General features: G+C 33.5%; 2 long non-coding RNA genes, 1 other non-coding gene and 1 pseudogene across 3 annotated transcripts; 2 read left to right on the top strand and 2 right to left on the bottom strand.

Moving 5' to 3' along the window:
* Window positions 1-14115: 14115 nt before the first annotated feature.
* LOC120162908 lies at window positions 14116-14571 on the bottom strand. The gene is made up of 3 exons (XR_005519588.1): window positions 14400-14571; window positions 14233-14325; window positions 14116-14153 (listed from the first exon to the last, which is right to left on the bottom strand). It is a non-coding gene; the product is annotated as an uncharacterized LOC120162908 (long non-coding RNA).
* A 1287-nt stretch (window positions 14572-15858) lies between these two features.
* On the bottom strand, window positions 15859-18138 carry LOC120162918. The gene is made up of 4 exons (XR_005519592.1): window positions 17940-18138; window positions 17705-17736; window positions 17510-17555; window positions 15859-16177 (listed from the first exon to the last, which is right to left on the bottom strand). It is a non-coding gene; the product is annotated as an uncharacterized LOC120162918 (long non-coding RNA).
* A 19408-nt stretch (window positions 18139-37546) lies between these two features.
* LOC120162933 lies at window positions 37547-43780 on the top strand (annotated as a pseudogene).
* Window positions 43781-55475: 11695 nt separating this feature from the next.
* LOC120162944 lies at window positions 55476-55582 on the top strand. The gene has a single exon (XR_005519597.1). It is a non-coding gene; the product is annotated as a small nucleolar RNA R71 (small nucleolar RNA).
* The last annotated feature ends 16507 nt before the right edge of the window (window positions 55583-72089 follow it).

A 72089-nucleotide genomic window follows, 5' to 3' on the forward strand; every position in this document is an offset into this window, starting at 1 on the left:
GATCGGCGGCAATGCCTCCAAGCCGGTGGCTCAGGGAGGAGAAACTTGTTCCCAACACAGACCCTGCAGTTTCTGCCCAATCAATGCCGACTCCTAATAATCCTCCTCAATTCCAGCAGGTTATTATGGAAGGTACAAAAGATAAAGGAAAGTGTACCCTGAATTCTAGCAATCAGAGCAATTTGGGTGTCTTACCTAAATCTGTGACTGATTTGAATAATATTCCCTCTGATCCTTATCTGGTTGTCCAATTAAATGAGGGGATTTCAGCTATTAATGATGTCATCATGACCTCTGAAGAAGAAGATTTTCAAGCAAATTTAACAGATGGAGTCAAACGTCCAAGGGTATCTTCAACCGTGTCAGTAGTTTCAAAAATTGATTCAAATGATACTTCTCAAAATTTATTGATAGGCCCAACTCTACGGGTCAGCCGGGCCCAAAGAAATTCGTAAGCTGAAACGTTCGAGGCTTGGGGCAGTCTCGGACGACTAGACGTCTTAAGCATATGCTTGAGGACATTAATCCAACTGTACTTTTTTTATCTAAACAAAATTATAAGGCCCTAGGATGGAAAATATTCGAAAGTTATGTGGTTTTCCAAATGGAGAGGACGTAAATTCGAATGGAAGAAGTTGGGGCTTATCTTTAGAATGGAAACACAATTGCAAAGTCTCTTTGCGATCCTATTCTGACAGACATGTTGACATATTATTGAGGAAGATTCTGATGGTCTTGAGTGGCGGTGTACAGGTTTCTACGGAGCACCAGAAGAACAAAATAGAGTAGATTCTTGAAATTTATTAAGACGTTTGAATGATCTACCGGAAATCCCTTGGCAGATCATAGGGGATTTTAAAGAACTTATCCTTGCTTCAGAAAAGTATGGTGGTCGTCTTCACAGCGAGCGTCAAATGAATAATTTCGATCAGCACTAGCAGACTGCGATTTGAGTGACATTGGGTTTAGGGGTCCTTGTTTTATTTGGGAAAGGGGAAGACTATCATCAAACATTATTCGAGAACGATTAGACCAAGGGGTGGAAAATCCAGCATGGTGGGAGATGTTTCCCAATTTCACTCTCGATCATCTTTCCCATTCCTTTTCGGACCATTGCCCTTTACTCCTCGCTACAAATGCACTGGTTAGATCAAAGGAGCGTTTTGACCACTTCTGCTTCGAGGCAGCTTGGTTGGTTGAAGATTCATGTGAAGCGGAAGTTTTCCTGTTGGTTGAAGATTCATGGAAGAGTATTTGGTCCTGTAGGAGAACCCTCGAACTGGGTATTTTCTGGAAGATTGATAGAGGAAATACGGTCTCTATATGGAACGACTATTGGCTCCCTATAACACCTTCACGCCTTATTTCTACTCAACGAATTGATGGTTTAAATTGGGTGGCAGATCTAATAAATTCTGAAACAAAACAGTGGAATTATAATTTCATTAAAGAAAATTTTAATAGTGAAGATGCTGCAGCTATTATGTCCGGTAGATTATCCAATGTTTCCCAGGAAGACATCCTGGTATGGGGAGCAGAACACACTGGAATTTATTCCGTCAGAAGTTGGTATAGGATGCTTATTCAAGATATGTTTCCAGTTAGGTACACAGGTAAGTTTTATAATTCTATATGGAGGATGAATTGCCCGGAAAAAATAAAGATCAACCTATGGAAGTTTGCCTCTATCTATCTTCCTATTATGCACAATCTATTTATTAAAAGAATTTCTTCCTATGATTTGTGTCCTATATATTCTTTATGCTCAGAAACGGTTAATCATGTGAGTAGGCAATGTTTACATGCTAAGAAGGTTTGGGAAGCTTTGGCTTTTCAATGGCCATTATCGCAGAAGCAAAACAACTCTCAAGAAGGTTTCGTACCTGCCATTTTAGTTTCATCGGACGTAAGGATAACAAGGCAGCTCATGAATGGCATCCCTTAGCCGTTTCGCCCCTGAAGATCGTTTTTGGATCGAGGAAGCCCCAGCTGAAGTCACTATTGTCGCCGCATCCGATCGTCGCTTTCTTGACCCGCCTTAGAAGACTACCATCATCAGAAACATTTTCTGGGCTATTTGAACACTTTGGCCACCCATACTTGATATCTGTTCTCTATTGTCCGTCTTTGAAATTCTATCAATCGGCTCTCGGATCATCTGATTTGGCCTTTGAATTTTTGCATGTTTTCGTTCAGTTTTTACTTTACTTTTGTTTTTGGTCTTACCATTCTACTTTGTCTTTACAGTTTGTTATGGTGGGACTTTCAGTTTGCTTTGTTGGATTTTAGTTTGTATTTAGAACTTTTTCTCTAATAATATCAGATGGTACCATTTTAAAAGAAAAAATAGGTATTATATATGGGAAGCACCCTTAATATATAGTTAAAAAAAGTGTTTTCGGTTTTATTATTATTTAAATAATAAAATCGGTAAAAAATTACCTAAAACATTATTATTTCTGTCTAAAACATCAATGTTTTTTAATATTTCCGGTAAAATATCAAACAATAATAAAATTAGTAAAAAAAATAACAAAATCAATAGCGCTTTATCGATTTTATTATTTAAATAATAACAAAATCAATAGCGTTTTTTTAACAGTATATTAAGACTATCACACCTTATTATTTCCCATTATATATGCTTATGTACAGTATGTTTTCTTTCCCATGTTTTGTAACTTATTTTGTATAAGGGTTTGCATGGATATATATATATAACACGTTTTATATCACATATATATTATAAGCGATACATATTATATTATATATATTGAATTTTTCCCTATAATATTTGTGTGTATTTGGCATTAAGTGTGTTTCGTTAGGCTTAATTGTAAATATTTCCAAAATATTGTTTCGTATAGAAAATCTATGAAAACACGTCTTGGTTAATAAAGAGTGTATTTTCGAAGATTTTTCGTATAAAATAATATACTTTTTATATTGAAGTGATTTTTTAACATATTATATATATATATATATATATATATATAATTTGTTAAGAAAATCAAGGCAATAATATTTTGTATGGGGAATCCATGGAAACGCGCCTTGACTAGTAAGGGGTGTATTTTCGAGGATTGCTCGTATAACAAAATACCCTTTAAAAAAAATTCTAAAAAAGATCATAATTTAAATACAAATTTGAATCTATAATTTTTATTATTTAGATGACGTATAATCGCTTAGGTATCTATTTTGAACGATGTAGGAGTGTTCATCCTTCCCCACTCATAATCAATTCCTGAACCCTTTTTAAAATGAGTTTCTAGCTAAACGCAAGCTAGTTTTATCTTTTGAAATTATTTTTATTAAAATTCTTTAAAAGATATTTTTAAGTGTTCAACCTACCTAACCCAAAGGTTGATGACGACTCAAATTCTTTTGTTTTTCAGACTATTATTTTTTTCAAAATTAAGTTGGATCGTTTCCCCACTTAATCCTAAAAAGCTTAAAAACCGTTCTGACACACTTGTTTGGCCTTTAGAATCATCTCATGCATTGTTCTTTAGCCATGAGATATATTTTAGACTTATAAAATAATTAAAATACTATTATTTTTAAAACATATGACTTATAGATAGAGTATGCCAAACTATGACAACTTATATTTACTCAATTATCAAAAACATTTCACACAAGCAATCTCTTTTATGAATCCAACTATGATATTACAAACTGTTAGGAAAATTTGAAGAGGCTCAATTAAACAACCAAAAATGTGTAAAGAGGGTTAATTGACAATAATTTAATTAGGGAGTAAGGAGAGCAAAAGATAGAAAAATTTGGCACAATGATTTAAAGTGGTTCGACTTATCAACCAAGTCTACATCCACTACCTTAGCTCCTCACTACGGGTTTTCTAACAAATTCACTAATTTTTTCTTTCTTTTTCAAGGAAAAAGAGATAACCTTTACACTCCCTATCTTTTTAATTGGCTAATATAGAACCAAACCTCTTTTACAAAATGCTAATATAAAGAGATAACCTCTTCTACATCAACTAGCCTTTACTAGTTGTTAGGGTCTGATGGTATCGATATTATGCTCATGATATCGATACTAGTATGTAGAATAGTATCGGTACCCCTTTGGGTATCGATACTACCTAGTGAGTATCGATAATTCCCTTACCTTTGATTTCAGTACCATATGAACAGTATCGGTACTGTTCATGAGGTATCGATACGATACTGTAAGAACAATATCGGTACTACTTGTCCAGAAAAATGTTTTGTGCTCAATTGCACTTATAAATGGACTTTGAAATATTTTTGAAAACTTTGAAAAACTTTGAATAAATTCAATTCAAGTCCAAAAACATTTTGCCTTAATTGTTATATCAAAATATAGTTCAACAATCCCTCCCTTTTTGATATAAAAACATTTGAAAATTTTATTTTTGGCAAAATTCCCACTTAGTAAAATATTTAATGAAAAAGATATCAATTGTTTGGAAAATATGTGAGAATGTTCATCCCCTTTTTCATTAAGAAATTGAATTTTTGAAACCCATACTTCTCCCCCTTTTTGTTATATAAAAAATAATTCAACTTTAAAGTTCTAAAATAACTTTGGAGAGTAAGTGTTAAATTTTATCATAAAATCATTTGAAAAATCAAAAGCTCCCCTTCAAAAAGTGCATTCCAAACAAAAATTAGCTTTAAAATCTTGACACTTAAACAAAATTAAATTTCAAAAAAGAGTAACAAACATGTTAGTAACACATGAAATTCAATATATCCAAGTCTAAAATATTTTATGTGATACCAATAATTTAAATTAAGTACATGTGCATAAAGCTTTCAAAAAATGTTATGCATTTGAAGAATTTGATATCAATTGTTAGAGATATATATTTAACATTTAAAACACATGCATAAACATTTAAATTTAGATCAAAAATTAAAAATTTGTAAAAACAAAGCATTTGAAAAGTTAATATCAATTGTTAGAGAGATATCATTTGCATTGAAAATCAATTTTGACCAAAATTCATTATGATGAACTAAAAAATTATGAAAAATTAATTAAAAATTTAAAATGTTCATCATAAAACTTTTTCAACATACATGAGATGAAAAACAAAAATATCCATTTAAGATCAAAACTCGTGCATGCTTAAAACTAAATGAGCAACCAAATAATCAAAATCAAAAACATTAATCTTAGAGGTTACTCATTCCTTTTCAAGTGTGGCTAGAGCATCTCAATTTCTTCATTTTCATCACCATTTCTCCCACACACCTACAAGAGACATTTATTTGGATTTTGGTATCCAAATTGCTTTGGATCATTGGACGTTAGTTTTAATGCCCCTTGTTCCCTTAGGAACCCATACTTGTCTAATTTTAAAAGATTTTCTTTTCTTTGTGGGACAAGTATGTTCATTGTGGCCATGATAATGACAATGTGAGTATTTTTTTCATTATGGAACTAGATGAATTATTTAAAATGATTTCTTTTCTTTTGTTAAACATTCAAGCTTAACTTTAAAATCAAAAATTCTTTTTCAAAACTTTCAATTTTCATTTTTTAAAGCTCTAAATCCTTCTTCAAAATTTCATTTTAGTTTTCAAAATCTATTTTAGCTTTCAAAAGAAAATCATTTTAAACTTTAAATTTAGAAATCAATTTCTTTTATTTGGAGTTCATGGTCTCAAAATTTGAAAATAATTCATATTATGCATCTTGTAACTCATTAAAAGAATAAAAATTTAATTCATTTGAGTTAGTAGATACCTCAGGGCTCTTCATGAGCCATTAAGGACACCACCTTTGTTGGTTCTTCTTTCTTGTTTCCATGAAGTTTTTCGAGCTTATTCCAAATCTCCTTGGCACTTGAACAAGAATAGACTCCTTCATTTACTTCGGGACCAAATGCACAAAACAACATGTGCATGGCCTTGGCATTAAGTTAAGCTTTCTTCCGTTCTTGGGCACTACACTCCTTCTTCTTCTTTTTTGGAGAAGAGTAGTCGTTCTCGATCATCTCCCATACATCAAGATCATTGGATTGTATGAATAGCTTCATTAGTTTCTTTCAATGACTGTATTTAGCTCCATTGAAGTATGGAGGCTTGATGATCAGTTGGGAGTCTTCCATATGGAGCGAGCCGGAGGTGGAAGCCATCTTCTCGGTTGTGTCGGTAATCGGTAGAGCTTCTTCTAGGATCGTCCCAAGGTGGTTAAACCTTCTAATAAGTCAAGCTCTGATACCAATTGTTAGAAAAATTTGAAGAGGCTCAATTAAACAATCGAAAATGTACAAAGGGGTTAATTGACAATAATTTAATTAGGGAGTAAGGAGAACAAAAGATGAAACAATTTGGCAAAATGATTTAAAGTGGTTCGACTTATCAACCAAGTCTACATCCACTACCTTAGCTCCTCACTAAGGATTTTCTAACAAATTCACTAATTTGTTCTTTCTTTTTCAAGGATAAAGAGATAACCTTTACACTCCCTATCTTTTCAATTGGCTAAGATAGAACCAAACCCCTTTTACAAAATATTAAAAAGAAGTAAACAAATAAACTTCTCAAAGGTAGGTGTTTACAAAAAAATAAACTCACAAAAACACAATATTTACAAGAGAAATGAAAATATGATTGAAAAACTCTTCTCTTGTGTTTGATTGCTTGGATAGGTGTTTCTAACCCTTCTTCAAGTATCATCAACTTGTATTGGAATGTTGTTGTGACCGTTTCTAGCCGTTGGGAGTGTTTTGGAGCTGTTAGGATCAATTTTTGTGCAAAATAAAGCTGCCCAGAATAGAGGGTATCGGTACTCCTAAAGGGAGTATCGGTACTACCTTTGTTATATTTAAATTAACTAGCCGTTACTAACTGTTGGGGCCTGATGGTATCGATACTATGCTCAAGGTATCAATACTGCTATGTAGAGTAGTATCGGTACCCCTTTGAGTATCGTTACCATTTTTACATTCTGGAATTTGAGCAATGATGGTCGTATCGATACTACCTAGTGAGTATCGATACTTCCCTTAGCTTTGGTATCGGTACCATGTGAACAGTATCGGTATTGTTCATGAGGTATTGATACTGTAAGAATAGTATCAGTACTATTTGCATAACAAAAACGTTTTGTGCTCAATTCCACTTATAAATGGACTTTGAATTATTTTTGAAAACTTTGAAAAACTTTGAATAAATTCAATTCAAGTCCAAAAATATTTTGCCTTAATTGCTATATCAAAATATAGTTCAACACAAACTCTATCACTAAGTTGTTAGGTGTCCAACCAATCACCATGATGTGGAACTTACCGGAGGCTTCAAGAGAAATTTAGAGGATATGAATTCATGAGCTTCAAGGTTCACTCCAGTGAAGGTTCACTTTGAGAGAAGGATCTTTCAAAGCGGGTGATGTGATGACTCGGAGGTATGAAATAATCACTTTTGTTGTGACTTGTATAAATAGTCTCCTTAAGATAGATTTACTATCTCCTCGATTTTTTATAACACCATACATATATCTCTCAAGATAAAGCAACAATTGTTCACTGGTAGCAACACCGCTCCAATGAACAAAACAGACTCAACCTTACCTTTTTCTATCAACAGAACAAAATTTGAATTTTTGAAAGAAAAATTTTCAAGTTTGACTCAAAAATTTGTTGTCAATTTATTTATCTAAAGAGATGAGAGGAAATGAAAATTAAACAATTAAAGAGATTAAATGAAATTAATGGACGTTAATAAACATGATGATGAAGTGAACGGCCAAAAGAATTATTAGAAAAAATGAAATAGGAAGCAAATATTTAATGTCTCTGAATTGGATTTCGCTAGATATTCTAGATTCAAAAGGATACAAATTCTCTAATGGAGGTGGATCTATAAAAAAAATTAAGAGAAAGTTTGCCAAGTTTTACATTATGTGGGGTTAAACAGTTTTAGATGATACAACTAATGTTTCTTTATTCGTGTCAAATGACGATGTTATTGGTGAAAATGTATTGACTGAATCAAAAAGAAATTGATTTTGTTTTGAATAAGATAACCGTGGGCATAATGATTTTAGGAAGCAAAAAAGAGTTTAAATTTGTGGGCATAACAAATTTGAGAAATAGAAAAGAGTTCAATTCACCATAATGATAAATAATAAAAAGGATAGAAATGATATTCATGATAATGATCGTGTTGTGTATGATCTTGCTTGTGGTAATACATATGTGAGCATGGTTGGTACTTATGACGATCTTATTGATATGAAGATTAAGTAATCTCGTACATCCTAGTTTTGTCAAGGTTTGGATTTGGTTGGTAATCATTGTTGAATAATACCCTTTTAAGGGATGTCGCGAAAGAGGCGGGGATTATATTATGAAGGTGGACAACTTATTTGTCGATGTGAAGAATTAATTTTTTATGAGTTTAGGTATTTCATCAAATTTAAAATTTTGTTTCGAACTTCTTGTACTTTCATAATTCATGTCAGATGCCAGTGGAATGGCCAAATATGATATCCCTCATGATTATCTGACGCACACCATTTTCGTCGCTTCAAACTCTATCTTGTCGATAGTTGAAAGAGATATTCAGGGCCCTCCTTATGTTAAATTTGTTCCTGGTTAGTGAGGCGTTTGCCCTCTTCCCATTCAAAAAAATATATTTGTACCGAAAGAGATGTCAACTGAGAGCTTTAACCACTTGTTTTAGAGATTGTTGATTGTTGTATAAATTTTTATAATATTTTATTAAAATATTTATGTTTATCTAATTAGACTAATTCTATTAGTTATGCTTGTAATAAGTCGACACAAGGCATATGTTCATGACAAGGTCTATGAAGCGAAATGGAGTAGAACCCAACCAAATATTTCAAAATCTAGCCCACAGAAATCGTTGACTTTCAAATTTCATGTTATAATGCTTTATAACATTAGGCGCAAAAGTAAGCGGTAGATTCAAAGCATATGTATCCCCACAAAAATTGCTTTCTTCTGCAATTTGTCACAGTATTGGTCCTAGTGTAGACCTAAATAAAAACAATCCCTTGATATTTTATTGATATTGTTTGCCACCATTTCTTCCACTTACATTGGTGCAACGACGATCTCATAAGATTGTTTCTTTTAATAGTCGGGGTGATTATAAGATACAATTTGTTTCAGATACTTTTAATTTATTAATAATGTATATACATAATATAAATGCAGCTGTTCGAATTTAGAATCTATAAAAAGAATAAAATTCTCTTTTATCAGTGAGATCTCTCAATGGGTTCAGGTTAAACTCGACTAGATACCATCAAACTTTAGGCGATGTATCGTTTATACTTCTGAACTTTTAATTTTGTCATTTATAGTACTAAACTTTTATTTTCGTTTCAATTATATCACTGCGCCGCTAAATCGTTAACAGCCAGATCAAAACGACGTCGCTTTGGTGAAGTGTTTACGTCGACAACCATCAGCCATGTTATCGTGTCGTTAATGATTTAACAGTTCATTGGTATAATTGAAATAAAAATCAAAGTCCAATGCTATAATTGATAAAATTGAAAGTTAAGTGTTATAAACGATACAATACTTAAAGTTCATATATATATATATGGGTAGTATCCAGTTACATAATGTAAAACTCTTTTAGTTTTACACAGATTTAGGCCTGTTTGATGAGTGAAAATAGATGATCGAGATTGGGTCCTTATTTTTTTCCGGTAAATATATTCTCATTTTCTACTATTAATAATATTAAATTTGTGTCAAACTAAAAGAGTTTTATATTGTGTAACCGGATATTATATGCGCGCACACACAAATATATATATAGATGAAAGGATTATCAAAGAATGAGCTGAATCTTGGTCAAAAATTGCAACCCAAGTTGCATGCCAAGACAAGCTTGTGAGTTTAGATGGCTAAATAAAAAAGGTCATTGAAATGAAAAAGTTCCTCGCTTTCTGACTACGCTTTGTTTACCAAGTGACCCAACTTTTAGTATAAATAGAGGTGAAAGAGATGCGGGTACTTGGACCATCACGCAAGGAGCTATAGAAAACAAGAGACCATGGACAAAGGACATACCACTGTGACTCATCTCATGTGGCTCTTATTGGTTTTATCAATTGCTTTGCGCGCCAATGCAACTGCCGGTGCTCGTCTGGGAACATTCCAACAAGCTGTTTATCCCCAAGGTATATATATTGATTTCAACATAACATTACTATCATAATTATGTGGTTTCGACTCTTCGAAGAAGAAGAAGAAGAATATGATGATGATGATATTGATATTTGCAGGCTGCCGTTGCTGCTTTTTCGTTGGGAAACAGTTCATGCTTCGATGTGGCAAAGTATGCTGCGGTGATGATTGCTGTTTTTAGAAACGAGCCACCAATTTCTCCCTACTTCCAATTGCATTGAGCCGGCCCACCGGAAGAACTTGATGGCAGAGGAAGGTTGATTGTAAGAAAATCTGAGGGCTTGTCGGACGACATCGGAAGTGGGGATGATCCCGGAGGAGGAGAGCGCAGATTCAATATCGTGAGGAGAAACATGGGTAAGGAGGTCTCAGAGGGTTCGAACAGTTGGGGAAACATCGGGTACATCATGATGCGTGGGGAAGCGTTGGGGTTGGAGATTGTTGGGGATTGAGAGTGTTTGGTTTTGGGATTTTCTTGGGAGTTTAGTGTTATGGTTCTTAGCTATGAGTTCCATTCGATTTAGGCTAAAAAAACAAAAAAGGAAAAAGAAGAGTTCAAGTACATGAAAAGAAACCCTAACAATACTGGATTCGAAGAAGAAACAAAAAGGAAGTAAGCAGACAACAAAGGAAGAGTTGCAGAAAAAGAACCTGAGAGTTGACTAAATGCTTCTTCCAAAAAGAAAGAAACTGGAAAAAACCTGAAGCCTTTAGTGTGCCGCCTCCGGCAAGTGGCAGAATGTGGGGATAGATGAGTAGCCGTGGACGGAAACAAATCTATCTTGAACATTCGACTGGTTGATCGAACAAGAAATCAAAATTAAACAGATCCATTGAAGAAGTTATGTTTAAATATAGAGAATTAGAGCGATCAAAAGAAAAATTAAGAAAATAAAACTGACCTTGACCGAATAAGAAAGTCTTGATGAACAAATGACCTTACCGAAAAACCTTGCTCATGAGGATCGACCAAGCATGACGAGGAATTGGATTAGATAAAATAGGGGTAAACTACACAAATGATCCCTCATTTATAGGACATTGTTTTTTAGTTCATTAACTATAAAAGGTTACAAAATGGTTCCTTAACTATAGAGTGTTGTTTTGTTGAGTTCCCTTACTATAAAAAGTTACAAAATTGTCACCTGACTATTCATATTATCAAAACTTGTCATTTTCTGTTAAAAATCAGTGGTCGTTTGATTTGGACGTTAACATGTTAATTAAGATATGATAAAATCTTATCCAAAATTGTTTGAGTTGTATTTTTTGGATCAACACTTCGTTTATATTATGACATAGAGCTAGTGCTTGAAATATTATATCGTCGAGCCAATGCTTGAAAGCAACAATGGTATTTGTAAACTATGTTGCATTGATATAGGTACGGGGATGGGTACGGGGACGGGGACGAAAAACGATAATTTCTAAAATTATAGGGTACGGGGACGGGAATGGTACAATAAATATAAAGTAAATTTTAAAATTGTAGAAGACATAAAAAACCATAAATATTCATTAAAGTTCATAGTGACTAGAATTCTTTGATAAAAAGATGGAGATTGTAGCGGATGTAAATCAAATCTTTAACACAACTTGAATTTAACTTATTCTTAAGTGAGTGGACGAAGGAATAAATACTACAATTTCTTTCACACCAAGAGGATGAAGTAGGTTGTCCAAACACTTTGAAAGCAAAATGTTGGAGCAATAGAGTTTCGGCACCAAAGTTAGTCTACTAACTTTTTGTTTCCAATTAATATCTAGTCTGCTAACTTTTCATTTCCGAATAAAATCTTAAAAATAATTGTGGGTACATGCGTGAAGATCAAATATCCTCCTTGATACGTCCCCGAAAATCTTTTTGGCATACCCAATTAATTTCAGTCGTACCTCTTAAACATAAAACGTCTCCATTACGTACCTACATTGTACCCGTCTTGTACCCATATCGGTGACGTATCGGGTACTTGGTACGTCACTAAGTTGTCATACTCATGCTACATAGCTAGTAAATATCATTAAAATATGATTTTATCATATCTCATTTAGCATGTTAACATCCAACTCAGACGGATGTCAATTTTTTAATGAAAAAAAGACGAGCTTGGAACATTTGAATAGTCAAGTAATCATTTTGTAACTTTTAATAGTCGGAGACTAACAAAATAGTGCCATATAATCGATGATCATTTTATAACTTTTAATAGTCGAATGACTCAACAAAACAATACCCTATAGTCGAGACCATATGTGTACTTTACTAAAAAACCGAAAGTTAAACTATACATGTAATCCCCTTATTGTAAAATATTTTTTTGTTAAGTTCTTTAATTATAAAAATTTATAGAATAATCACTTTATTTAAAATAATAATAAGTTTAAATTTTTTTTCAGGATATGACGACATCTCCTGTTAAGAACAAGTGCTTGAATGGATGAACACCTAATTCTCAAAGGATTCATCTTAGTGATCTAGACGAGGCTTTGAGTCAGTAAAGATTGGTGTGTAATCCTTTAAAAATAGTTAGTCCTTGGCAACCTAAACAATGGAAAATAATACATCAACATCACTACAGCAAAAAAAGCATTTGCGGCGTTTATTTTAACTTATAGCAGCGTTTTTAAGCGCCAATAAAAACACTTGCGACGATATGAAAAATGCCACAAGAAGCATCAGGCAAACTAGCGCTGCTAAAGTTCGCGGCGTTTGATAACAAAAAACGTCGCAATAGATGAAGAGATATAGCGACGTTTACAAACGCCGCAAAAAGTCGAGATATACAATGTCGTTTTTTGGATACAAACGTCGTAAAATGTCTATATCTATAGCGGCGTTTTTATAAACTCCGCAGAAGGTTAAGATATTTAGCTGCGTTTTTCGTATACAAACGCTGCAGAAGGTTTGGTTTATAGCGACGTTTGTTTTTCGATACAAACGCCGCATATTATCTAAACTTTATGTGACGTTTTTTTATGTAAAACGCCGATATTGTTTGTGTTAATTAGCGGCATTTTTTATTACAAAGCCGCTAATGAACACAAAATTGACAACAATTTAATTTTTTTTCTTCGATTACCCCAAATCTTTTTTTAACCTGTTCCATTATCCAATAAACATGACATCTATAACGACAAAATCTATTTCCATAAAAACCAACATCAAATCCATTATAATAAATAAAAGTTTACATTAACGTAATAGTAATGCAATTAATGCAGTTAAACATTGTTTAGTAACATTAACAAAACATATAACATAAATAAGACCTAGATGGTGGATTTTGAGGTTGCGTTTTTTGTATCATCTGCATCATAGCTTCTAGATGATTTTCAAATTCTTTACATTTCTACTGATATGCTGCTTCTCTCTCTGCTTTCGCTGTTGCTCTCGCTTCATATTCGGCTTTCATGTTAGCCCTTTATTGATCCATTTCAGTCAACTTTTTGTTTTAAACGACTAACTTCTAATTGGGAAGACTGAGACTGTGATGACATGTACTGAGATTAACTGGATCAAAAATATTTAGTGGGAGTAACGAATGATCTTTGACAGTGAACCCGACCATATCTTTCAGGACCCAAAATGTCATTAATAGCTTGATTTTCAATGTCATCCATATTAACAAGACCATGACTTGAAGCCGTAACTTCATACTCCGCCCTTTTCTCCCTCAATTTTTCCTAATAATAAAGTAAATAATTAATTCAAATAAAAATATCATACTACATATATAAATAAAACATGGCTTCATACTCCGCCCTTTTCTCCCTCAATTTTTCCTAATAATAAAGTAAATAATTAATTCAAATAAAAATGGCATACTACATATATAAATAAAACATAATTCAAATCCTCTCTATCCAATAAATGTACCATAATTTTTGCAACTTCAGCAGTCATAGGAGTGCTATCTTTTTTTGTATGTGTCATGTCGAAGAATTTGATTCGGCCAACTTTAGAACCAGATGTATTTTCCTACAATGTACCATAATATAATTAATTTGAGTTAGTATATACATGGAATACAAATAAATATGTGAATAATCTATAATACCTCGTCATTAGCTATACAAGCAAAGCTCTTCGATCTAGCCGTGTGAGTAAACTTTTATTGTTGCCTACTAGCAACACCAACATACTCTCGGTCCTATAATTTAAAACAACCACTTATAAAGTCAATATTATAATTCGTTAAAATTATTTTTGAAAAATACATCATACCTGTCCTTTTTGTGAACTCCAAAATTTGACTATATCTTCCCATTGATACATGAGCATTCCAGGTGGGATAGTCTATAGCTTCTCTTCAAGGTTGAGATTATTATTGAAGTATTTCTTTTTTAATGAGCTCTTGTGGTCTCTCCATCTCTTCCCTAACGCTTGCTTCAAATAATCATCAAAGACCTCTAAAGAAAATTTCTCCTATACATCAAATAACTGTTCAAAGTATAAATTACTATTGAATTGTTATAGAGTATTTATTATAATGACATTATTACCTTAACAAAATCCAAAGCCTGAATTTTATTACTATTAGGCATTTCGCGCCATGACTCATAATTGATCGGTAAAAAATTAGCATTACGTCCAACTATGCCTAAGTAATCGGATAGAAGATGTGTTTCTGGGCCAATAGGTTGACCGACATCGTTTCTTGAAACGTTGACACGGTGCCCAGGAGGAAGTCGGTATAATTCTTTCAACGTTGTACGTCCTCTAGTCTTGTGTGTTCCAACATTTTCAACTATATAAGAAATTATTAAATGTAAGTTTTCAAAATGAACAAAATATTAAATAAAGTGTCGAACATTACCTTGAATTTCTACAGCTTTTTCAACAGTTATAGGAACTTCCGAAGAGTCAACAACATTTGATTCCTCATTATTTGTTTGTTCATGCTCTTCAGAAGCTCGAACAATCCGCAAATCACTTATTTTTCTCCTCGGCATGATATATGTAATAAACAAACAACATTTTTAGTAAGAAAACAGTTTAATTAATGAATATATTAAAGGAAACATTTTAAAAGTTAAAACATTATAAATAAATAAATTAAGATATAAAATCTTACGACATTCTTATGTGATATTAGTTGTCATAAATATCTTCATCAACGTCCTCCCGAACCTATTGAAATTGTATTGCAATAGTGATAATTTCATCTAAGTTTGTGCTACTAGAGGTAAAGATTCTAATATTGTTTCAATGTCATCTCTACTTCAATCCCTAATGTCTATCAAGTCTCTAGGAGTATTACGGAGCACAACATACCAACCGTCATCCGTTGGATCGTGACAGTAAAAAACTTGTTTCACTTGAGAAGAAAATGCATATGGTTCATCCATCAATCGTGATAGTAAAAAACTTGTTTCACTTGAGAAGAAAATACATATGGTTCATCCATAGTGTGAATATTAGGAACTAAGCTTAAACCATATACCTCTATTGTTGGTTTTAGACTCGGATCTATGCTATGCTAGTCATTGTTCTTTAGTTTGATATAATTTAATCCTTCATTTATAATTAATATTATACTTCAATGCAAATCACTTTTGTTAATCGGCTAATATAGAATTCTTTTAGTAACGTTAGTAAATGGCAAAGTTATCTACATAATCATATTCCTGCACTTTGCTGTCATTGTCTCTTCATCTATCTCCATAAGTTTTTGGAATGCGAAGACCTTTTTCACTATTAATGTGGTTAACTGATAACTGTAAAAACAAGTTAAGGTATTCACATTAGATTACAAATTAATGGATAAAGGGAGGAGATGCTACAACAAACACGTGTTAATGCGTAAGAGACTAAAATTAGGGGATCAACTGCTAATAATTAGCGAACATATGATCTAACCAGAAGTTTTTTAGTACAAACCCAAGAGAATATACTAGCAAAGATAGATGGTACCCTTAGGCCACATGGTATTACCTTCACACCCAACAGATGCAGAATATGGCACACTGCTACTAATGGCGGCAAATTTCAGTTTCTCCAAACTATATAAAAAAGAAAAGAAAGAAAAAAGGATTCAAGAGAAGGGAAAACTGCAGGTCGGAGCATAAGCCCTCAAAAGCTAGAAGCAAAGTACAGAATCTACTACCCAGAATTAAAATGCCAAATCATAGTTTTTTGCTTATTAATGTTGTTTAATTTGAAAAAAAACAAATCTTATTTCCTGCCTATTGAGAAAAAAGCTCTGAGTTGACCCTGAATATTGGGTTTCAAGAAGAATGGTTTTGCCTAACCTATACTTTAAGCATATGCAAGTCTCAGATAAAATGATAAACTTACATTTCTGCTGTTGAGATTCCATTTATGGCTTTCAGTATATCTAGCTTTTGCCCCAAACCAATATATTTAATTCTTGCTTAGATTTTTTTTAGGCGTTAATAGTTATCAAAGATAAAAAAGAGCCAGTGATTCATTTGAAATAAAAGTGTAATAAGAACAAATATGAAAGACTCTTCATGGACTTTTTGGCATGTGAAATTTCTTTTCAAGTGAGACTTTGAAAGAACTTGGGTGAAGGACAATGATAAGTAATGAAGTGACAGCACCATAATAGGAGACATAAGCTCTTGCAAAAATTAGAAAGTACTTTCTCTGCACAATTCAATGACATCATATTGTCTTTCACCTTTATTTAACTCCCTGTCATTCTTATTTTGTTTTCAAATAGAGAACCAAACATAAATCTATTCTATTTGAAATATGACTGAACTATTGATGTTCTTGATCATACAGTTAAAAAGTTTGTTCATTTCATTTTTTTGATACACAATAAAGCCACCAATCAAGAGGTGAAAAAAGGTTATATTCTAGCTTGTCTTATCTGTCTCAAATTAACCAAGCAAGGATTTAACTTCATTTTCCATTCTCACTTCTCTTAGTATCGTTCATGGATTACAGAACACAATATAAAAATATTAGTGCTATGTGAATTCCTTGACCATAGCATCTATAGTCTTGATGAAAAAGGAAATTGTGCGGGGACTGGTATAGGTAAATTTTGAAACTTGAAGTTTAGATTCCTGCATATATTTTTTGTCTCAAGTCTCAGTAATTGGTAAGATTTAAGAGACTAATTTTCAGTACTTAAGCCAAAAGAAAACATGTCCAGATTTCTGCAAATCGATCTACAATGAACCCAATGTACATCCCCAAACAATCTACAGCTAACACAAGAATATAGCAACTTAATCATCATCGAATAATTTCATTGCAAAAAGAAACTCAAGCCTCATCAACACCAATCACATATGATAAAAATTCAAAGCATCATATTTCAGAAACAATACAGAAATAAAGGAGCATAATGAAAAACCAACCTTTGGTAGAGTAGGTCCTAATTTTCTCACAAGGTTATCTACATGTCTTGTCCGAACCCCATATAAGAAAATTCAAAGCACTAATTATTACGGCTAAACAAATTCCTTGGAGATAAAAATTGATTAGCGCATTTACTACTTTAACTTGATAAAATAATACATTAGCATTAGAATCAGGAAAAATAACAAACTTACAGAAGGCGAATTGCGTGGAAGAGGCACAAATCCTGCAGGCATAGGTAAAGCGCAAATGAAAAGGAGTAAAGCATAGATGAGTTGGTAAAATTAGAGAAATGGTTCAAATTGCTAAAGAAAAAGACCGAGTGAAATCTAGATCTACGAATCCGACTCACGATTCCATACAATGACCTAATCGGAAACAGATCTAAAAGGATAATAGATTTGATAAAAAGGAACCTGGAGAATTTACCGTAAGTAAGAGCACTAACGATGGCAGAGAGTTGAGCGTTGATGGCGTGATGTTGGAGGCCTTGACGGCTTCGAGTGGCGATGAGCAACAGCAGCTTCTTGGGTATTTGGGTATATCTGGCGGAGATGGGAAATAAGAAAAGGGGACCGTGAGAACAGATGGAAAGGGGAAAGGGTTTCGTTCGATATTGATTTTATTAAACATTGCGGCGTTTGTAGAAATAAACGCCATCATTTATCATTTTATAGCGGCGTTTCTTAAAAAATGCAAGTAAAGTATAAGTATGTCACGGCGTTTGTCTAAAAATGTCACTATATATGAAATTTATTGTGGCGGTTTCTGAAAAACACCACTAAATTACAATTGTGTAGCGGTGTTTGTGTAAAAAAAGCCACTAAAGTACCAATTTGTTGCGATGATAGTCTAAAAACGTCGTGATATATATACCCTATTGCGGAGTTTTTCTAACAACGCCACGATATATGTGCCCAATTGTTGTGTTTGTTTAAAAATGCCACTAAAGAATTATTTTGTGGTAGCGTTTTTAAACAAACGCCACTAAAGTACTTATTTGTAACGGCGTTTGTCAAATAAACGCCACTAAAGTATGAGTTTTAGCGCCGTTATTGAAAAATGTCGTTACTGTTACCATTTAGTGGCGTTTTGGATATAAACGTCGCGATATGTATAAATTTAGTGGCATTTTATTTGAAAACGCCACTATATACGTGAAAATAGTTTCTAAAGGTTCATATCCTGATTTTTAATGGAGCGTAAAGAATCCTGAGACAGTTGCCAACAATTTAGAACAATATGAAGAAAGTTATATACATGAGATTTGCTCAATCTAAAAAAAAACTCATATGATTGAAAATTAATAATAAAATAAAATCACACAAAACTCAGAATAAGTAGGGTAATACAAACCCTAGAACCCAGAATTAAGGAAAACAAAGCAAGTTTGAAGCTTTTGAAAGCGTAATATTAAGAAGAATGAACAGTCGACCAAGCTTTGATTCTCTCTATGTTTGAGTCAGCGCGAAAGGAAAAAATTGATTGCTTATAAAATTCAGCACCAAACTTCACATGAATTGGATCAAAAGAACTTAGAAATGTAAAATCTAGGTTATAAAAAAATAACAGAATACCATAATCACATCAGAACAACAAAAGGGGGAAATTACACTTCGATGTCGGAGAAGAAAGGGAAAGCTTGTCGCTGGATACTAACAATTTCGCTACGAAGTTGGAGGGAATAAAAAGAAGAAGATATAAACGGCGAGAATGGAAAAATAGGTGAAGGGGAAAAATGAAAAAGGGTTAAAGGGGCACGGGAAATAGAAATTGTAAACTTACAACGTTTGTAAATACAAACGCCACTAAAGTATTGATAAATTGCGATGTTTGTATAAAAATGCCACTAAAGTATGAGTTTTTAGCGGTGTTTGTATAGAAGCGCTGCTAAAGTACTAATATGTTACGGCATTTATTGAAAAACGCCACTATAGGTGAATGCTATTACGTCGTTTGTATAAAAATGCCGCTAAAGTACTAATCTGTTGAGGCATTTATTGAAAAAACACCACTATAGGTGAACGCTATTGCGGCGTTTGAAAAGAAACGCCGCTAAAGTTACCATTTTGTGGCGTTTGAAATGTAAATGCCACTATATGTTTAAAGTAAGTGGCGTTTACAACACAATTTAAATACTCGTACTTTGAATCAATAATAAGATCAATATCTTAAACAAAGAAAAAAAAACCTCTTACATATAACTTTAAATAAGAATATTTTATTTATTTTTGAATGGTTGCAAATAATACATATGTAAGGTGCCTATTTATAGGCTCGTAAAAATCCTAAAATCATGGTTTTGAGTTGTTCTCGGTTCAATTGGACAACATCGATGTTGTGAGGCTTATTACTAGTTCTATTTGCTCGACGAGTACCCATGCGATGATGCATTCCATTCATAATTTACGCCAACGATGTTGGGTGACGGAGGTCACTTGGGTTCCTATAGAAACTAATAAGCTTGCTGACGAAATTACTAAGTTGAGCTCCCCTTCACTGTAAGAGATTGTGCTCCATTCTTCACCACCGTCGTCCCTTCAGGATACTTTCAACTGTTATGTGATGGGCTTGGATCACAATCAATGTGTCATGTTTTGGCTATTCAATTGAATATCTTCTTCATATTATCTGAGATTTGTTAAAGAATGATTCAAAGTCATCCTATTTTTAGTATTGACTGTTGCGGTTCCTTATTTGTCTGATTTTATTGTTATTTACGTGCAGTAGTGGTTCCTTCTTTCTGTTAGTTTGTTGTGTTGTCAAGCCTATATAAGGCCTATGTTTTTTCCATTCTAAGCATTGAATAAAAGCATAAAGTTTTGTCATCTAAAGTCCATTGTTTCTTCTTTATTTTTTCTACATTTTTGGTATTGAGAGCCAGGTTTGTTTGTAGTTGGGATTTGTAACAAATGGCGACTAACTGCAATGTCGTGAATGTATCTCAACTATCGATTCTAGTCTTCAACAGAGAAAGCTATGAGTTTTGGAGCATTAAGATTAAGACCTTGTTCAAGTCTCAAGATCTTTGGGACTTAGTTGAAAATGGCTATACCGAACCATATGAAGAGGCGAGATTGAGAGAAAATAAGAAAAATGACTCAAAGGCATTATTTTTTATCCAGCAAGCCATTCATGAGACTGTTTTTTTTAAATTGCTGCAGCAAATATAGCGAAAGAAACTTGGGGAATTTTGCAAACAACATTTCAAGGCTCCTCTAAGGTAATGAAGATAAAACTTCAATCACTTCGTAGGGATTTTGAAACCTTGCAGATGAAAGGTGGAGAGTTGGTGCAGTATTTTTTATCCAGAGTTGTTGAAATTGTCAACAAAATGTGGTCTTATGGGGAGAATATTAATGATCAAATAATTGTTGCAAAAATTTTAAGGAGTCTCACTCCTAAGTTTGATGATGTAGTGGCTGTCATAGAAAAAACCAAAGACTTGGAAACATTCATATTTGATGAGTTGATGGGATCATTGCAGTCCCATGAGGCGAGGCTGAACAGAACGGAAGAGAAGACCGAGGACAAGGCTTTTCATGTGAAAGGGGAGGCATTTCCCCCATAAAAATGAACAAAAATGGCGAGGTCATATTGGATCTCGTGGACGAGGAGGTCGTGGCAGAGGACGAGGCCGAAGCGATGGATACCAAAATCAAACACAACAACGAGATAACAAAAGGTTTATCCAATGCTTTTACTGTAAAAAATTTAGGCATGTGAAGGCAGATTGCTGGAGAAGATCAAAGCAAGAACAAGCAAGTTATGCTGAGCAAGAAGATGATGAGATCAAATTTTTCATGGCGTATCAAGAAAATGTAGCAAGCCATAGCAACATTTGGTTTCTAGAGAGTGGGTGCTCGAATCATATGACTGGTGTGAAGTCATTGTTCAACGAGATTGATGAAACCCTCAAATAAAAAGTAACACTTGGAGACAACAAGCAAATTCAAGTAGAAGTGGAGGGCAATGTGGCAATCAAAAGTAGTTCTGGTAATGTGAAACTTCTGTATGATGTTTATTACATTCCAAGTATGTCACAAAAGTAGTTCCTCATGTGTGATCAAAGATAAAAAATCAGATCAAACTATAGTTGACGTTCGCATGACACCAAACAAGTTATTCCTACTTGTTATTTCTGATGTTCAAAACCATGCACTTGATGTCAAAGAAACCAGTGAGTCGAGATTATGGCATTTGAGGTATGGGCATTTAAATGTCAAATGTTTGAAATTATTGTGTCAAAAGAAAATGGTTGATGGATTGCCTAAAATTGAGTCTTAGATACGTGTGAAGGCTTTATATATGGAAAACAATGTTGTCGTAACCAGTTTTTGCCCGGGCACAAATTGCGGGAAAAATAATGTGGATAAATGGTTTTTATTGAAATGTTTTGGGGAGTCGCCATCGGCCTTTTAGGTCAGGTAGGTCGAATACCTAAAAATCATCTTTTAAAAGATTTTTTAAGAAAACATCAATTAAAAGATAAATCGGTCTACGTTTAGCCAAAAATTTGTTTTTTAATAATAAAAAGGGATTCGTGGTCGATTACGTTTGGGGAAGGATTAGCACCCCCACAACGCCCAAATTTGGTCTATGTCGAGTATATATTGTCTCTAATAATAGAAATTAAGAATTCAAATATAAATTTAATTTATGATCTTTTCATATTCAATTGGATAATAAGGAAGAAAAATATTAAAATATTTTTTATAAATTATAAATAAAGTATTTATTTATTTAAAAATATTAGAAAAAGACTTCTAGTTGCTTTAAGACAACTCATTTCTTTAATATTAATAAATAAATAAATATTAATAAGAATATAATAATTTTCATAAAAATAATGAAGTAAATATATATATTTTTATAAGCAAGACATTTATTTATTTTTAAAATACCAAGACATCTAGTTATTTTAAGATTGTCCTTCTGATTATTTAAGAATAAATAAATATTATTATTTAATTAAATGATAAAATTAATTAAATAATACTTATTAATATACATATATTAATATGATTAAAATTAAATAATAAAAAAATATAATAATTTGAATTGAACTAAAATAATTATATATGTATACTAAGATATTTATTTATTTAAAAATATTGAAATAGAACTTCTAGTTACGTTAAGACAACCCTTTTCATAATATTTTAAAATAAATAAACATTTTTATTTAATCAAATATATATATATATATATATATAATATTTAAAATATTAAATTAAACATATTGAAATAATAATAATAATAATAAATTGCATTTAAATAGTGACTAAAATAAATAAAATTAAAACTATAAGATTAAATTACAAAATATAAAAATTAATAGTAAAAAATAAAAATAATTAAAATATCAGTGATTAAAATATAACATATTAAAATTAAAAGCTCTAATTCAAAATATTATGAAATATAATAATTAACAATGTAATTTAACCATAATAATTAACACGAGATTAAAATAAATTTAATAAAATTATAAGGGACTAATCATAATATTTACCCTAAATATATAAACATATACTGGAAAGGACTAAAATAAAATAAAATTCGGAGACCAACTTAAAGGTTCAGAAGTTAGTTTTAAGTGACTAAAATATAAATAAGTAAAATTAGAACATAAAATTAAAAGACATATAAATCTAATTCGAGTGACCAAAATAAATATTTATAAGATCTGATGGTTTACGCGTATGGTTTACCTAATGAGGAATTACATGGAGGTCCCTCACCAAAACTACGTCGTTTGGTGAGGGTATAAATACCCATTATTAAGCCTAAAAGGCTTAATCTCTTCTCATTTCTCCATTTCTTTCTTTCTCTAACAGAGAGAGAAATTTTTTTTCTCTCAACTCTCTCTTAAAACCTCCGCCCGGAGGAAGATCAGAAACCGGCCGGCCGCCATGCTCTGGCGTCGGTCACCACTGTCGGCCACGTGAACGGTCACGGTGGCCGGAACTCAGGAAAATAGCTTCGAATTTCCCTCTTTTAACCCTAAGGCCAAATATGGCCTCCATTTCCCCTAAAAATCCCTAGAATTTCCTAGATCTAAGAAAATACCTTCGGAATTTTCAGTTCTCCGGTGACTCCCTCTTTTAACCCTAAGACCGAATATGGCCTCTATTTCCCCTAAAAATCCCCGATATTTCCTAGATCTAAGAAAATACCTTCGGTATTTTTAGTTCTTCGGTGATGTTTGGGGTTCTCTGGTAAAGTAAGTTCCTCTTCTTCTCTCTTTTTTCTTTCCTTTGGTTTTGTTGCTTGCTGTTGGTGTTCGTCCTTCTGTTTTTTTTCTTTCGCAGAATCGGTGGCTTTTATAGCCACCACGAACCTTGCCACGGACCGGTTATAAGAACGGCCCTCGGTGAGTCACCGAACCTCTAGTGGTGACTCACAGTAGGGTCTCGACGTGGGTGGCCATCTGTGCTTTCTGGAAGCTTGTTCGAGGCGGCGACGTCGTGGCTACAGTGGAGTGGAGCACCTGGCAGTGGAGGCATCGGCAGTGGCAGCAGAGGCGGCGGCGCGTGGTCCCTAGGGTATCATAATCCTAGGGTTTATTCTGAATGCATATGGACCGTTGGATCTTTCCAGATCCAACGACTGATAACATTGGCGGCTGGAGGCTGAGAAGTGTGAAACTCTATCTGTCTTTGTAATATTTATTTAATAATAATATTAAGTATAATAATAATAAAAATTTAAAATGGAAAAAATTAGTGTCTACAGTTGTCCCTCTTTGCTCATTCTTGTGTTAACAAGAATAGAGCAAAGACGAAAAAGACAATAATTTTTTTCATTTGGCTTTTTTTTAGTAGGATGGAAATGTCGAAAACATTCTGCCCAGAGGTCTTATGAATGGCCCTGAGGTCTTATCATCTTGCACTGTAGGTCTTACAGATGACCCAGAGGATTTAAGATCAAGAAACCTTTGAAAATCAGTTTCTTAAAATCTCATTTGGAAACATCCTGCACTGTAGGTCTTATGGATGGCCCTGAGGTCTTATCATCTTGCACTGTAAGTCTTACAGATGACCCGGAGGTTTTAAATATCAAAAAGCTCCAGAAGGCTTTTTGAAAACATCCTGCACTGTAGGTCTTACAGATGACCCGGAGGCTTTGAAAACATCATGCACTGACAGACTTACAGATGACCCGGAGGCTTTAAAAACATCATGCACTGAAGGGCTTACAAATGACCCGGAGGCTTTGAAAACATCTTGCACTGAAGGGATTACAGATGACCCGAAGGCTTTGAAAATATCATGCACTGTAGGGCTTACAGATGACCCGGAGGCTTTGAAAACATCATGCACTGTAGGGCTTACAGATGACCCAGAGGCTTTGAAAACATCATAAACTGAAGGGCTTACAGATGACCCGGAGGCTTTGAAAACATCAAGCACTGTAGGTCTTATAGATGACCCGGAGGTTTTAAATATCAAAAAGCTCCCGAAGGCTTTTTAAAAACATCCTGCACTGTAGGTCTTACTGATGTGGGAAATAGTTTACTATGTAAGAAACTTTGGAAATCGTTTTCTTACTTTTCAACAATTTCATTTTCAGAAAAGATTAAATGAGAAACTTTGGAAATCATTTTCTCATTTTTTTTGAAATAACTTGTTGATTGGGTAACATGCCCCATTTCAAAATAATGCTTCATTTATGGATTGCGTCCATCTATTCTTCAGATATTTGTGTGATTCCTGTATTCGAGGTCTTGAATTCTACCTTATTCTTGTAAGGTATTTTTCATTATGAATCTTCTTTTTCATACGAAAATATGAAGAAAAAAAACCCTTATGTTTGAATGCAATCTAATGTATCAATGTAATGCATTGTCTATTGTGCAAATGATGTTCTTATGAATGCATGTATGTTGATGCAATCTTCATTTGACTTCAAAGTGGTGAACTTGGTCTTCCTTCACTTGATCATTTATTGCCAGGGTTACCTTCGGATATCAGTGTAGCCACTTATACTATCAAGCTTTCATTTTTGAAGAACCATTTGATCAACTTGTATATTGTGTATTCTTTGTTTCATTAAAGTCTCAGAAGAAATGTTTCATTTATGGAATTCTTGTTGTAGTCAGAACTATGACCTCGATGCCCCATTTTTGTTTTTGATAATATCGGCTTTCTTTGCTTGGACTTGTGTAAAAATCCAATAAAGCTTTCATCTTTGAAAAGAGAATCTATCATCTTTGAAGAATGTAGATGTATATATTGCCAAACTCAGCATGGATTAATTAGGAGAGTAGAGTCTGTTCTAATTTGACTTTGGAAGCACATCACAAGGAGGATTTATCCTAATTCCTTTCATGTCTCCACATCTAATTGGATCTCGAACAAAGCCATTCAGACCATATCATGTCGAGATGTTTAACAACAACTTATTGTTCAATCTTAGTTGGCTCCACTAGTTTCTTGTTGTTAAAATTTCAGCTCCACTTCTATGGAAAGAAATCTTCATCATATCTTACTTTTAATCTTAAGGTTGAAGAAGAAAACCTCATCTTGGGTTAACAAATTAAAATATCATGATCATAACTTTGGTTCAACACCATAATCACTGGTGGATCTAACATTTGACAACACATTCATTCTTTCCTGTGGCTTCTGCATAGATGTTCCGTAAAACATTTGACAACACATTCATTCTTTCATGTGGCTTCTGTCCCAAATTTCTCAATCATTGAAGCTTTTTTCATAGTGTTCAAAGTTTTTGTATGATGTCACAAGACCACTTGAGAACAAAACTCAGTGGGAATACAAATGGGATGATGGTGTATTTCATGACCAAAAAGTTGGTCACATTTAAAAAATGTGCTAGTGCCGAATTGAATAAGAGATACCAACTGATCTTGATATAATCTCAAACAAAGGAAAGTGTGATACCGATCATGTTTTCTTCCATAATGAGTGTTGTAGGAAGTAGAAACACGTCATCTATAGGAGCCATGTATAGAAGGATGTTCATGGAATTCTTGTTGTTGTAGATAAAGCGCACATGATAAACCAAATAGATGAAAACTCAGTTCATCCTGACTGGCAATGATAACCCCAATAATAACGGGAATAAGGGTAATATGCATAAGTTGAGCCTCTTTATTCAATGTCATCAAGTAAAAAAAACTAATGTGAAAAATAGCTTTGTAACCCTAACAGTATGGTTGAAACTAATTGCCAGAAACCTCAAAGAAATATGTCTAATTATCACTGACACACAAAAAACCAAATTAAAGGCCGAGATCTTAAGAAACTGAACCCTGGATCAACTGTGGTGTATCTTAACAAAGAACACGCTGTCATGTGACACATGGTTAAGAAGATTGGGTATTTGAAATGATACTTGCTGAGTAGATATTTGTTCAACAACAGGACCCTAATGTAACTGCTTGCTGAATGAAGCAATTATGTATAATCAACTCTATTGTCACCGTTTCATCATTTTCATTCTTCATACCTTTCTGTCTCATTGGAAATATTTTCTCAAAACAATGATCTTTCCATAAGATGACATGAGTCTTCAGCATGCCCTAACATTTGCTAATACAAACGTTCAAAATGAGTTAATATTCCAATTTCTGATTGAAATGGACTTTCAGCATGGCCCATCATTTGTTGATACAAACGTTCAAAATATATCAATATTCTTAATTATGATTGAAATGGGGTTTCAACATGCCCTAGCATTTGTTTTTTTATTGATGTGAGCTTTCAAAAATGCCCAAATATTCACACTGACGTGGGCCTTCAAAATGCCCCACATGGATCATTTTTGTCTAAAATGGGCTTTCGAGATACCCCAATATTCTATTTATGGTTCACTCTCAACGTCTGTTTGACTTGAATATCAGGATCCCCACGAGGTCCAATTTTGACAATGCACTATTGTAGGTACTTGTGGCTTTATTCGTGCCCCAAATCTGTTTATCTTGAATACTCTCATTCTGGTGTCACTAAACAACAGTGTTGTTCAGTATCTTAAAGCATTCTCTTCATGTTGTCATAAACTTAAGAAGTAATTAATCATTCTGACGGAAATGTCTGAGATATGTGCCTCTTCTGAATGAGTGCCTATTTTTTTGATCTGGAGGGATCTAGTCAGATAGAGTGGTATAAATCGCTTGGTAATCCATTCCAGGCTGACACAATGGCTTATCATCTTTTGGTTTTAAGAAACATGTTCCCCAGGGTATCAATGTTTTGTCTCTTTTCTCTGGGATCGATGATGCAGAGATTGCCCTCTACAAGCTCGGCATACCTTTGAAAACAGATGTACAAGAACTGAATGATGATCAGTTTGAGCAATTGATGAGTAGATTTGGTGGATTCGACCTTGTTGTCGGTGGCATCCCGTGTAACAACCTTACTGGAAGAAATAAACATCACTGGGATGGATTTGAGGATTTTTGTTGGTGCCTTTTCTTTTAACAATAGCCTACAATTTCCCGTGGAATGTCCAAATACCCCCAAGTGGAAATCACAAAAACTATCTTGATCATAACTATGAGCAGAAGGGTTTGGTGGCATTTTCATTGGCCTTGGAGTAATGTACTAACCTTTAATCAAATGAGGATACAAGTCTGAAATAAAAGTTTGGAACACCTTCAAAGTATTTCTTGATCGCATGACTTTCTTTGCTCGATCCGAACAACTACTTGCTCTTTTTCTTTTGCAGTTGCGGGGAATCTGGATACTATATTCGTTCATATCATTAGCTTTCTCTTTCTGATCCTTCAGGTTTCTGGATGTGACTTTTAAGTTTCCTTTGTTGATTACATTTTCAATTAATTCTCCATTTGTCATAAGATTCCCGAATTCCTTCGTGGGATTTGCCAATATTAACTCAAAGAAAAGAGGGGATATCATGGAACGAGTGAATTAACATATCATCAAAACTTAAATATCCTTCCATTTTTTTGCAAAACATTCTCAGGTGGATTAGGGGGCAACTGGTGCCATCATATTTCTCAAAATCTGGCATTTTGAATTCATGGGGAATAACCAAATTTGGAACCAAGCTGATCTCTCTTGCTTCTAGTTCTTTGTGGGAGGTATTAACACCTTTTATATTTCTGATTGCTTCATCCATCCTCTTGAATCTCTCCTTATATTGTGAATAATTAATGACGCTATTCTTTGGGTTAGATTGGGATGCCCCAGGGTGTGTTATCATTCTCGACTCTTCAATCTGATATCATGGTTGCTCTTTATCAGTTATCTCTTCTTTATCAGATGCCATCCCTTGAATAATTTGATTTGATCCATTTATTCTTTCCTTGTATCCTGAGGTAACCCTGTCAATTGTTCTGGCCACTGATCTTGTAGTCTTTCATAAGATTGCTCCATTGTTTTCATGATGATGGTGAAGTAAAATGAATGATCTCGGTTTTACTGTTACAGAAACCTCTCAGGAATTATTTACATGTTTTTATAATTAATGTGTATAGCAATACTTAAATAAATAAAAAATGTAATATAAATGCGAAAATGCATAAATGCAAAAATAAGAATGAAAACTGTGCAATGCAAAAGCAAACATAAAAGTATGAATACAAAATGAAAATGCAAAGATGTGAAATGCAAATGCATGTATGAAAAGGTATTACTCAAGAGTGATCATCTTAAAACATATTTCATTGAACATAAAAGTTTCGGTGCATCAAACAAAACTTTTACATGTAGGGGACAACTTTCAGTCCTAATTCCTCTATTTCCCTTAAAAGCCAAATTAACTTCCACTCATACTCAGGTGTGGAGTTGTCAACCTGCTTTAATTCTCTTGTGAAGCCAGCTAAATTCACCAGCTTATGAGCCACATTGTTTACTTGAGCAGCAGCTTCCTTCATGATATTCTCTTTTTTTCCTTCATCTTCTGTGTCAATTCTCGAAATTGTAGACAATGTTGTTCATTTTTTCTTGTGAGGGAATCTTTATGTTCAAGAAGTTATCGTACAAGATCCCCATAATCATCTAAACATTTCTTCAATATTTTGTTCTTAGCTCTAGTGGGTTTTAATTCAGTATCAATCTCATGTTGATGGATATGATATAATGCTTCCATGTTGGTCATAGCACTATTCAACATTTGATTTTTGAATTGATATTTTCTCGATTCAATGACAATTGTATTGAGTCTTTCTTCCGCAACTCGTGAATCATGATAAAACTTCTTGGCTCGACCTTCATTTATGTTACAGTTCTTTTTCAGTTTGGTGACCCCTGTTATCCACTCTTCTGAGGTGTTTCCTATGCCAGCATTTTGAAAGGCTTGACTGACCTTTTTGAAATCTTCTTGTATGGTTTCCAGTTCTGTGCTCAATTTCTTGTTTTCATTCTTTAAATGATGCATTTGAGCCTCGTTTATCAGTACATTTTCTTTCTTTTGGACTCTCCTACTGATATTCTTACCTTTGACCACTTTTGGTATTAATCTAGCAGGACCTTCATTTAACAAACTAGGTTGATCATTTATCCTAAACTCTAGGATTCCATGATCCAAAAGACATTGGACTCGATGTTTGAAGGCAAGACAATTCTCAATGGTATGTCCTTGAGCTCCGACATGATATTCACAATAAGTGTTGATGTCATACCAATTCGGATACGGAGGTTGAAACAGCTTCACATAATGTGGAGCTGCTTCTCGCGCTTCAAGTAGCTTCTCGTACAACTCCTCATATGATATAGGGATAGCATCAAAATGAGAACTGCCTTATCTCTTGGATTGAACCTGAGTTTTAGATGTCGGGAGCAACTTAAATTTTGATGATTTCAGATTACATGATTTCATCTCATCTTTAGGAGCTTTTACAGTTGTCACCGTTTCCTTGGTATCTCCAGATAACTTGTGAATACAAATGATGATTTTCTGTAATTTCTCAAATTGGTTAGGATCAGAAGTCCATTGCATATCTAAGATTGCATATTTATCTTCATTGAGCTCTCTCTCTTTTTGTGCAGGAATCTCTTTTCCTTTGGCCAAAACAGATATTTTACCCATCATCTTGGACATCTGCTCTCTTATTTCTTTTATCTCCTTTTGCTCTTCAATGGGCATACGATCTTTGGGTTTATAGCTCTCATCTATTTTCGGAGTTCCCTCGGGATGACATTCCATGGTTGCGTCATATTTTGCTTGATCATAAAACGTTTTGTCAATTTATGAATTCTTTCCAATTTGATGAACAGTCTTTCAAATCAACACCTTTTGGTTATGCCATGATCATGCAATGCAGACAAAAGAAATCAATATAAACAAATTAGAGTAATGTAAAAAATAACATGCATGGGGGAAAAATAAGAAAAAAAATAAAATGGTTAGTACCAATTAATGGAAAGAAAAGATTCTATCTATCATGGTATATAATATATTCTAACCTCATGCTTTCTAGTTCCATACTTTGTTTGGAAAAATTAACATAACTGCATGATTTCTAGTTCACATGCATTTATTTAGAAAAAATGAAATCAAATAAATTAAAAGCTAGAGCTTATTTCTCTTTTGTGTACACCTATGGACAGGGTTTCAGTTTTGTCTTAGATCAAGAGAATTTCTAGGGTTTATTATATATAGGGTTTTAGTTCTAGGAGTAAAGGTACTCGAACTGTCCTTGTTGGTGCCCCCTTATGCTGCCAAACCCTCAATCCTAGTCCATTACAGACTTAAGCGGATCGAGTTCAATTCGAGGGGACACATTTCCCTATGCCTGAAACGGAGAATAAATTTTCACGAAGACATAGAGCATATGAACCCTGAAAGTTACTTGCTAGGTTTGACACGGAGAATAAATTCTCACGAAGATGTCGCTTTCACTCCCACTTAAAAGGGGAAAAACTCAATTATAGAGCTTATGTTTATGCAATACATGTGTTTGTATGTGAGGAGAAATTTTCACACAAAAATTAATATCTAAAAAATCAAAATTAAATATACAAGAGTATAAAATAAATTGAAAGAAATAAAGAGAATCATAAATTAAATAAAATTGGATTCTCAATTTCTAACTATAGAGACAATATATAATCGACTTAGGTTTGACCAGGGTCCCTAGTGGAGTCGCCAAGCTGTCGTAACCGGTTTTTGCCCGAGCACGAATTTTTACTTGGCGGGAAAAATAATGTGGATAAATGGTTTTTATTGAAATGTTTTGGGGAGTTGACATCGACCTTTTGGGTCAGGTAGGTCGAATACCTAAAAATCATCTTTTAAAAGAGTTTTTAAGAAAACATCAATTAAAAGATAAACTGGTATGTGTTTAACCAAAATTTCATTTTTTTCTAATAATAAAAAGGGATTCATGGTTAATTACGTTTGGGGAAGGATTAGCACCCCAACAACGCCCAAAATTGGTCCATGTCGAGTATATATTGTCTCTAATAATAGAATTTAAGAATTTGAATATAAATTTAATTTATGATCTTTTCATATTCAATTGGATAATAAGGAAGAAAAATATTAAAATAATTTTTATAAATTATAAATAAAGTATTTATTTATTTAAAAATATTAGAAAAGGATTTCTAGTTGCTTTAAGACAGCCCATTTCTTTAATATTAATAAATAAATAAATATTAATAAGAATATAATAATTTTCATAAAAATAATGAAGTAAATATATATATTTTTATAAGTAGGATATTTATTTATTTTTAAAATACCAAAATAGGACATCTAGTTATTTTAAGACTGTCCTTCTGATTATTTAAAAATAAATAAATATTATTATTTAATTAATTGATAAAATTAATTAAATAATACTTATTAATATACATATATTAATATGACTAAAATTAAATAATAAAAAATATAATAATTTGAATAGAACTAAAATAATTATATATGTATACTAAGATATTTATTAATTTAATAATATTGAAATAGGACTTTTAGTTACGTTAAGACAGCCCTTTTCATAATATTTTAAAATAAATAAACATTTTTATTTAATCAAATATATATATATATATAATATTTAAAATATTAAATTAAACATATTGAAAAATGATAATAAAAATAAATTGCAATTAAATAGTGACTAAAATAAATAAAATTAAAACTATAAGATTAAATTGCAAAATATAAAAATTAATAGTAAAAAATAAAAATAATTAAAATATCAGTGATTAAAATATAACATATTAAAATTAAAAGCTCTAATTCAAAATGTTATGAAATATAATAATTAACAGTGTAATTTAACCATAATAATTAACACGGGATTAAAATAAATTTAATAAAATTATAAGGGACTAATTATAATATTTACCCTAAATATATAAACATATACTGGAAAACACTAAAAGAAAATAAAGTAAAATTCGGAGACCAACTTAAAGGTTCAGAAGTTAGTTTCGGTGACTAAAATATAAATAAGTAAAATTAGAAGATAAAATTAAAATACATATAAATCTAATTCGAGTGACTAAAATAAATATTTTTAAGATCTGAGGGTTTACGCGTGTGGTTTACCGAATGAGGAATTACATAGAGGTCCCTCACCAAAACTACGTCGTGTTGGTGAGGGTATAAATACCCATTATTAAGCCTAAAAATCCTCGGAATTTACTAGATCTAAGAAAATACCCATTATAATCTCAATGTATCAATATCTTGTATAATATTTATACATTGAGATTATACTACTATTTTGGGTTTTAATTCCATTGTTATCTTGGATTTTAGTTTTACTAAATCCTGACGTTTAAATGATTCAACAGAATAGTGTTGATTGTGAATTTTTGTTTCGGATTTTAGTTTTACTAAATTTTCGCTATTTAATAGAAATTATTCAATTGTTGAATTTTAGTTTTTGTCTAAAATTCATTGCGATAAATAAGGTGCTGAAACAAAATTGTGACTTCGAATCAAAATACAACAGTTTCCGGTGGTCGAGAGCTACAACGAGAAGTCTTTGAAATTCAACGTGAAAGGCTCCCAGGCGGTAAACTAATATGTACATTCATGCTCCAATCATTAATGAAGTGAGTTTTTTTTTCCTCACTAATTTTGAATTAAAATTTCTAGAATCTGTTTAATGCATTTTGCATGATTCTTGGACATGGAGCAACGTAAACCATTATTTAATTAGATAACTTTGTTCATGAAAAATCATAGTTATTTAACTTCTATCACTGTGATATAACTGTTATATAGTTTTCGACTTCTAAAGCAAACTTAATTAGTGAAAGTTTGTCGTGGTAACACAGAATCAAACTAGCTGATGTTTTGATCAAAATATGGTCAAATATATGATGATCCTCCTATTCTTAGAGAGGATGAGAAAACGTTTTTTCCATATCCACCGTTGTTGAAAATTTGGAAAGATTTTGAATTTCGATGGAGGAACTATATTTTGAATGGATTGTCGGATACATTGTATTAAGTATATAGTATCCATAAGACTACTAAAGAATTAAGAATGACATTTGGTCATGTTCTGAGTTGTCACAAAATATGTGAGAGAAACTATTTTATCAGCAAATTACCTTTAAATAAGGTAACACACAAGAAAATGGACAAGACATCATATGAGTTATGGAAATGGAATAGGAGAAAACCTTACAACAAGTACATAAAAGTGTAGGGTGTCTTGTATAATGTATAATGACATGTCGAGACACATGAGTCGTCGACATAATACCTTTAGATAACTGAGCTCAATTAGAGTTATCTTCATTGGTTTTTTAAGATCAAAAGATAATATTGCGGATCTTCTATCCAATGAGTTGAATCGAGATCAAGTTGATAAAAATTGAAAGGAAGTGACCCAAGAACATAAATATTTAAGGCGCTATGTGAAGGAATACCCAACCTAGTTGACTGGAGATGTCAATATCTAGGTTCAATTGGGACAACCTACTTACATAGACCTTGTTAGGTCACTGTATGGGTTCTTATCCCAAGTTCATCCCTATGATGAAAACAATGACTAAAATGTGGAAAATGTTAAGCAATGCTTTTAATGACCACTATGTGTTTTGTTGAGCCGTACAACATAAGTCACCTATGTGAGAGTGAAGTTGAGCCGCTTCAAAGAGACTAGTGGGGCATAGTTTTCTAAACTCTTGCAAAACCAGGAGATCTCCACGGCTATATGGACATAACCATGAGAACCAAATTCTTATTAGTGAGATATTTCTATGTGGTATGTCAACTCTTACACAAACAACAGGACAATTGAAGGACATCACGTCTACTGGACAACCAGTAAGATAAACATATTTTCACAAGGGAAGGGTCAAAGGGGGACGTCTAACTATCCTATGCAAATATCAAATGTAGAATCTTTCAACATATCGAGTCAGTGTTTGAACTATCAAGTTCATTCATGTAGGGGATTATTGGAAAAATAGTTGAATGAATTAATGTTATTTATAACTAATTAATAATAAGTCATTTCACTTGGTGAATGAACTTAATTTTTGGTTTAATGTTACATCCATTCAATCATACATATTCAATAATTCTCTTCATGAAAAGATTAAATCCTTTCATGTAAAGGTTAAGCCCTTTCACCGAAAGGTCTTAACCCTTCAATCCATTTCTCCCTCTATAAATAGGCTAGTTAAGGCATAAATCCTAGAGACAACCTTGAGACACAATTCACAATGTTGAATTAGGAAAACACTTAGAAAGTTCCTTCCAAATTTGTTATTTCCTATGATAGAGAAAGGCAAGATTGTTTTCGAATGATCACTACAAATTGTTGTTGTGATTATTTGTTGTTGTATCATGTGAGACCGGCTTCCAACGTTACTCAAAGTACCAAGGAGATGACGAATCTGTCTTAAGAAAAATTTTCATACATGCCTCAACAAAAAATCATTCTTCGTTTTATCTTACTCTACTCATTAACTCGTGTCTACATTCCTCTATTTAAATTCTTTATTTATTTTTGTCTGTTAGATTCAATAATAATATATGTTTATTATTATTATTTTTTTTATGTTGGATTAACATTTTGTCTAACAACAACTTATGTGGGAACAAACATGCAAGTACATGAAGTAAGTTTAAGAACAAAACATGTTTAGTGATAATGGTAAGCTAAACAGAGTTGACTACAGGTTCTGGTCAGAGAGAAATTGGTTAGATCAAGAGACAATCTCCTTGTGATGAATGAAAATATTAATACATTGAGTAGGGGAATGTCCCATAACGACGATGATGTAGATATGGAAAGAGAAAAGAATAGACTCATTAGAGGATGATTTATTGTGTATTAGGCTCTATGATCAATAAGTTGAGATGGTATCTACCAAGAATTCAAAATCTTGAGGAGCATATCAATGAGGTAGAATAGGCTATTACAACTGAAAGACCAAAATCGATAGCTAGGCTTAGTTGGGATGACATTGTTGGGAATGATCAAACAAATAATATGCTTAATGGAAGTCCAAATAAGGTTGATCCATTCTACTCTAGGGAAATGAATATATGATCGTGTCGGTCATTTTTCAGTTGGAAGGCTATCAAAAATTTTATTGAACACAGAGATAGAAGAACCAAATTTTGATTTTGATAAAATCTAGTAATGAAAGTTCCTCTAAAGGTTAAGAATTTTCTTTGGATGCTGAAGATAAATAGAGTTCCGACTAAAGATTTCCTTAGGATAAGAAGGGTGAAGCTAGATTATCCAAACGATAGTTGCCCTTGGTGTGGGGTGGGTGAAGAGAGTGCTAATAATTTATTTGTAAATTACAGATTCATTTGTTGTTTTTGAAAGAATTTTTGCATCTGGTGGAATGCAACTTAGCTCAATCCTCTTGTGATTGCTTATTTACTATCTTTTTATCTTAGCACCTCTTGGTCAAGTTTGACGAGAAAACTTTGACTCATTCCAATTGTTGTTGAGTGAAGGAGCATCTGGTTAGCTCGAAATGATAAAATATTTAATGTCAAACTACATATATAAGTGGTTAGTATTCGTTGCAAAGATGTGAGTGTCAATAATGAGCATTGAATTGATATTTTGATGAATGGATTTTATAGTATTAATATGACTTTCGGTAATACAAAAGGCATGATTATAGAAATATGGTAATTGTGCTAATATGATTGTCTTCTTTTGCATGTTTGTTGAGATTATCATTCCCATGTGGTATAATAGAGTAATGGTGTATTATTGAGCTCAACAAAACTTAATATTCAGAGTTATTCTTCATGCGTAGGTTCGTAGCTTATGTGATAAAGTACGAATAGTAGCATCACCGAATGAGTTTCAACTTTGACTATTTATATAGTACCTTTACTTTCTCAAGTGGACATGTGTAATTGTATTAATATTTGATTTGTAAATTCTATTAAAGTTTTTACTATTTCATATTTTAGGTAAATGTCATAGTTCTAGTTAAATAACCCATAATAGTTGTTTTGGTTTATCTATGCATTTATATTTTGATACAATCTTTCGAGTTTTAAATTGTTTTAAAATGTGGAAATAATTCTATAAGTTAGTCGTTCTAATGACCAATATAATAGTTTGGATCCGTTAGATTCTTTGGAGTAAGGTTTTGGGTGTTACAAAATTGAAAATTTCAAAACCTTTTAAGGAGCTTAAAGAAAATTTCCCATATTTTTCACCCATTATAACCCTCCCCTAGTTGATTACTCTAATTCTAGCTTGACAGAAAGTAAATTTAAAAGGAATTTGATGTATGAAGGAAACGTCATGGTGAGATAGCATTTTAGTTTGGTTTGATTGATGCAAGGGAGGGTATTTGAATACAAAACCAGACTCCTCCCAATTTCCCATTTTGCTGCTGCAGTAATACGATAAACTACAAGTCTACGACTGAATTTATACAAGCACCGCAGCTCAAATATGTACATGATAAGTAGAGGGAAAAAAAGCATAATTTGACCCAAGTTTTGGAGTGTATAAGAAATCATCACAGTGAGTTAAATTTTCAAAGACTTTGCTTGCAGGGCAGGGAGATAGAGGGAGGGAAATGGAGTAGATAAGAGGAAGAGTTCATCATCATTTTCCTCATTCATCCATCAATTTTCATAGCAAAATGGGTTCCAAAATCCAATTCACATATTTGGCCTTGATAGTATTATTGAGGGCCAACTTAGTGTGTGAAGCCACGTCCCGCACTAGTCTTGAAGATGCATCAATGTACGAGAGGCATTGACAATGGATGTCCCAATTTGGACGAGTTTACAGTGACAACAATGAGAGGCAAAAGCGTTTCAACATTTTCAAACAAAACGAGGAGCTCATTGACTCTTTCAACAATGCCAATAACAAGCCTTACAAGATTGCTGTCAATCAGTTCGCAGATCTAACAAATGAAGAGTTCACCGCTTCTCGAAATGGGTTCAAGGTGTAGAAAATTCAATGCACCGAAAGGTGCAAGTTGAAATTTGAAAGAAAAAAATAAACAAATGCACCAAATGATGCATAGTCAAAAAGGTGCTGCAATTTGTTGAAAAAATGAAAGGAGAAATTATAAACTTTAGTCACTAAACTTTAGGGTATTTACAAATTAGTCCTTATGATTCAACTATAAATACCCTAGCTCATTTAGCTTTAAAACCATCCCAAAGCATTCTAGCTTTCTTCTAATACTAGAGAATTTAGAGAGTTTCTTGAGAGTTGTTTTCTCCTTTTTTATCAAGAGAGAATTATCATTGTTTTCTCCTTGGTAGATCGAGAAAAGTTGTAATTCCTATTTTCTCATAGTGAAATTCTTCTATCGTTGCCCGTGGTTTTTACCCTATATTATTTAGGGGTTTTTCACATAAATTTCGTGTCTCTTTTATCTTCATTTTTATTTTCTCAAATTATCAGTTGCGCTTTTGCTCTATCCGATAGCTGTCTTCCGCAATAATTGGTATCCGAGCCATATTAGAGTTTGTAATATCTGCTTATTGTTTTTGTGGTTACCACCAAAAGGTGGATCCTCCAACATAAGAAAGTAAGAAGTTATTACCCATTCTTTGAATGTTCCAGAGAACTATTCACGATAGTGAAATAGTGCGAGCTATCCGTAAAAGAAGTTATGACAACGAAATTTGATATTGAAAAATTCAATGGGAGAAATTTCTCAGTGTGGAAATTGAAGATGAAGGCCATCCTGAGGAAAGACGGGTGTCTAGCAGCTATCAGTGAAAGGCCGGTGGATTTCACAGATGACAACAAATGGATCGAAATGGACGGGAATGCTATGGTGAACTTTCATCTAGCATTAGCAGATGAAGTATTGCCAAGCATCGAGGAGAAGAAGATAGCTAAGGAGATATGGGATCATCTCACCAAATTGTACGATGTCACATCGTTGCACAATAAAATTTTCCTTAAGAGGAAATTGTATACTCTCCGTATGCCAGAATCTACTTCAGTGACAGAGCACTTAAACACACTGAACACTTTATTTTCTCAGCTTACATCCTTAAGTTGTAAAATAGTAGAACAAGAATGTGCTGAACTTCTACTTCAAAGTCTATCGGATTCGTATGATCAACTTGACAAACAGTAATGTCACCAGTCTAGTCTTCGATGACGTTGCAGTTACTGTTCTACAAGAAGAAAATCGATGGAAGAACAAGGAAGACATATAAGTAAATCTGCAATAAGCAGAAACGTTGACAACGATGAGAGGGAGATCAACAGAACGTGGCCAAAGCAGCAGTCACAAACATGGTAGATCGAAGTCGAGAAGCAAGAAGAATTTAAAGTGCTACAAATATGGAAAGAAGGGTCACTTGAAGAATGATTGTTGGAGTTTAAATAAAAACTCCAATCCACAAGGCAATACCACAAACACTTCAGATGATGGAGATGTTTTATGCTGTGAAGCGCAACCACCGTGGAAGAAAGAAAATGATTTGCAGATATATGGCTCATTGATTCGGAAGCAACATATCACATGACCTCAAGAAGAGAATGGTTCCATCATTATGAACCTGTCTCAGGAGGATCTGTGTATAGTTGCAATGATCATGCCTTAGAGATTGTTGGCGTGGGAACTATCAAATTGAAGATGTATGACAAAACAATTAAAGTTGTTCGAGATGTGCGGCACGTGAAAGCCTAAAGAAAAATTTATTATCCTACGGATTGTTGGATAATAATGCAAGCAAGATTAAAACATGGAAAGGAATCATGAAGGTGTTCCGTGGAGCGCTTGTGGTGCTAAAAGGCGAAAATATAGCAGCAAACTTGTACATGCTGAAGAGAGAGACTTTGCTAGAAGCAGAAGCCTCTGTTGCCTCATGTAGTTCAGATTCTGCAATGCTATGGCATCAGAAACTTGGACACATGTCAGAACAAGGAATGAAAGTCCTTGTGGAGCAAAAGCTATTTCTAGGCTTAACAAAGGTATCACTTCCTTTGTGTGAGCATTGCATAACAAGTAAGCAACACCGGTTGAAATTCAACATATCAAATTCTAGAGGCAAAAGTGTTCTAGAATTGGTTCACTCTGATGTATGGCAATCACCAGTTACATCCCTAGGTGGAGCAAAATACTTTGTCTCCTTTATTGATGATTACTCCATGAGATGTTGGGTGTACCCTATTAAGAAGAAGTCAGATGGGTTTTATCTTTCAAAAACTTCAAAGTGCGGGTGGAACTTGATTCTGGAAATAAGATCAAGTGTTTCAAAACAGATAATGGAGGAGAATACACAAGCGAAGAATTTGATGACTTTTGCAGGAAATAAGGCATCAAAAGATAGTTCACAGTGGCAAACATTCCTCGATAAAATGGAGTGGCAAAGCGGATGAACAGAACCTTGTTAGAAAGAACAAGAGCAATGTTAAGGGATGCAGGCCTAGAAAAATCATTATGGGTAGAAGCAGTCAATACCGCCTGTTATTTGGTGAATCGAGCTCAATCAACTGCAATAGAGCTGAAGACACCAATGGAGATGTGGACTGGTAAACCAGCTGATTATTCAAACCTCCATATATTTGGAAGTATTGTGTACGTGATGTACAACTCCCAAGAAATCTCAAAGCTAGATCCAAAATCCAGGAAATGCAAATTCTTGGGGTATGCTGATGGAGTAAAGGGGTATCGCTTGTGGGATCCCACTGTCCGCAAAGTGATCATCAGTAGGGATGTCATCTTTGTAGAAGATAAGCTACAAAGAAAAAAAGACGATGATAGCACTGAAAAGTCAGAGATTACACAGATACATGTGGAAAAAGAGGTTGAACAAGGAGATTCTTCTGAAGTAGAACCAGCACATGATGAACAAGAACCAGAGAGTTCTGAAGCTCCAATAACTCGTCAATCAGATCGTGCGGGAAGACGTCCCAATTGGCACTCAGATTATGTTATAGAAGGAAATATTGCATACTGCCTTTTAATAAAGGACGGTGAGCCATCAACATACCAGGAGGCAATAAACAGCTCAGATGCTTCACTGTGGATGATGACGATACAAGAAGAAATCGAAGCCCTTCATAAAAATAATACAAGGGACCTTGTGCCACTACCACAAGGAAGGAAGCAAATTGGTAACAAATGGGTCTTCAAAATCAAGCGAAATGGTGACAATCAAGTGGAGAGGTATCGTGCAAGACTGGTGGTCAAAGGATATGCTCAAAAAGAAGGTATTGATTTCAATGAAATCTTTTCTCCTGTGGTTCGACTAACAACGGTTCGAGTAGTTTTGGCAATGTGTGCTACATTGAACTTACATCTAGAGCAGCTAGTTGTTAAAACAGTTTTTCTTCATGGAAATATTGAAGAATAGATTTATATGCTACAGCCTGAAGGTTTTGAAGAAAAAGAAAAGAAGAACTTAGTTTGCAGGTTGAACAAATCTTTGTACGGTCTAAAGCAGGCACCGAGGTGTTGGTATAAGAGATTTGATTCATTCATTATGTGCCTTGGATACAACAGACTTAATGCATACCCTTGTGCTTATTTCAAGAGGTCTAGTAATAACGATTTTGTTATATTGTTGTTGTATGTGGATGACATGTTGGTTGCAGGGCCCAACAAATATCATATTGAATAATTAAAGGCACAACTAGCTAGGGAATTTGAAATGAAGGACTTGAGATCGGCAAACAAGATTCTAGGGATGCAAATTCAACGAGATAGAAGTAATAGGAAGATTTGTCTTTCACAAAAAACTACTTGAAGAAGATCTTGTCACGATTCAACATGCAAGATTGTAAGCCAATTTCTACCCCTCTTCCTATTAACTTCAAATTATCCTCCAGTATGAGTCCTAGCAGTGAAGAAGAGAGGATGGAGATGTCTCGAGTACCGTATGCATCAGCAGTGGGAAGTTTAATGTTCGCTATGATATGCACAAGACCAGACATTGCACAAGCAGTGGGAGTGGTTAGTCGATACATGGTGAATCCAGGAAAAGAGCATTGGAATACAGTAAAGAGGATCCTGAGATACATCAAAGGGACCTCAAATGTTGTATTATGTTATAGAGGATCAAACTTACTAATCAATGGGTATGTAGATTTTGACTATGCAGGGGATTTGGATAAAAGCAAATCTACTATAGGATATGTGATCAAAGTTGCTGGTGGAGCTGTATTGTGGCTACATCTACAACAGAAGCATAATATGTAGCAGCTACACAAGCCAGTAAAGAAGCAATTTGGTTGAAGATGCTATTAGAGCAGCTTGGGCACAATCAAGAGTATGTCTCTCTATTTTGTGATAGTCAAAGCGCTTTGCATCTAGCAAGGAATCCAGCATTTTATTCAAGGACAAAGCACATACGAGTTCAGTACCATTTCATTCGTGAAAAGGTGGAAGAAGAGACAGTAAATATGCAAAAGATCCATACCAAAGAAAACATAGCAGATTTCATGACAAAGGTGATCAATGCTGATAAATTTTCTTAGTATCGATCCTCTTGTGGCCTGTCAGAAACGTAAGCAACATGAAGGTACAAGGTAGAAAGAATGGTGTGAAGATATGATTGTTCCAATCAAATCTTCAAGTGGGAGATTGTAGAAAATTCAATGCACCTAAAGGTGCAAGTTGAAATTTGAAAGAAAATAAAATAAAAAATGCACCGAATGATGCATAGTCAAAAGGTGTAGCAATTTGTTGAAAAAATGAAAGGAGAAATTATAAACTTTAGTCACTAAACTTTAGGGTATTTACAAATTAGTCCTTATGATTCAACTATAAATACCCTAGCTCATTTAGCTTCAAAACCATCCCAAAGTATTCTAGCTTTCTTCCAATACTAGAGAATTTAGAGAGTTTCTTGAGAGTTGTTTTCTCTTTTTTTATCAAGAGAGAATTATCATTGTTTTCTCATTGGTAGATCGAGAAAAGTTGTAATTCCTATTTTCTCATAGTGAAATTCTTCTACCGTTGCCCGTGGTTTTTACTTTATATTATTTAGGGGTTTTCCACGTAAATTTTGTGTCTCTTTTATCTTCATTTTTATTTTCTCAAATTATCAGTTGCGACTTTGCTCTATTCGATAGCCGTATTCCGCAACACAAGGGCCATATATGTTCTAACAAGGCTACTATTTTCAAATACGAAAACGTCACCGCATTGCCTTCTTCTGTGGATTGGAGAAACAAAGGAGCTGTGACACCTATCAAATACCAAGGCCAATGCGGTCTGCTCTAATCTGAAATATTAACCATTGTTTTGCTTTTGCTAATGTTCTAACTGTGTTGATCTAATTCACAGGATGCTGTTGGGCATTTTCAGTTGTGGCAGCCATGGAAGTGGTTACTAAGCTAACAAAAGGTACGTTGATTTCCTTGTCTGAGCAAGAACTAATCGACTGCGACACCAAAGGTGAGGATCAAGGCTGCCAAGGTGGTTTAATGGACGATGCCTTCCAGTTCATCCTAAAAACAAAAGCCTAACAACCGAATCCAACTACCCATACGCACAAGGGAGTTGATGGCACTTGCAATACCAAAGAAGAAGCCAACCATGCAGCTACCATAAATGGCTTCCAAGATGTGCCCGCCAATAGTGAAGATGCACTGCAGAAGGCCGTTGCGAACCATCTCATTTCGGTTGCCATCGATGCCGGGGGGTTTGACTTCCAGTTCTACTCCAGTGGTGTATTTACGGGATCCTGTGGCATGCAACTGATCACGGAGTGACCGCCGTGTGATATGGAGAGGATGACGATGAGACTAAGTATTAGTTGGTGAAGAACTCGTGGGGAAGTAGCTGGGGTGAACAAGGGTACATTAGGATGCAAAGGGATGTTGATGCAAAGGAAGGTCTTTGTGGCATAGCAATGCAAGCATCCTACCCCACGGTATAAACAAAACTTACACTATATATAATCACCCATTCCTATCCTCATGTCATATATATGAATGTACTGCATCTAAAATTTCAATCTAAATAATTACTTGTTAAATTGAAAATTAGTTTCTTTCAAATTGAGTAAATTACACAATTAGTAACAAAATTCGTGTAAGCTTTCCTCTTTGTCATCCAACCCTAAAAAGTTCAAATATCATTACTCCACCCTTAATTATCCCTTAACGAAATGATGACGAGACACATTAGCTTAAGGAAAGATTCATAATTTGACCCTTGTACTGTAAGTTAAATGTTAGTTTGATACTTTTAGAATTCTTTTTAACGATAATTCCATAAGAACTCAAAAAGTTTCTTTAAAAAGAAGAAAATTCTAAAAATGTATTAAAATTAATAATTTGTGTTATGACACTATTAAAATAATTTTAAAAACTATATTTACAAAATTATAAAAATAATAAAATTCCAATGAAACTACAAATAACAACCACATCTTTACTATCAATATTGTGGTTATCATATAAACACTACATAATATAAAAATACTCATTAAAACAAGGAAACAAAACATAAATCCAAAGGGACAAGCCATCTCTTTGTCATTTTTACTTGTATTTTTTCCTGACATTAACTATAATATGAGATATATAGAATATGTTGTAACACCTGTACTAAATATGAGAATAAAACTGATGCACCATCAAATGAAAATGATGTTTCTCCTTTTATGACAATTAAGTATTACTTGTCTTGATGAATTAACAAGAAAAGAAAAAAAAAGGGAAAACCATGCTAGTTTGTGTGTAACTATAATCTACTGGAGCACCGTGAGTGTTCTAAGAGAGGAACAATCACTCTGCACATGAGTAACTTATCGCCGAGAGTACATTGAACTGGTTTGCGCCAAAATTTTTTGTAGATGGGTTGTGGTGGATTCAGGGTTAACAAAGAAATTGGATAGAAAATGAAAGTAATTTGGTTTTGTGAGATTCTCCAACAAACAAAATGCCTTTAGATCCATTGAAAGATTGAATGGGTTCAACTTGAATGGTCTTATTTGTCTCGTTTGCAATGTTCAAGGGAAGAACATCCTATTGGAGGAAAATCCAGAATAATATGAAAGAAGGTAACGATCAACCGGAGAATAATAAGGTATAACAACAGACACCCAAAAAAATGGAGGAAACCAATTATGGCAATAGTCATTTAGGAATGTCGAAGTAGTATAAAAATGATATTGGAGGTCAAAGTAATCTGAACAGGAAGGCTTTGAAAAAATTCCAGGGTCACGTAAAGAAAGAGACCTTGTGAAGGATGAATAAGTGTCTAATCGATACAATGGCGACTGTATGTGGTCCTGATAGTGTGATAGAGAGGTTACATAGATAGGGTCTTGGAGACTTAAAGATAAAAAGTATGGGAGGCCGATGGTTCTTGTTTGAGATTCTTGAAGACGAGCTTTTCAGGTTACTTGAGGAGCAGTATTGGAATTACTCGAGGAAATCTTCATGAAGATGGAAAAATGCTTGGAATCATTTTAGCTACCTGAAAGAATAATGTGGGGATATGCATTGTTGAAATTATGTGACCTTAAAAATGATGACTGAACTGTAGGGATATGTAGTAGTGTTAGGAGAAAATGCAAATCAATCACATGGGTGTGATAAGGTATCTATTTTAGTCAACACCTTAAAGGGGTATTTATAGTCTTTTTAAAGCCCTAAAGATAAAAAATAAATAAATAAAAAATAAATCCTAAGATAATTGAATTAAAAATAAAAAACAGCCCCAAAGTATTTTTAATTTCAAATAATTCCAAGATAATCGTCTGAAATTCTTCTAGAAACTGCAGACTAGAATGTCTTCTAGAATCCCTTGCTGATTTCATTGCCAGAATCTGCCACGTCAAACATCTTCATGCCCAAGGTCATGCCTATGTCTTCAGCCATGATTCCAAAAATAAAAAAAAAACTGCATGGTTTCTATTTTAATGTTGTTTTCTTGAAATTACAAACCAACAGAAAATTGAATAAAAACAACAAAAATCAACAGTATCAAAGAGACAACAAGGAGTATTTAACAATAAAATAGTGACAAAATAAAGCATTCATCAAATTCTCCCTCACTTATTCAACGTTTATCCTCAATCATGTGTAAATCAAATATCAAACTCTCATGTTACCTTCTTTAATCCCACAATGTAACAGGGAAAACCAAATTAGTCAAAACTATAACAATTATTAGAACCAAGAATAACATTCAAGTAAAAGGCATAAATAGGAACACGCTTAATCAAAACAATGATATCTCAATAATCCATCAATTTCAATTGAACCTTACTCAACACCTCACAAAGATTGACTAATTGTCACTTAAAGTTTTTCAGGTAAAAGAAAGCGCTCAAGCCAAAACTAAATATGTAATTACCATAAGCCTGCAAGAAAATCAAGTGTTCATCATTAAAAGTAAACATGATGCATTAATTAAAGGGTCTTTGATTAGTTGTAATGGGGCTTAGGCAAAGATAATGAAAATTCAAAAAATATGGGTTTAAGTATCAAAACAAGAGATGTATAAATAAGTCCAACTTCACAAAATAAATAATACGAGCAAACATATATAACAAACACCAAACATTTCCCCTTTTTTTTCTTTTTTTTCTTTTTTCTTTTAGTTTTTCTTTCTATTCTTTTCTTTTTCTATTTGAACATTGTTCAAACCAGGTTTTTGTTCTTTTTGAATTTTGAAAAAGAAAGAACATACATCGAGTAACTAATTCTCTTATCCTGATATGGGTAAAAAAGAGAGGTAAAATAAAAAGGCACGGTTTTAACAATATGGTAAAAATAAAGAAAGGGGTAAAGGCACAAATTTGGTTCACTAATGGATATAAATGAGTAGGTAGACAATTTGGGTAAAGAAGTGAGTTAATCCTAAGTGTCCCTATCATATTAAAGCATCAAGTTCAAACATGTAATCTTAAATGTATTTAAATACAGGTTCTAGAATCTCAATATTAAGTTCGACACTCAATGACAAGGTTGTCGAAGTCCTGCAAAATAAAAAAAATGATTTTTACTAAACTAACTTGTAGTAATAGTGAGATCAAGTTGAATCTAAAGAGAGTTGAAATTAGAATCTCAATGCTAAAGCAATAAAAGTTAAACGGGGGGTTTTTGGTTTATTGAACTAAAATCAAGAAATAAAACTAAAACTAAAACTAAAATAGCGAAAATCAATTCTTACCGAACTTCAAATTCAAAGGTGTGTCCTTCATCCAACTGTACTTTTGATCATAGGCTCAAAAGATTGACTTTTCAGCATCCAAGTAATTAGTCACTGATAATTGCTTAATTTAGTTAATATTTTGCTTTTAAATTACTCCTTAATCATTGGTTTTTATGGCTTATTTGTTCGTTTTAATTCATTTTCTGTGTATGATGTCAGATTCTAGAAATTGCACTAAAAGGAAGGCATTCTGCAATTGTTTTATTATTTTGTCACAGCTAGAGACATGGGCACGACTCTGGGTGTAACACGGTTTGACGTGGTAGTTTTTACAAGGTCCAGTTAGCGCTTCTAAAAGAACGAATAGATCAACCGCACGTCTCTGGAATTCGGATTTGGATTAAACTAAAGTTTTAGGATAATATTTTAAACATTATATTTGTTTTAAGTATTTTAGTTTAAATAGGTTTTAGTATTTCAATTAGGATTTAGGATATTATTTTAAATATTATTTTATTTTATCTTTATTTTAGGTATTTTAGTTTAAATAGTTTTTAAGTGTTTTAATTAGGATTTAAGATATTAATTTTAAGAATTATCTTTAGCTTGTATTTAGGAATTTGAAGGCTATAAATACCCTCTCAGGGTAAGCCTAGAAACATATTTATCTCATCTGAGAATAAAATCTTCTTTTTCTCTCTAGCTTTCTCTCTTTTTTTCGCATACTTCATTTATTTCCCTTTAAAATTTTGTTTTCAAATATGCTAAGTATGACTTTGGTCATGCTTAGCTAATTTTCTTTTAAGCCGAAGGCTAAAGCGAAGACTCAATTCCAAATGTGAGAATTGTAAGACATTTAAATCACTTCATACGTTTCTCTCTGTTTTCTGAGCTTACTTTTCAAATCAAAACAATTTTCGAAATCAAAAGTTGACGTTGGTCTAGATGTTGTTATGGTTAACGTTGGAAGAAGGATTGGCTTATTGAAGCACATTCGACTTCCCGAGAACACACATAGAAAAATTGTTTGCTAAGAGGAAACCGGGATCGGAATCAGTTATTGTTAAAACAACATAATCCGAGTTGGTAGCGAAGAATTGTCCTTGTAAGCCGACGTGAATCTTGGAGTAAAGATCTATTTCGATGATTCGAGGAATTTTAGACAAAGATGAAGTCTGAGGCTGCTTTTACCATAAATTTTCTTTATCATAATTTATTTATTTAATTTAATTTTTATCTCATTATACTTCTTTAAATAATTTAAAAACCCCTTTTTATCTTTATTACTATTTTTAAATCATTATTTATTATTTATTATTTTATTTTATTCTATCTTTTCAATTTCATTTGGAATTCTATATTCTTCTAAAATCAATAAAGAGTTTTACTAAATTAGAAACACCATAGTCCTTGTGGATCAACCCTGCTTCTCTATACTACTTTTCCTTTCTATTTATTAAGAAGACGAAATTATTTTGATAGCAAAACGATTGTTATCAAATTGGCGTTGTTACTGGGGACTAACGAAAAGTACTGTTTTATTTTTCTAGTTTTTTTATTTATGACCAGAAGAAACCCAGGTGAATTAGTAGATCTAGATCCGGAGATCGAAGCACGAGCACGAAGAATCCACGCACAAATGCTTCAAGAAAATAGAAAAGGACAAGAAGAACAAGAGCAGAGTTTGAAACAATATCAAATCCAGAAACAATCTCTGGAGCAGACGCATACGACAAAGATTAAATCCTGATGGCAGAAGAAGAACAAATGATCCGAGAACTAGCCACAACTCTTTTCACTCAGACGCCATTATGCATCAATTTTCTAGTAGCAGGACTCCGTTTCAATTAAAGACAGGTCTCATTCATCTTCTTCCCACTTTCCACGACTTTCTCACTGAAGATCCGCACAAACACTTGTTAGAGTTCTAAGTGGTTTGCACTAGCATGAAACCACACGGAGTTATCGAGGATCAAATTAAATTGAGGGTTTTCCCTTTCTCTTTAGTCGACTTGGCTAAAGATTGGTTATTTTATTTACCTCCTAATTCAGTTAATTCATGGGCTGACATGAGTCAAATTTTTCTTGACATGTTCTTTCCGGAGGCTGAAGCAAGCGAGTTACGAATTCGCATTCTTTCCATTCAGCAAAAGAGCGAAGAAAGTCTTTATAACTATTGGGAGTGATTTAAAAAGCTTTGCGCATATTGTCCGTAACACAGATTAAGTGAGCAAACGTTAATTCAATACTTTTATTAAGGCCTTTTACCAATGGAGATGAAATGGTAGATGCCGCCAATGGAGGAGCATTAGTCAACATGACCCCAACAAGAGTGAGAAAATTGATTTCAACCGTGGCAGCCAACTCTCAACAGTTTTTAAGTGAACTCAGCCGACGGGTTCACGAGATAAGTACGTTTTCCCTTGAAAATAAGTTAGATAAATTAACAGAAGTAGTTAATTCACTTATTGCAGGAAATCCTAGAGTAAAAAGAGCATTTGGGATATGTACGAAGCTAGACCATTCGACGGACTACCTCCCAATGATACAAGGAGGCAATACAAAAATCAATGCCGTAGGAAACTTTCCAAGTCCTCCACAAAGACCATATAACCCATATAGCAATACTTATAATCCGGGATAACAGGACCGCCCAAACTTTAGCTATATGGCAAATCAAAGGCCAACTTATAAACCAAAACCTCCTCCTCAACAGCAAATTAAAAAGCCATCATTGGAGGAAATCATAGGAAAGTTAGTAATTATACAAGAAAAGATGGTTACATCCCAGGAAAACCTGGTTGCATCCCGGGAAAAGTTCCAAAGTCGAACCGAGACACATCTTCAAGAGTTGGATAACCAAGTGAGTCGACTAGTTCAAATAGTGGGGAAATTGGAATCACAAGGAAGACTACCTTATCAAACCGAGGTAAATCCAAGGGAGAATGTCAGTGCCATCACTCTTCGGAGTGGTACAATAGTGGCGCCACTTGTTCCAAAAGATGAAGCAATCCAAAAAGAGATTAAGAATGTAGATTCAGGATCCTAGAAGAAGAGTGACAAAGTACAAATGGATCCAACGCCATCTCCCTATGACGTGCCACCATCTTTTCCATCGAGATTAGTAAAAACAGATAAACAAACTGAGGAAAAGGAAATACTAGACGTATTTCAGAAGGTGGAAATCAATATACCTCTCCTTGAGGTTATCCGAAAGGTTCCAAGATATGCCTGATTTTTGAAGGACCTTTGTACAAAAAAGAGGAAGCTTACTGGAATAAGAAGGTAAATCTAAGAGAACATGTCTCAGTTGTATTCCAACAAAAGTTACCACCGAAACTGAAAGACTAAGGTATGTTCGCAATACCCTGTAAAATTGGTAAAGTTGGGATAAAACAAGCCATGTGTGATCTTGGTTCCTCTATTAATGTAATACCTCCCTCTGTTTACAATATGATTACTAATAAGCCCTTGAAGGATACAAAAATATCAATTCAGCTTGCCGATAGATCTGCCATTTACTCGAAATGACTCTTGGAAAATGTGCTCGTGGAGGTAAATGATTTAATATTTCCCATTGATTTTTATGTAATTGACATGGAGAATGATCGCACCAACACTTCTTCCGATATTCTATTGGGCGTCCTTTTATAAGTACTGTGCACACAAAGATTGACGTAAGAAGCGGGACTTTAACCATGTAGTTTGATGGTGAGATTGTTAAATTTGATGTGTATAAGAAAAAAAACACCCAGACAAATTGGTATTATGTTGGTATTATTGATCCTTTGGAAAATTAGTTTGTAGAAATTAAATTTTCTTTTGATCTATGCAGGGAGTTAGAAGATCATGATGAGGAAATCAGGAAGTTGAAAAAATATTTTCAAATTGTGCCAATCTAAAATTGATTCTTGCTAAGTCTAATTTTATGCCTTCTGTTTTGCAGGCACCTGAGATAGAACTGAAACAAATGCCGAAAAACTTAAAGAGTGCCTTTTTAGGAGAAAATACTACTTCACCGGTTATTTCGGATAAGCTATCAAAGCTAAAAAAGATCCGAAGAATAACCTATGAGAAAGTCAAATTCTACAATGAGAATAAAAGAATTATACAATCGTAGAATTTCTCATAAGGAATTTCTTAGTTGGAAAAAGCGTATTAAGTGGAAGAAGTATTTCTCTTTGAACCTGTAGTCTGAATCAAGTCTTCGAGCTAATGACGTTAAATAAAAGCACTTGATGGAAGGCAACCCATTTCGTTTTAATTTCGCTTTATTTTTAGCAAAATTTATTTCATTCCATTTATTTTATTTTATCATATGCTTAATTTTATATTATTTTTCTCTGAACATATTCGAATTTCGATTGAATATTTCTTACCTTCGCTCGGGCTCGTCTCGACATAGTCGACATAGTCATGGTCGCCACTAGATTGGGGAGTATTCATTTTCCCTCTCTTTCTTTTTAAATTCGATATACATTTTGGGACAAAACAGATTAAGTGAGGGGGAAAGATAAGCATGTTGTCAAAATTTTCCTTGGCTCGTTTGATTGTTTGAAATTGAGTTATTCTGATATTGATGTGTTGGGATTGTTGGTTGCTAGTCTTGAACTTCACTTTATACTCTTTCTTCCTTTTGGATTGTGATCATGTTTTGATCAAATTTAATTTTCATGATTGGTGATTGGTATAGCTGGTGATTTTTTTATTGAGTATTGATATTTCATGCTTTTGTCGATAGAGATGAACTTGACTCAGTGCATATAAACTTATCTTGTGAGATTTGAGCCTAACGAGCATACATTTTCTTTCTTGCTCATTGTTTGACTTGTGTATGCCAGACTAATTAGGATGTTCTAGAACTTGTAATCACAATGCATATCGATACTACATATTAAACGTAATGTTTTAATGTGATAGGGGCACCTAGGATAAACCCAGTTTTCCCAAAAAGCCTACCCGTTTATATATCCACTTGTAAACCATATTTGAGTTTATTTCCCTTTCTTGTTTTATAGCTCATAATTAAACCTAAAGCCTTTCTTTCCATTTTTTATCTCATTTCACACCCTTACCAAGACTTGAGACCTTGTATCACTCTTGTTCCACAAAAAAAAACAATGACTGTTGCGAAAAGAAAAAAGTTGTTTACTATTTCGAACAACAAAAAGGAAAAATCGATCATTTCAATTGCCTTTCATCTATCTTTTTCCTTGTTTTTCATTACACTTCATGTTAATTCGTGGATTGCTCTTAATTATTTTGATCTCTTGTTTTGTTATTTTAAACCTTTCTTTTTGGCCTTTTCCCTACCCTAACCTAAGCCCCGTTACACCTTGTTTAAGATCCCTTGATTATTGCACTATGTTCATTTTTCGTAGTGGAGACTTGATTGGATTTCAAGCCTATGGTAATGTTTTGGTTAGTTGCGGTTTGAGAGATTTCATTTACCCCAAACACTTTGAATTGATATGTGTGAATCTTTGTGAGGTATTGAGTCATGTTTCATTGAAATTGGCAATTAATTGGGATGTCTTGCTTACTTTAATTTTTCTTAGTTGTGTCTTTGCTTGATTGTAACTTGAATTCAGCAAATGTCATGGACTTAGTTCGATTGGAAGTTTGAGGAATAATTGAAATTGAAGATGTCAACTTATGATTTTGATATGTTAATTGAGGAATACTTAAGGACAAGCATTGAATAAGTGAGGGGAATTTGATAAGTGCTTAATTTAGTTAAAATTTTGCTTTTAAATTACTCCTTAATCATTGGTTTTTGTGGCTTATTTGTTCATTTTAATTCATTTTCTGTGCAGGACATCAAATTCTGGAAATTGCACTAAAAGGAAGGCATTCTGGAATTTTTTATTATTTTGTCACGGCTGGAGACATGGGAATGACTCTGGGCATGAGGGTTGCCTCTCAATAGCGCAATTTTTTAACATCATTATGCTAAAAGTGGCTATGCCAAGTTGTTCAATCATTGATATAAATTGTTATCTCCAAATGAGGGTCGATCACGTATGGGACAATTCTACCTTCGTGGAACATTTTCAATTTATGGCCATTCACCTTGAAGGTTTTCTCTAAGTCTGAGCTTGTAATTTACACTATGCCATGAGTAAATACATTAGTAACTATAAATGGTCCAAGCCAACGAAAATGAAACTTACCTTCCATAAGCTTTGATTGGGTTTCATATAATAACATCTTTTGACTAATCTCAAAATGTTTCTCAATAAGCATGGTATCATGAAACAATTTAGATTATTCCTTGTAGATCCTTAAGTTTTCACAAACAATTAAACGAAGCTCATACACTTGACATCAACACTAAAGGTTAGTATATAGACCCTATGACATTTAGAAATGAGCCTTTTTCTTTTGTTTCTTCTTCTCACTACAGCAAAATATGTTTGTGGCGGCATTTTGAGAGTAAATATCATCAACTTTACACATATTGTGGCGTTTGGGCGTTTTGAGAGTAAACGCCACCAATTTTACACATATTAAAACGCCAAAAAAGACATGTACTTTAGTGGCATATTTTAGTCAAACGCCGTAATAGATTTCATATATTGTGGCATTTTTAATGTCAAAAGCCGCAATTTTAGGTCCATGTCACACCGTTGAACCACCCGATATGCTTTATGCTCCTTTAGGATTTGAACCAAAATCTCCTCTTGTTTAGTTGTGAGCCCTTTCTCGATTATGATAGACAATGTCTTCTCTTCACCCAAATACACATATTTTAGGTGGTCAGGTAAGTCTTTCAATTTCAGATTTTAGGTCTGCATATTAAAAGAAAATATTTTGTTAGCATCTGAATTTACTTGTTCAAGATATGGTGCTAAAAATATTTCTTCAAAGTCGGTCTCATTATCCTCAAGGTCAGCTTGTGCACATAATCGCAAATCGCATTCAATGTCTTTTTCAAAAATGATATCGTGCACAATTGAATCAAAAATATCAACTTGACAAAAAGATTTCATATTATTAGGACATCTCATTGCATCAAGAATACTAAATTTCGCAAGTTCTCGTCCAAACTCCACAGACAGAGTGCCCTCATCTACATCGATATTTTTCTTTCATGTCTTCATGAATGGTATTCCTAAAAAGATTGAAGATGAATGTGAAGAGAAATTACCTTCCATTCCTAAGATGCAAAAATCTACAAGAAAAATCAGCTCATTAACATGTACCAAAACATCCTCAACAACTCCAAGTGGGTGAATATAAGAACGACCGGCTAATTGAACTACCACATCACTCTTTTGCAGGGCATTTATTCTTAAGTCATGATAAATAGAATATGACATGGCATTTAATGAAGCTCCTAAGTCTAACATAGCATGCTCAATCCTTTTATTACCAATAACACAAGGTACATCCCCGCATTTTTCTGGCATATTCTTTTACAATATTGACGACACATTCTTACTTACTTGAACCATCTCCTTTTCTTTCAATCTCCGTTTATTGGTGAACTCCTTCAAAAATCTTTCATACTTAGGAATTTTCTTAATAGCATCCACCAATAGAATATTAATCTCAACTTCCTAAATACATCCAAGATATCTTTGTGTTCTTCTTCATTTGGTTTAGCTAACCTACTAGGAAATGGAGGCAAAGGAGTGTAAGATGAAAAAGATAATGAAGGATCGAATGTTACCTTTAGAGACACTTTGGAATGAAGTTTGGCTCCCTTCTCTTTTCCCATCTCAGCTCTTTTAGGTGGAATCAATCCCGAAGAAATTTATTTTCCGCTCATCAAGGAAATTGCACTATAATTCGCTACTGGGTTCACTACCATTTGTGAGGGTAATTTACTACAATTTTGAGCTTCCAATTTACTAACTGACATGGCCAATTGAGTAATTTGATTGCCCAAACTTTGAACACTTGTTCTCATTTCCTGTTGGACTGTATGAGTTATTTCTATTGTTCCCTTCATTTCCTATTGAAGTGTATGAGTCATTTCTCTCATCTCATTTGTTTCATGTAGAAGTGCTTCAATGCTAGCCCTCGTTTCTTGTTGAAATGTATGAGTAGAGTTATCCAGACTTTTAACAATATCTTCTTAAGACATACATGAATTTGAAGATTGGTGTTGGGTAGGTGCTTGGGTTGGTCTAGAAAAAATTTGAGGGTTGTATATTTGCTGTCCTCCTTGATTCCCATAATTTGGATTCGAATAATCCCTCCATCTTTGGTTGTAATGATTAGAAAAAGGGTCAATCTTCCTTGAGGGTTGATTATGTAATTCATCTAAAGCATTATCCTCTTGTATAGAATCATGTTGCAATGTAGGACACATATCCGTAGGATGTCCTTGAATCGACCATATTCCATAAGCTTTTCGTCTCCTTTAGGCGTGAGATTCACTAAAGCTCCGCCACTTGCTGCATCAATCATAGTTTTATCCATTGGAAACAATCCCTTACAGAAGTATTGAATTAAAATTTGGTCTGGGATTTGATGATGGGGAAAACTAGTGCATAATCGCTTGAACCTCTCCCAATATTCATACAAAGTCTCGCCAGTAAGTTGCGTAATGCCATAGATTTCTTTTCTGATGTTGGTAGCCTTAGATGCGTGAAAGAACTTCTCCAAAAATAATCTCTTCATCCTATTCGTTGTCGTAATTGATCCGGATGGTATATAATAAAGCCAATCTTTTGCTTGATCCTTAAAGGAAAAAGGAAAAGCTTTTAGACTGAATTGTTCATTTGTGACTCCATGTGGTTTCATTTTGGAGCATACAATATGGAATTTCATCAAATGTTTATGAGCATCTTTACATAAAAGTCCATAAAAAGAAGGAAGTAAATGAATTAAACCAGATCTAAACTCAAAATCACTTTCAAAATTAGGAAAAGTAATGCATAAAGGTTGTTGATTTAAATCAGGTGCAACCAAATCCTTGAGAGTCCTATTCACCATTCCTTCTTCAACATCTTCAAAAATAGATAACTGATTAACAGCCAAATATAACTCTAATTCTTCTTCAAAAATCAGAATTATGAGAAGAATGGATCATAAAACAAAAACAAAATAAAGCAATAAGAAACTAAGATAGCTCCCCGACAGCAACGCCAATTTTGATAGGGTTGTCGAAGTCTTGAAAAATAAAAACTGAATTTTACTAAACTAACTTATAGTAATAGTGAGATCAGGTCGAATACCAAGAGAGTTGAAATTAGAATCTCAATGTTAAACCAATAAAATTTAAATGGGGGGTTTGGTTTATTGAACTAAAATCAAGAAATAAAGCTAAAACTAGAATAACAAAAATCAATTATTAACGAACTTCCAATTCAAATGTGTGTTCTTCATCCAACTGTAATTTTGATCAAAGGCTTAAAAGATTGATTTTTCAACATCCAAGTAATTAGTCACTTGCTTGGAACCTTAAAAAGCGTTCAAATTAAATCTTACAATTAATGATAACATTACGAATCATGGGAACGACTAAAACAAAATCAATTGATTTTGTACGTTTATATCCCCGAAGACTATCATGCACAATGCGAAGCTCAGAAAATAAAAAGTAACAAACACAAATCAAGAGACTTACCCCTAGCTACTTGTGTCAATCATTCATGATCATTACGAATCACAAACTTATGAATAGAGATAGAAAACTCAATATCGAATTAAGGCGTCAATTTGATCAATATCAAGAATTCATAAAATTAAGAACAATAAATAAAGATTACTTGAATTAAAGTAGAAAAAGTAGTTTAGCATAAGCCTCACAAAATTACAACAAAATCATCTCACCCTTTAATCAAAAATAAAAGCTTAGCCACTCATGGTCAAAAGAAAACAAGAGAGAAAAGTTGTGCCGCCAAAAGATAGATATCCCTAAAGGTGACTAAGGGGCTCTTTATATAGAGAGACAAAACCTTAAAAGAAAAGTAAATCTCCTTTAAATGAGTCTAATTAAAATAAGGAAAGCTAGAATAAAAGAAAATCAAAATAAATAAAGTCCTAATTAAAAAGAGATTGATTCTTGGCCAAATACTTTCCAAATAATGGAAGCATCCATAAAAGTGAGCTCCATCTTGGATTTGACTACAAAAGTTTAAATTATTCTTATCAGACAGTATTCGCATGTCAATAATAAGGTGTGGTCACGCATTGTCGAATATGGTTTTTTGCCCATTTCCACATTCTTCCAAAAGACTTGATTCTCGTATAGAAGGATAAAAGCATGCTTTTGAGCTTTTTTCACAATTCCATGCATATTGACCTCCTAAAACAAAACAAATATAATTTCCACAATTAGGCTCAACTTTTAACAAAAATATGAAGGAATTAATCAAAAAAGGTGTGTATGATTATATATTATCACTCAATCAATTAAAATGAGAAAATAAATTATGCTTGTTTAGGCTCAAATCTCACAAGAAAGTGTAATGTGTATTGAGTCAATAAACATATCATCCAATAAACGCATGGGATATCAATCATAGATTTAAAGAAAACACTAATCATGTCATTTTACTAGCATGCATCCGTTGTCAAATAAAATCGTGCTCAATAACTCACAAGGCAATCAAAGAAATAAGGCAAGAATCAAGATCAATGAAAAAAAATCTCAATATATCAACCAAAGCAATACTCAATTTCAACCATATGAACAAGAAGAGAATTGATGCAATTATTGTCTACCCCTATTTTAAAGCATATTGTCCTAATATGAAAATTAAAAACGTTGGAGAAGGAATAGAGATACTCTCCAAGGTTAATGATGATCAATTGTAAATTAAATGATAGCGATGAGGCGATTGAGAAGAGTAACCATCCAAGGATGTACCAATGTTAAAATTTCCCGCAAATCCAGAGTGGGACATCAATAATGTGGTAATAAAACTAAGCATGTTATTTACCTAAAAATTTTATGATTCGGTCATGGGAATTAGATATGATAGAGCGACAAATAATGATGTTGACTTTGTGATTTCTTGTTGGAACCATGGTTGCACAAAGAAAGAGTAAAGATGGCAAACAGAGCAAAGATGCAGTGGTGGCAAGGAAATAGTGATCAATGTTGTTGGCGCAACTTTGAAGGTTGTATTTGAAGGAGCTGGTTCATGAAAACGAAAGAGGAAGAGAGGCATGTTATGGCTGGAGAATGAAAAGTGAAAAAGGGTACAGATTTTTTTAATTAAATTAGCACGTAGGGTATAAAATAAGAGAGGAATTTGGTTCAGGTGGGGGTTGGTCAAAGAGTAGAATTTAAATAAAGGGATTTGTTTAGTTTGGTTTAAAATATAAAGTGGGCCAAGGGAAAGAATAAAGGATGAGTGTGAATTTGGCTAGTACTTGAGAGGGGCTTATGGTTTCCAAGAGAATTATATTTAGGTGGGGGCCAAGGGGTAAGTTTTTGCTCGACTACCTGATTCAGACTATAGGTTCTTTGATGGATACTTCCTCTATGTTATTGTCCAACTGAGAACCCACTATGAGAAATTCTACGATCATAGATTTTTTTTTATCTTTGTGGATTTTGACATTCTCGTATGTTTTTCTTCATACCTTTTCAGCTTTGACAGCTTGTCTGAAATAATAACCGGTGAAGTAGCATTTTCTCCCAAAAAATATTCTTTAAGTGATCTAGTAACTATTTTAGCTCGATTTGTGGTGCCTGCAAAATGGAAAGTAAACTTTTAGATTTAGATGGAGTTAGGTGCAAATCATAATGAATGGAAAAATTTTTTCTAACTCCATGATATCGTTGTCTTTATCTTCTAATTCCCTGCACAAATTATTTACAAAATTAGTATCCACAAACTTATCGACTATAGGTTCAATAACATCAATAAAAATAATGTTCGCAATAGCAACTAGATACTTCATTGCCTTATAAACGTCAAATTTAACAACCTCACCGTCGAATTCCATGGTAAGAATTCCACTCCTTACATCAATTTTGGTATGTGCCATACTTAGATGGCCGAGAAATATTTTGGAGGAAGTGTTGGTTCGGTCATTATCCATGTCGATGACGTAGAAATATGCTGAGAAAATTAAATCGTTTACCTTAACCTGTACGTTCTCAAAGAGTCATTTGAGATAAATGGCTGATCGATCGACGAGCTGGATTGTCACTCTCGTTTCCTTCAAAGGATCTGCACTAAGTAAATTGTAAACGAAAAGCGACATAACATTTATGTAAGCACCAAGATCTTACATAGTTTATTTTATTCCTACCTTACCAATTTTATAGGATATCACGAACATGCCTTGATCCTTTATCTTAGGTGGAAGCCTACATTGAAAACTAATTGATATGTTTTTACCTAATTTTACTTTCCCATTGATGGTAAGTCTCCTTTTGGTTGTGCAAAGATCTTTCAGGAATCTCCTTTTCCTCAGCTTGTTGATCTCGTTTAACTAACCTTGATGAAAAGAGAGGTGGAATGACATAAGGTGATGGCATGGGAGGAGTTTATGATTCATTCTTCTTTTTCCTTTGGGATCTTACGTCAACTTGTTCTTTCTCATTCTGGGATCTTGATTCATTTTTTCCTTCTGGTGTTCTGCGGCAACATCCTCTAGGACTGGTTGTGCGATAATAGTGTCACTCTGAAGGGTGATGACACTAACATTTTCTTACTGGTTAGCCTTGGTTTAAGATAATAACTTTCGCAGTGACTCTAATCAAATCAGAGCTTGTGCTAGATGGCTTATTTATTTATTTAACTCTTGAAAATGAGCTTGAGTGTGATTCTAAAACTATTATTGAGATAGAGCCAACCGTTCGACAACAGATTCCAATGAAGATTTTGGCGGTTGATACGACTGAGGTGGAGGTGGTATCAATTGATATCCTTGATTTGACTTCGGGTTTTGACCATAACTATGAAGGTCTCTATGAAGGTCCCAAAAAATTACCAACTACATTTACTTGTGCAACAATATCTTCTTTTATCATAGGACAGTAATCCGTAAGATGGTCTGACATTATGCATATTTCGTATAGTCGAGTTGTATTTATGTTGCTTGTAATAAGAGATTGAACTATATCAGCTAACTTGTCAATTTTATTTTCTAAAGAAATTGTACTTATCTCGTGAACCCGATGGGTGGGTTCACTGGAAAGGAAAAATTGTTGTGAGTTGACGGCCATGGTAGAAATTATATTTCTAGAATTGTTTGGAGTAATATTCACGAGAGTCCCTCCACTAGCTCTGTCAATCATCTTCATCTTCAAAGAAAACAAGCCTTCATATAAATATTGGAGAACAATCTGTTCGGATAACCCATATTGTGGAAAGCTAGCACAGAGTTTCTTGAATCATTCCCAATAGTTGTATAACGACTCTTCATCATTTTTTCAGACTCCTAAGATGCTTCTTCTTAGTTCACTCACCTTCGTTGCAAGGAAGAATTTGTCAAGAAAAAAGACAAGTTATGTCAACCCAATAATTAACTGTATTAGATGGTAAGTAAAATAATTGTCGTAACTAAGTTTTGGTGGGAAGATCGATCCGACTTTTTTGGAAAATAAAAGGTTTTTATTAAAAAATTGGAGTTGCCACCAATCATTTTTAAGTTGAGATTGGAACACCTAAAAACATGTAATTTTAATAAAACATTTTATTTTACTAAAAATATTTGGTCTGCGAAATTAAAATTTAGGTTCGGGAGTCAGTTAGACGTGGGGAAAGATTACCACCCCCACAGTGCCAAAAATTAGCACCTAGTTAATTATCCTATATTTTAAAAATTGAAAGTTTTGAGTTCAAAATTTTATTTAATTTAAATTTTACTATGTATGCATATTTTAAAAAGGATGTGGATTTACCAAGACTAATAACGACCACCCCCAAACAAAAGTGGAAGCTTCGTTATCAATCACGATAAATGAACATTGCCTTAATAATTTAGAAATCATGATGTGGGGTTTTGAAAAGGATGTTGTTTTACTTAAGAATCAATAACGGTCACCCCCGAGCAAAAGCGGAAGAAACACTACTAACCCCCAAATAAATGAACATTGCCTTATTTGTTAAAACAAAATGCAATCAATCAATCAGTTATTGAACCTAATTATACTAAACTAATTAAAGCTTTTCTCAAGCTTAAAGTGTCAATTATGAGATTTAAAGAATCTAGGGGATTAAACTAAAAATGTAGGATCTAATATTAGTCCAAGTCATGTTTAATAAATTATTGAGTCGAATAGTCAAAATGGAACCTCGAGCATAAGCGAAGACCAAATCGAAAATTCTCCTAGGTTAAAGGATTAAGCTTGAAATTAAGCCTAAAACAGAGGTTCTAACATTAATAATCCTAATTAATTTTAATCAATTATTCGATTCGAATAATTAAAATGGAACCTTGAGCAAAAGCGATGACCAAATTAAGAATTCACCTAAATTTAAAGAATAAATTTAAAATTAGGCCTAAATGAAGCTCTAATATTAATCCTAATTAATTTTAGTCAATTATGCGATTCGAATAATTAAAATGGAACATCAAGAAAAAGCAAGAACCAAATTAAGAATTTGCATAAATTTAAGGATTATATTTTAAATTAGGCCTAAAGTGAAGGCTCTAATACTAATCCTAATTAATTTTTAAGCAATTATGCAATTATTCATCTAAATTAAAAGCTCTATGGACCAAATCGAAAGGAATCTAATTTTTAAAGAGTAATTTTAAAAGGCTAAATCTAAAGGTTTTATCTCAAAAACCTAAATAGACCAACAAGGAATAAATTAAACTAAAATGGATTTAGAAAGCAAAATTAAAGGCAATTAAAATTCATATAATGGCTATTATTGAAATAATTATGAAATGCATAGCCAAAATTAATAAGCAAAACTAGTGACTAAATTGAAATAAAAACATAATATATAGTCCAAACAACAAGAAATTGCAACTGAAAATTAAAGGATTAAAATGCAAAGGTTGCTAATTTAAGGCAAAAAATAAAATAACAAAATTTAAATAGAAAAAATTAAATAACGAAAATAAACCAATCGAATAAAAATACGAGTTAGGGGTTAATATTTTTAATTGTTACTCAGACCATAAATAACGCGAATCATACCCTAGAGTGAGTTATCCCGAGGTCATACAATGATTTGAATATATTGTAAAAGTTATATGTAAGGGGTTAGTAAATAGTATGTTAGCAATTAAAAAAATTAGAATTTTACACAGACCATAATAACGTGAATCATACCTAAAGGTTTGAATATTAGAATTTTAATATTAGGGACCAAAATGTAATAAAAATAAAAACCAGTAGCAATCATAAACAAACAATGACTAAATAGAATAAATTGAAACTATAGCATCCGATTCATAAATAAGATAAAGAAACAGAACCAAATAGTGACTAAAAATGAAATAATGTAAAAATCAGTGACTAATTTCAAATAAATAGGATAACAAAATGGTGACCTAATTGAAACAAAATGAAATAATATGCAAAAATTAAAATAAATGTAAAAATGTAAATGTAAATGAGTGACCAGCATATAAACAAACAAATATAATGTATCAAAATAAATTAAAAAAGAAAATGAAAGCAATGACTAAGATAAATGAAAAAAGAATCAAAGTATCAAATTCAGAATATATAAAAAGAAAAATAAAATAGTGACTATTTTGCAAAACACGAAAACATTGGGGGACTAAAGGGGAAAACCCTAAAAATTGAATATAAACCTAATTTATTAATCTAAAAACATAACGAAACCTAAACTAAGCCCCCACACCCCCTTTCTCTCTACTCTCTCTCTCTCCATTCTATGCAGCGTCGCTCGTCCAAAGAAGACCAATGGCTCCATTGGTCGGCCACCATCCCAACGGTGGTTCTCCACGCTCCAAACTCCATTGAAGATGGTCGAAAAGGCCAAAACAAAATCCAAACCACACCGAAATGCTCTCCCCTTCTCTAACTAGACCCACGCCTCGACCTAGACTTCACAAAGCCTCCTCACCGTCGGTTCTTGGCCGTAAATCGGCCTTGAAACAAAGCTCCGGCCACCGAATCCCAAAGCCTCCTCTTCCTCATCTAAACCCAAAACAAGCCCTACATCAACATGCAAGCTTGGACCAGCCAAAGTGACTCAGCCCTTCGATTCCTCGTCGACCATATATCCGACGAGGAGTGACTCGAACGATCCCCCTAAATCAAGGTAAAAAACTCACTCTTTTACTTTATATTTCTATTGGAAAAACCAAAGAAAGAAAAAGTTGCTGGGAAAAGGAATGAATACCTTTGAATTTGTTTTGTTGTAATTATTTCGAAAAAATAGGGAAGGAATCACTTTACAATCTGTTTTTGGGGTTTCTATAACCCGTTCCATGAAAAAGATTTGCATTTGCTTTATTTGCATATGACTTGCTGAGGAGCATTCGGGACCACCATTGTTGCTGGAAAATAACGTGGAGGAGTGCGTTTGGGACTGTTAGCACGAAATTGAAGACGCTAGGACCTCGGTTTGGGGTTATTGCTCTCGTAGAAGGGAGCTGCTAGGACTTGTTGGCAGTTGCTGTTGGCGTGGACGAGCGTTGGGCGTGTGACTCGTCTGTTAGGGTGTGGCTTGTACGCTGATTTGGCTTCATCGTAGATGGGTGACCACGGGTGGATGTTGGAGAGATATTGGGAGTGCGAAGGAAACCCTAGGGTTTCTCACAAGTGTTGATATGTTTTGGGCCCGATTTAATTTTGGTTTTAGTTGTAAATGGGCCCGGGTATTGTTTTAAGTTAGCGAGTGGCCTAGTTGAATGAACATTTAAATTTAGGAACCTTTTGATTTGATTTTTGGGTAATTTCGGTTTCCTTTTTTTCGATCGAATGACAGCATGAATTTTTACTTTTAAATTTTGATGCAAATGATTGTCAAAATAATTTAACAATCCCTTTAGATCTTGGATGAAATTTAATTGGGTCCCCAATCATTGAAATCTGACTATTAAACTTCAATGGAATAAATCCAAACTCATCTCCCTTTGTCCATATTTGATTTAAACCCAAATTAGGGTGCGACATCTGCTCTCTTTCGCTCGTTGTTATGAAAATAGGAACGTAGCAAAGGCAAATAATTGCCTAATTTTGTCTGATTTGATTACAAATTCAGTTTTTTTTGGCACCAATGTCCCTCTTCAATATTCTATTGATAATTGCTTGCCTCCCTCTTTCAATCGAATTATTTGCCCTCGTGTACAAAAAAATTCATTCGGTTTGCCCCAATCTCACAAGTAATGAACTTGCAAAAGACAAATGTTATTGGTTAGTTCATGTAAGGATTCATTCCCATTTATTATTATTATTATTATTATTCTCTCTCTCTTTATTTTTATTTTCCCTTTTTCTTTTTTTTTCAATGTTTTTTTTTTCAATATTTTCAATTTTTCCTCACTATTTCTTTTTTCATCATTTTTTCCTTTTTCATCAACTAAAAATTAATCTTCGACAATTAACTCCTTTACTCGAGGGAATCAAAAGATTTCTCTCATTTCTAGAAAGATTGCATGAGTTCTCCTATATGAACTACAAATTCTTCTATAAAGGTCATGTTGAGGTCAAACAAGCTCTCATATATGAACTTCTTCCATCAATTGTGCTAATCCACTCCTGTTGTGATGAAATCGAACAAAATGTTGATGCTAATCTACCTCATTCTGTGATAGAATCGAGCAAAAGGGTGAACAAGTTCTTCTCGCTATGACCCTCTTCTTCCTTTTAGGATGAGTTCTTCTCATTATGAACTCTCCATTGGAAATGTTGATCCACCTCCTTCTGTGATGGATTTGAGTCAAAATGTCGAAAAAGTTCTTCCCAGTATGAACTTCTTCTCCATCTTTAGATGAGTTCTTCTCATTATGAACCATTCAATTGGAAATGATGATCCACCTCCCTCTGTGATAGATTTTGAATATGTAAAAAGAGTTATCATATGTTAGTGACAATTGTGTTTGAAGTACCCGAAGGTATTAACCCGAAGGTTCTCGAATCTTTACTGAGATCCACTTCTTTCAAGAATGAAGATGTGGATTAATTCTTTACTGAAATCTTCTTCTTTAATATGGATTTGTGAAATAAAATTCTCTGCTAACTTTTTGAATTACTATTAAATATTCAACATTTGAGTGAAAATGAATGAGTGGAAAGAATTTTGTTTCAAGAGAAGTTGTCTCATGAGAGATAAAATTTCGTTTCAAGTGAAACAATTTCAAACTTTTTGTTCCAAAGGAAACTATCTTTAGCAAGATGGAATTTATTTTTAAGAAAAACAATCACAAGTTAGATAAAATTTTGTTTCAAGTGAAACAATATCAAAATTTGTGTTTCAAGAGAAACTGTCTCAAGTAAAACGAAATTGGTTTTAGTAAAAACAATCCTAAGTGAGATAAAATTCGTCATATTAAACGAGAAACTTTTAAAATCAATTTCTCATTTTTTCCAAATATCATATGAAATTATCTTAGTGGTCGGGTAATGTACCCCACTTCAAAGTAATGATACTTTTATGGACCGGGCTCCTATGTTCTTGAGGTTCTGCCACTCCAAGCATGATTTCTTTAATTTGAGGTTTGAATTTTGATTTTATCTTATCATGATCTTTACATCACAAATCTTTTTTTCCTTCGAAGATCTGTAAAGAATTATGCATCTAACTATGAAGATATGAATGTCATTAAACGTGTCTAAATGTAAAGCATTTTTCTTATGCAAATGTTGTTCTCATAGATGTAGAAATGTTGATTCAATTTTCTTTTAACATCAAAGCGGATAACTCAGTCTTCATTTTCTTAATCAATCTTGGCTAGAGCCTACTCCAATAATAGCGTGGCAACTTGTCAATTCAAGCTGGTATTTTTTAAAGAACAATCTGATCAGCTTGTGTCATCCTATCTTCTCTCCTCTGTCTTTGTTTCTTTATGAAAACCTCAGAAGAAAATTTTTTTCTTTCGAATTTTTTTTGCGGCCATATATATGATCTTGACGCTTTTTTATCTTGAAACTCATCTACTCTATCAGAGTTGGTTCCTCAAGACTCTTCTACCAACTGAATCATGAATGGTTTATTTTTCAATATAAGATCCTCTTGTCTCTATATTTTGGCCATGATACTGCAAGCGGCGAGGTTCGTTCTCAATACATTCTTGATTTGAATCATGTTACCTCAACATAATCTGGGTTTTTTGTCATGCCCCAATGTGGGTACTGTTGGGACCGTCGATTCACCCCATGGTGCAATTGAAACAAAAATTTGACGGTCTAACCAGCGATCCAAGTACGATAAACCAAAATCGGGAAGAAATGATGCAAATACTTATGGTGGGTTCCTTGAAAAACGGCAAGGACAACAATGGCTAATGGTGGTGTTGATCGGTTCGAATCGTAAGCCTCCATGAAACCACATCTTAGCCTTTACTCAGTTCACCCGATTGAGAGCAATATTTTCTTTTCCCAAAACTGTTTTGAGAAAAACGACTGAATATAATGTGTAAAACGGCTGCTAGACCTTACACCTCTTTTTATATCCAAGTTACCCTAACATATTAGGGATTTTGTTATTTCAAAATCTTTAATTAATTTAAATTAAATAATTGGGATAATTAAAACATATGTATATCAAATATACATATATTAACTCTAAATATATTTTAGTAACGTACAACAAATTGTACATCTTTTCTCATTTCAATCCTAAGGTGTGACCCTGTAGGTTCTTGTAACGTTATTCGTAATTATTAGAACAATTCTAATATTACATACAATGAGTGACATCTAGAAATATATCATTTTCACCTAAGTTACAATAAAATATAATTCGACATATCATATTAGTGATTAACTCTTTTATGTATTACATCATTTTGTCCTTTATATCTAGAATAGGCACAAGTCTTGGAATAGGCACACTTGTATAGCCCATCTATTGTTTCTTGATATTTAGAGTAGACTTTAATTAATGAATAATTTGTGATATCTCATATCAACTTATTTGAGCATGGCCATGTATTTCTAGTCTCACTCAATCAAGTGGCATGTGATATATTTCCTATTATGTAGGAAGGAAAAATCATATCTTAATCACACAAACCCACTACATATATTGAGATATATTCAATAATAGTCTTTATAGAGCAAACATTTACGGAGCATGTTTAACTACACCAAAACATACAAAAATATATGATGGGATATCATTGATCTCAAGTCTGAGGATCATACATATAGTCATCACCATGAGCAATGTTACTGTCACATAATAATCCAAGACACATACTCATGGTAGGTCAATCCAATATATTTTTCTCTAACAATATAATCAAGTATCAATTCTGACATCTATATGTCAATGAGAACTAGTTGTCATCAATCAATAACATGTTAGTCTTAAGCATATTATTATTGTCCATGCCCATAATAATACTTGAGTAGGGATCTTTTAATAATAACAACTATGTTTATTATATGGACTTTATTATCTTTCCATTTATGTTAAAGACATATATATAACTGAAAATAATAGCGGCAATGACTTTATTCAATAAAATCGATAAATAAAATGTATCATTACAATCATCATATGATTGTTTATTAGGCATACTCTAACTATATCCCACTAGAACTAATACCATTCACTCACATATCTAATATCGAGTGACTCAGTGTGACGATCATGCCTCTGCTGTGTAAGAGGCTTTGTCAAGGGATCAATAATGTTTTCATCTGTGGGTACTCTGCATATTTCCACATCTCCTCGATCTATAATATATCGAATGAGATGAAAGTGCCTAAGAATAGGTTTGGAATGTTGATAAGATTTGGGTTCCTTTGCTTGTGCAATGGCTCCATTATTGTCACAATGGAGTTCTATAGCATCTGATATACTAGGAACAACCCCTAGTTCAGATATGAACTTCTTGATCTAAACAACCTCTTTTATTGCTTCACTGGCTGTAATGTATTCAGCCTCTATTGTATAATCATCTACTGTGTCTTGCTTCGAACTTTTCCAGCTCATAGAACCTCCATTAAGATAAAACACAAAACCTGATTACGATCGTGAGTCATCCTTGTCAGTTTGGAAACTGGTATCTGTATAACCTTTTACACTAAGCTCTTCCTCACCTCCATATACAAGAAATATATCCTTAGTTCTTATTAAGTACTTAAGGATCTTTTTAACCGCAACCCAGTGATATTCACCAGGGTTTACCTGATACCGACTCGTCATGCTTAAAGCATATGATACATCTAGTCGAGTACATATCATGGCATACATGATAGAACCAATAGCCGAAGCATATGAAATCTTATTCATCCGTTCTGTTTCTTGTGGAGTTGAAGGACACATTTTCTTCGAAAGAGAAATGCCACGTCTCATAGGTAAAAATCCTTTCTTGGATTCTTCCATACTGAACAGTTTCAGCACTTTGTCTATATATGTGCTTTGACTCAGACCTAGAAGTTGTTTTGATCTATCTATATAGATTTTAACTCCTAAGTTTATACACTACCTCACCCAAATCTTTCATAGAAAAACAACTACCTAACCAAGTCTAAACAGATTGTCAAGTGGGTATATCATTTCCTATGATGAGTATGTCGTCTACATATAAGATTAGGAAAGAACAATGCTTCCACTAGCCTTTTTATAAACACAACTTCATTTCTGATAAAACCAAATTCTTTGATTGCATTATTGAAACGAAGTTTCTAGCTTCGAGAAGCTTGCTTTAGTTCGTAAATAGACCTTTGTAGCTTGCAAACATTTCTAGTATTTCCTGGAGTGACAAAACCTTCTGGTTGTGTCATATACACATCCTCTTCGAGTTTTTCATTAAGAAAAGAGGTTTTGAGATCCATTTGCTAGATTTCATAATCATGGAATGCAACTATTGCGAGCAAGATCCGGATGGACTTAATCATAGCTGCATGAGAGAATGTTTCGTCATAGTATACATCATGAACTTGTCGAAAACCTTTAGTAACTAATCACCCCTTGTATGTTTGTACATTACCATCCATGTTGGTTTTCTTCTTGAAAACCCATTTACACCCTATAGGTTTGACCCTTTCAGGTGGTTCAACCAAAGTCCACACTTGGTTTACTGACATGGAATCCATCTCAGATCTCATGGCTTTAAGCCTTTTCTTAGAGTCTGAGCTTGATACTCTCTCTTGATAAGTCCTAGGCTCATTTTGATCCATAAGAAGAACATCTCCATGTGTGGTAACGAGAAATCCAAATCTCTCAAGTGCATGGCGTTCTCTTGTGGATTTGTGCAGTGGTTGTGTTTCTAAATCTGTTGATTATTCCTCAACAACTTGTGAAACATGCTTAACTTCAGGTTCATTGATCTGTTTTTATTGAACTTCTCCAAGTTCAATATCTCTACCCTTCCCTTTCTTTGAGAGAAATTATCTTTCGAGAAAAACTCTCGTTCAAGCAACAAACACTTTGTTCTCATTAAGTTGAAGAAATAATATCCCTTAGATTCTTTAGGATATCCAAAAAATATACACTTATGAGATTTAGGTTCGAGCTTTGTAGACATTTGATTTTTACATAAGTTTCACAACCCTAAATCTTTATAAAAAGACATACTAGGATGCTTCCCAGTCCATATCTCGTATGATGTCTTTTGAAACGATTTAGATGGAACACTATTTAGTGTGAAAGTAGCTATTTAAAGTACATGTCCCCAAAAAGAAGTCAGAAGATCACTATGACTCATCATTGATCGAACCATGTCTAACAGTGTTCGATTCCTTCTTTTAGAAACTCCATTACACTGTGGTGTACCAGGTGGTGTAAGCTGTGAGATAATCTCACATTCTGTTAGGAGTTCATCAAACTCTATGCTTAAGTATTCTCCACCTCGATCTGATCGAAGTGCCTTAATACTCTTGCCTAGTTGATTTTGTATACTCTTGCCTAGTTGATTTTGTACTTCATTTTTAAATTCCTTAATCTTTTCAAGGGATTCAGATTTATGGCACATAAGATAAATATACACATACTGACTAAAGTCATCGGTGAAAGTAATGAAGTAATTGAATCCACCTTTGGCTTGTGTATTCATCAGTCCACATACATCACTATGTATTAACCCCAATAAATCACTTGCTCGCTCACCTTTACTATTAAAAGGAGCTTTAGTCATTTTTCTCAACAAGCAAGATTCTCATATATCATATTGTTTGAAATCAAATGAATGTAAGAATCCATCTTTATGGTGTTTTGATATGCATTTCACACATATATGGCCTAAACGACAATGCCAAAGATAAGTTTGATTCGATTCATTTGTTTTTGATCTTTTAGTATTTATGTTATAAATGGTGTTTTCTTGATCCAAAATATAGAGACCATTAACCAATTGTGCGGAACCATAAAAACATTATCGAGATAAAAAGAACAACAATTATTCTTAATAATAATCTCAAAACCAATCTTGTCTAAACAAGAGATATAAATAATTTTCTTAGTCAAACTAGGCACAAAATATCAATCCTCTAAATTTAAATCAAGTTTAGTAGGTAAAGATAAAACATATGTCCCTATATCTAATGCATAAACTCTTGCTCCATTTCCCACTCATAGGTCTACATCTCCTTTAGCCAAATTCATTCTCTTTTGCAGTCCCTGTACAGAAGTAAAAATATGAGAACCACAATCGGTATCTAATACCCAGGAAGTAGATGTTGACAAATTAACATCAATAACATAAATACATGAAACAAACGTTCTGTTTTCTTTTGCCTTCTTGCCTCTTCAAGGTAAACATGTTAATTTCTCTTCCAGTGATCGGTCTTATCACAATGGAAACATTTTCCTTCCTTGCTAACTCCCCCTTTGGGTTTCAATGCATCTTTTCTTTTCGGCTTGGCCGTACCATTTCCCTTAGACTTTGCTGCTACCTTTTTCTTTCCCTTTCCTTTGTCCTTGTCGAACATCAAAATAGGCTTAGGTCTAACCTTTTTCATATTACTTTTAGCATTTCGTAACATGCCAAGTAACTATGGAAAAGTCTTGTTAATTTCATTCATGTTGAAATTAATGAAAAATTAGCTAAAGTAACATGGCAACAATTGCAGGATAACATCGGTAGCCAATTCATCTTTGAGAGAAAATCCCAATTTTTCCAACGTTTGGATGTAGTCCATCATCTTGATGACATGAGCTCCAACTGGAGATCCCTCTTCCATTTTGCATTAAAATAGAGCTTTAGAGGTATCATACCTCTCTTGAAGTGCTTGACCTTCATATATTTCTTTGAGATTTTGAATCATCTCATATGCAACCATGTCCTAATGTTGCCTCTGAAGCTCGGGAGTCATGGTGGCAAGCATTAGACATCCAACATCTAACATATAATCCATATGTTTCTTAAATTTGTATTTGTCATCTCTAGAAGAATCAGTTTCCAGTTCATCAGGAACAGATTCTTCAATGACATATTCCTTCATTTCCTGTTTTAGAACAATTCTCAAATTACTAAACCAGTCAAGGAAGTTTATGCCATTAAACTTCTCATTCTCAATGAGTGATCACAGTGATAAAGTGTTATTTTCCATTAAATCTATAATAATGGAAATATTAAAGTAAGTAAATTTACCAAAAATTTATAAATAGGTCTTTATTTACAAATTACTCCCAATATTTATTCATGTTGAAATTAATGACAAATTGGCTAAATTAATATGGCAACGATTGCATGATAACATCGGTAGTCAATTCATCTTTGAGAGGAAATCCCAACTTTTCCAACGTTTGGATGTAGCCCATCATCTTGATGACATGAGCTCCTACTGGAGATCCTTCTGCCATTTTTCATTGAAATAGAGCTTTAGAGGTATCATACCTCTCTTGACGTGCTTGCAATTCATATATTTCCTTGAGATTTTGGATCATCTCATATGCAACCATGTCCTCATGTTGCCTCTGAAGCTCGGGAGTTATGGTGGCAAGCATTAGACAACCAACGTCTAACATATCATCCATATGTTTCTTAAATTTGTATTTGTCATCTCTAGAAGCATTAGTTTCCAGTTCATCAGGAACATGTTCTTCAATGACATATTCCTTCCTTTCCT

The sequence above is a fragment of the Hibiscus syriacus genome, unplaced genomic scaffold (assembly GCF_006381635.1).
Source record: "Hibiscus syriacus cultivar Baekdansim isolate YM2019G1 unplaced genomic scaffold, ASM638163v2 tig00111410_pilon, whole genome shotgun sequence".
Taxonomy (NCBI): domain Eukaryota; kingdom Viridiplantae; phylum Streptophyta; class Magnoliopsida; order Malvales; family Malvaceae; genus Hibiscus; species Hibiscus syriacus.